The sequence below is a fragment of the Coregonus lavaretus genome (assembly GCF_964263955.1).
Source record: "Coregonus lavaretus genome assembly, chromosome: 2".
NCBI lineage: Eukaryota > Metazoa > Chordata > Actinopteri > Salmoniformes > Salmonidae > Coregonus > Coregonus lavaretus.
In genome coordinates, this window is record NC_139989.1 from 43,203,311 (window position 1) to 43,274,672 (window position 71,362).

The window sequence follows — 71,362 nt, forward strand, 5'->3', positions numbered from 1 at the left end:
TTCTAAAAGATTAACAGGTGGTCAATTATAACGGTCACATTTTACTCCGTTTTGTCCTTACACTTTACAGATATACATTTAATATATATATATATATATATATATATATATATATATATATATATATATATTGGCAATGATCTCAGAATGAAGCCAGATTAGTACTTACTCATTGACACCGACAGATAAGGCTATCAACCCATGTGTAGGCATTTTCAAGAAGTGTGACTAACGCTGCCTGCACCTTGTTCTATTTGTAGCACAGTACCAAATGCAAATGTCACAACTCGAGTCTCATGCGCGCCAGCCTGAGGTGAAAGCCTGTGGCAGAGGCAACATTTGAGTCAGCCCCAAAAAATTATCAGTGATCAGAAGCTGCAGTGACCACAATAGTGAGTCCATACTGCCACCTGGTGTTCTACCACAGTAGTGCGCTCATTCATCAGTCCAGGCTTTCAGAGGGTTGTGAAGCTCAGCTCTTCCCCTTCCTCTGTTTGAAGCCCCCCTTCGCCCCCCCTTCGCCCCCCCTTCGCCCCTCCAGGACCCTTTTTCAAACCACCATGACGAGGTTTGCCCTTAAACTTATAACCCCCAATTTCTTTCCCCCAAATGTCTTTCCCCTCTCAAACTTCTTCCCTCCAAATCTCTTATCTCCGTCACAGAATTTTTTCGCTCCAAACCGCTTGTCCCCATCCCCAAATTTCTTCCCTCCAAACCTCTTGCCCCCCGGTGACATCTTTCCAAAAGATTTGCCTCCACCCCCAAATTTCTTTCCCTCTTTCCTGTCCCCGTCACCCCCCATTCGGTCTCTGGGTTTCCCTCTTGGACCAGACCTATGAGGTGACTTGGAACCATATTTGTTTTTACTGTCGTCACCAGAGAACGGTTTCCTCTTCTTGAAGGGTCCGCCTGAGGGCCTTTCAGGTCTTTGCCTCCTCTTGGCTGCAGGGAACATATCTAGATGGGGGAGGGAGAAAAATTAATATAGAAGGTGATTGTCTGCCAAAGTAGCACAATAATATAGTACAACAAAACAAACTATAGAAACATGGTTCAGTACTTAAAGAGTACATACCTTCATCTGGCTCCTCCCCTACAGCCTGTCTGTAGTACTCTGCCTCATCGTCAGATTCAACAACCGGAGGCCTGTTATCCTGGTTCCCAGGATCCTCCACTTCAGGGTCTTCCTCCTCCTGGCGCTTCCTCTTGATGCCTGCCATGTTTCTTTTTCTGACATTACAGAAACAATCACTGTTCCACTCCAACTCATGTGGACTGAAAAGCAGTTACAATGTGCTATAACACTCACTTGTTCTCCTCCCGTAACGCTTTCTTTTGGGCAACATCCTGCTCTTGTTTTTTCTTCCGTTCCTGCTTTTCTTTCATCTGCGCCTCTTTTCGGATCAGGATCTCCTGAAGCTCTTCCTCAGTCTTGGCGACTTCAGATAATACATTCAGAGGGCCTGCATCAGCATTTTACCATGACCAACCAACAGAAACACCCATTCTCGGTGGATGTGTCAGTAAGCGTTTATTTTTTTTTTGTTGAAATATCACAGGGAGGGCCAGTTAGCTTTTCACCCCCCCTCCACCTCCGTCCCAGTCTCACATATCTGGAAGACTGAAACAGGTTTCCCTCAAGAATTTCACTGCATTTAGCGCCATCCATCATTCCTTCGATTCTGACTAGTTTCCCAGTCCCTGCCGATGAAAAACATTCCCACAGCATGATGCTGCCACCACCATGATTCACTGTCGGGATGGTGTTCCCCGGGGTGATGAGAGATGTTGGGTTTGCGCCAGACATAGCGTTTTCCTTGATGGCCAAAAAGCTCAATTTGAGTCTCATCTGACCAGAGTACCTTCTTCTATTTGTTTGGGGAGTCTCCCACATGGCTTTTGGCGAACACCAAACGTGTTTGCTTATATCTTTCTTTAAGCAATGGCTTTTTTCCGGCCACTCTTCTGTAAAGCCCATCTCTGTGGAGTGTACGGCTTAAAGTGGTCCTATGGACAGATACTCCAATCTCCGCAGTGGAGCTTTGCAGCTCCTTCAGGGTTATCTTTGGTCTCTTTGTTGCCTCTCTGATTAATGCCCTCCTTGCCTGGTCCGTGAGTTTTGGTGGGCGGCCCTCTCTTGGCAGGTTTGTTGTGGTGCCATATTCTTTCCATTTTTTAATTATGGATTTAATGGTGCTCCGTGGGATGTTCAACGTTTTTGATATTTTTTTATAACCCAACCCTGATCTGTACTTCTCCACAACTTTGTCCCTGAACTGTTTGGAGAGCTCCTTGGTCTTCATGGTGCCGCTTGCTTGGTGGTGTTGCAGTCTCTGGGGCCTTTCAGAACAGGTGTATATATCCTGAGATCATGTGACAGATCATGTGACACTTAGGTTGCACACAGGTGGACTTTATTTAAGTAGTTATTTTACTTCTGAAGGTAATTGGTTGCACCAGATCTTATTTAGGGGCTTCATAGCAAAGGGGGTGAATACATATGCACGCACCACTTTTCCGTTATTAATTTTTTAGAATTTCTTGAAACAAGTTATTATTTTCATTTCACTTCACCAATTTTGACTATTTTGTGTATGTCCATTACATGAAATCCAAATTAAAATCCATTTAAATTACAGGTTGTAATGCAACAAAATAGGAAAAATGCCAAGGGGGATGAATACTTTTGCAAGGCACTGTCTCTTTTCATCATGTACATCCCATGGACAGAAAATGACAAGACAAACTGATGCTATAAACCTAGTATTTATAGTCACTGCCAACACAGGCATAGACAATTCTATTGAAACACTGGTTACAATGTAATATCAGTAAGATCAGCCACTCTAAGGCACCATAGTAATCACCTCAGTCAGTCTCACAGCGCTCTGTTGAGACTCCATGTTACCACGCCCGGAGTAGATCTGTGGCAGTTCCGTTATGTTGTGATCACCATCTTGCTCGGCTTCACTTTCTGAAAAGTTAGCCCCTCTGAAAGAAAGTTAGCAGGGTAAGAAAGCACATAACAGCTGGCCAAATGTAAACAACCATGCACTACACAGTAGGGTGCCTCAGAATGACTTTGTAGGTAGATCACTTCGCAGCCAACATAGACATGGTATTATCACCCAAATAACATTATGAAACATTAGAAACAGCTACAAATCTAAGCAATATTGAGAACCCAAACATATGCAGATAGACCAGCCTCAAGTACAGCAGGAGATACTCTGCCGTCTGCTAGGACAACAACAGCCAGGGCTCTTACTTCATCAGCAGCTCACTGATGTCCTCAAACTTGCTCATGTTGGGGAACTTTTCCTGCATCAGCTTCTTCACTCCTCTACTCATGCCCACAGGGACTACTTTCAGGCTGCTGCAGAGAGGGCAAGGGAGAAGGACAAGGTCAAGGATGAGTAGGATAAATAAAGGGGGCATATAAGCAAACAATGTAGGTCTTACAATATTCGATTATGACATTTCCCTAAAACAGGCTATAGGCTAAATGTGCACCACCAAGTCAGAATAGTAGGCTAAGTTATGAGGGGGAAAGGGACCCAATTATTAGGGTGAGGCACATGGGCTACTAACAGCTTACTACAGAACATACACGTAGTATGACTTTCTTAGCTACAGTATACATACATCCCTGGCATATTACATAATTTATGCAGCAGCAGACAATACATTTTTGGACTCACCTTGTTGGCTGTGCTCACTTGAACAGGACAGTGGCGCGGCGTTCCTTCTTGTGGCCAAATGTTGTCACCAAAGTTCGGCATTCTCTGGATTTATGGTGTGTTCAAGACAACTGGGAACTCTGAAAAAAACCAGGTCGAATCATGACATCAGTGATCTTCAGGTCGGAGCTCTAGAAAGAGGCCCGAGTTCCCAACTTGGAATAGAGTTGAATGACCGTTCAAAACGTATTTTCCCAGTCGGAGCTCGTTTTTTTCAGAGTTCCCAGTTGTCTTGAACTCACTGAAGTCTGAGATTACCCAGTTCCGAGTTTCCTGTTATTTTGAACACGGCAGGAGTCATGCTGGATTGACAGTATGATCAATGTATTCAACATTTTCTGGCCCATGGTGTTGCATGTGAATGTTTATCATTTTAAGCTTGGAAAAGAGACCCTTAAACCCAGGCTTGGACCACCCACCCACTCCACTGAATAGCAGGCTAGTTATTGCTTTAAAATGCTTGCAGTTAGCCACTGATTCCTTCCAAACCACTCATTGTTGAATTTGCGATTTCCAACTTGTTGTGTATTGTTTATGTCCAATGGCCGATGAGCACTGATACGTTTTATCTATAATTTCTCTTCATATGACAAGGATTGAAAAGGATTTGCCAGTAGATTGTCGACTTCATTCATGATGGCTGCTTGTCTAGATTGCTAGCTAAGATTTTGAAAGTATGATGTTGACATGATCAGAGCTACGGTAGATATACCGTGATTTGACTTAATTTCATCTGTGGGCAATGACCTTGAGCATTCTTGGATGGGCACTTCAAATGTAAATCTATGGCAGCACCCAAGGGGCTTGAATTTTCGAGCTCTACCCATAGATTTTGCGGCGATGTAGTGTCCCCATGAGTGACAGAACACTGAGCCAATCACAGCGCAACTAGAGAACATTACCAACCCATACACTCTGTATTTTCTGCTGGCTGCCCCACCACCACAGAAAGCACTGAGCTAGGCTGAAACACCTGCATTTTGGCACTGCCTTACTCAAGAAAGCAAAAAAGAGACAATGTTTGTATGCTGCTTTATTAACTAAATTATTATTTTATTTCTTTTGTTTTACATTGCAAACTGATATGTGACACATATTAATGACAAAATAACATGCAAAACAGGCAAAAATATATATATACACTACCGTTCAAAAGTTTGGGGTCACTTAGAAATGTCCTTGTTTTCGAAAGAAAAGCTATTTATTTGTCCATTCAAATAACATAAAATTGATCAGAAATACAGTGTAGACATTGTTAATGTTGTAAATGGCTATTTTAGCTGGAAACGGCTGATTTTTAATGGAATATCTATATAGGCGTACAGAGGCCCATTATCAGCAACCATCAGTCCTGTGTTCCAATGGCACGTTGTGTTTGCTAATCCAAGTTAATCATTTTAAAAGGCTAATTGATCATTAGAAAACCCTTTTGCAATTATGTTAGCACAGCTGAAAACTGATTAAAGAAGCAATAAAACTGGCCTTCTTGAGACTAGTTGAGTATCTGGAGCATCAGCGATTGTAGGTTCGATTACAGGCTAAAAATGGCCAGAAACAAATAACTTTCTTCTGAAACTCGTCAGTCTATTCTTGTTCTGAGAAATGAACGCTATTCCATGCGAGAAATTGCCAAAAAACTGAAGATCTCGTACAACGCTGTGTACTACTCCCTTCACAGAACAGCTCAAACTGGCTCTAACCAGAATAGAAAGAGGAGTGGGAGGCCCCGGTGCACAACTGAGCAAGAGGACAAATACATTAGAGTGTCTAGTTTGAGAAACAGAAACCTCACAGGTCCTCAACTGGCAGCTTCATTAAATAGTACCCGCAAAACACCAGTCTCAACGTCAACAGTGAAGAGGCGACTCCGGGATGCTGACCTTCTAGGCAGAGTTGCAAAGAAAAAGCCATATCTCAGACTGGCCAATAAAAAGAAAAGATTAAGATGGGCAGTCTGAGATATGGCTTTTTCATTGCAACTCTGCCAAGGTCAGCATCCCGGAGTCGCCTCAATCCTATAGAAAATGTGTGGGCAGAACTGAAAAAGTGTGTGCGAGCATGGAGGCCTACAAACCTGACTCTGTTACACCCGCTCTGTCAGGAGGAATGGGCCAAAATTCACCCAACTTATTGTGGGAAGCATGTGGAAAGCTACCCGAAACGTTTGACCCAAGTTAAACAATTTAAAGGCAATGCTACCAAATACTAATTGAGTGTATGTAAACTTCTGACCCACTGGGAATATGATGAAAGAAATAAAAGCTTAAATAAATAATTATCTCTACTATTATTCTGACATTTCACATTCTTAAAATAAAGTGGTGATCCTAATTGACCTAAGTCAGGGAATTTTTACTAGGATGAAATGTCAGGAATTGTGAAAAACTGAGTTTAAATGTATTTGGCTAAGGTGCCAAATGGGGCTACCTGCCATAATGACAAGTCGCCACTGCACCTCCGATACTTCAGCTCATTCACTTCCATTTCTCCTCCTGTTTTCGATCCGGCATACAGCTCACTCATTCTTCTTTAACAAACCATCTCCCTTCCCCCCGCCATGTTTAACTGACTCAAGCTCAACCTCTTCCTCCCTCTCTTTTCCCCTCCATTCCTCCTCCGTATTCCAAGTATACATCACCTTATGATAATACTGCCCTTCTCCTGACATACATCTTGTTTTTGCCCTCTCAAGGGATGCCATTTAACATGTCACAATCTCCGTACAATCAGCACGAACCCCTCGGGATGTAGCGCTCAACAGTGCATCCCACTTGTAAAGCAGCTGCTTCCTCTTGATGTTCTTCTTTGTCAATAGCTACAGCGACTCTTTTCCATTTCAAACAAGCGCGCTCTTCCAACCACCATCCACTGTCTCCTAGGGCACAAAATGGTGGTTATAATAACTTTTTATCCTGTGCTTTTGGTGTTCATGTATTTATCCTGTCATGTAAGCTCATTTGAAAACTAAGTTATTATGTACGAATGTAGCAACATTTCAAATAGTTATTTTGAATTTGTTCAATTTCTATTGTCTGATACGGTAATAATGAATATGGAAGAGGGCATAGTTTAGACTTTATTGAAAAAAACAAACAAAAAAAAGACCATCAAAAACATCTTACATCAGAACATTGGAAGGAACATTAGCTGCAGTTATTTACTGATAATTCATCAACTGTGTGTAACACTTGCTTATCAGAAACACCATCAGTGCAAACATCCAAAGAGCATAATTTTTTTCATGTCTTATTCATTGCCATATCTGCTGAGTTCCTTCCACAGCAGGTCACTCTGATGCTATCAAACACAGCCATGTAGAGCAGTGGATGGATGCACATGTTCAGTGTAGCCAGTCCCTTAGACACCTGGTAGGCCTTGTAATCCCAGTCGCAGACAGAGCCCAGTTTAACCTTCCGGTAGAGATGGTAGCTCTGGAGGAGGTGATAAGGCACAAAGGAAATGGCATATAGCACAACCACTGCAAACACCATCAGGGCCACCTTACGTTTCTCTAGGGAGGTTATATTCACATTCCTCCACACCACCCTCAACACTGCGCAGTATGATGCAAATGTGACCAGGAAGGGAATAAAACACCCAACCACAGACAGAAACAATTTGTAAAACAAGTGAGAGTATGCAACTGTAACCTCATAACTGGTGGCACAATTGGAGTAGGACACACAATGGGTTGTGTTGTTTCCCTGTTGACATGTGGAGGCAAACTTCAACACAGGAGAGGAGATGGCTGTCACAAAGATCCAGATGACGACACTGGCAGCCTTGGCTTTAGCGGGGTTCACATGGTTCCGGGTGAAGAAGGGGTACACAATGGCCACATAGCGGTTCACACTGATACACATGATGAAGTAGATGCTAACATACAGGTTGCAGGTGAAGAGGAAGCGTTCTATTTTACAGACCTCGATCCCAAACATCCAGTTCTTCTCCTGCATGTAGTAGACTATGAGCAGGGGCAGGGTGAGGACATAGAGCAGGTCACTGATGGCCAGGTTACAGGACAACACCACACCAGTGTGCCAGTTGTTCCTCTCCCTGGTCGCCAGGAGTCTCAGGGCAAACAAGTTACCAACCAACGCCACGCAGAACTCAACACCGTACATTGAAGGCAATAACTGCACTTGGAACTTATGACAAGAAGAGTTGTGCTCAATCATGTTTGTTCCGTGTTGATTTCTGTGGGAAATTAGAAAATAAGACGGGAAAAGGCTGCGCGAACTGGCTCCCAAAAGCGGTATTTGTCAATCTCTGTTGAAGAAAAAGAATACAGATATTCATTATATTCTGAAGTTGAGAACCATTCTTTTACGCAGTTCATCGTCATCCCCTAAGGACAACTTTGCATTGTGCCATAACATCCATCATAACAGCAATCAGTACCATTCTGTCACAATACATTTAATAAATCGCTAGAATTAGTACTGTGGTTTAAGATTCCTTCAGAGCTGTTCTGTTTTATCAGTAATATACATATGTGGTCAAAAAGTTATAAAAAAACACTGCAGTTCTCCATACTAATGTTGTGCAATGGATAGCAAATAATCATCTAAAATACCATGGACCACAGTTGTGTAAATCTTAAACCAACAGAATGTCTATCCAAAACACCCCATGGAGCCTAAAACAATAAGTTAAATATTATTTCTCTAAGAAAAGCCACAAGACAGTTCGATGTCACTTCTCTAGTCTATTCAGACACAAAAACCTGAAGCATGCACCAGTATTCAAAAACATTAACAGGTGGTCAATTGTAACGGTCCACTTTTACTCCATTTTGTCCTTACACTTTACAGATATGTAAAAAAATATATATATATATATTTATATAAAAATGGCAATTATCTCAGAATAAAGCCAGATTAGTACTTACTCATTGACACGGACATAAGGCTACAGTTACTGTGGTAGACTTGAGACCAATAGAACTTCCCATGATACGTTAGTTACATGTACAACAAACATTTAAAGCAGTCACTTCCCTTTCGGACCTCTGCCTCCCCCATCAACCTATTTGTAAGCATTTTGAAGAAGTGTGACTAACGCTGCATGCCATTGTTCTACTTGTAGCACACTACCAATTTCAAATTGCACAACTTGAGTGTCATGCGCACCAGCCTCAACTCCAGTTCTCGCACACGCTTTGAGGTGAAAGCCTGTGGCAGAGGCTACATGTGAGTCAGCCCCAAGAAAAAAAGGGAAGACAATTGAGCTGTACTTTGCATTCAGCAATTTATTTGCCAATGCTTATACATTTTTTATAAAACATCTTCACAAGGAACAAAACTACATCATTGCATTTTCATCCAGTCCTCCCGCTGACTTGTTGCAATACCAATGTCCTTTCATGAATGAATACATTCCTCTGTTCATGTTGATCAGTGACCACAATAGTGAGTCCATACTGCCACGTGGTGTTCTACCACAGTAGTGCGCTCAGCATTCATCAGTCCAGGCTTTCAGAGGGTTGTGAAGCTCAGCTCTTCCCCTTCCTCTGTTTGAAGCCCCCCTTCGCCCCTCCAGGACCCTTCTTCAAACCACTATGACGAGGTTTGCCCTTAAACTTAGAACCCCCATCACCCCCAAATTTCTTTCCCCTCTCAAACTTCTTCCCTCCAAATCTCTTATCTCCGTCACCGAATTTTTTCGCTCCAAACCGCTTGTCCCCATCCCCAAATGTCTTCCCTCCAAACCTCTTGCCCCCCGGTGACATCTTTCCAAAAGATTTGCCTCCACCCCCAAATTTCTTTCCCTCTTTCCTGTCCCCGTCACCCCCCATTCGGTCTCTGGGTTTCCCTCTTGGACCAGACCTATGAGGTGACTTGGAACCATATTTGATTTTACTGTCGTCACCAGAGAACGGTTTCCTCTTCTTGAAGGGTCCGCCTGAGGGCCTTTCAGGTCTTTGCCTCCTCTTGGCTGCAGGGAACATATCTAGATGGGGGAGGGAGAAAAATTAATATAGAAGGTGATTGTCTGCCAAAGTAGCACAATAATATAGTACAACAAAACAAACTATAGAAACTTGGTTCAGTACTTAAAGAGTACATACCTTCATCTGGCTCCTCCCCTACAGCCTGTCTGTAGTACTCTGCCTCGTCGTCAGATTCAACAACCGGAGGCCTGTTATCCTGGTTCCCAGGATCCTCCACTTCAGGGTCATGCTCTTCCTCCTCCTGGCGCTTCCTCTTGATGCCTGCCATGCTTCTTTTTCTGACATTACAGAAACAAATATCACTGTTCCACTCCAACTCATGTGGACTGAAAAGCAGTTACAATGTGCTATAACACTCACTTGTTCTCCTCCCGTAACGCTTTCTTTTGGGCAACATCCTGCTCTTGTTTTTTCTTCCGTTCCTGCTTTTCTTTCATCTGCGCCTCTTTTCGGATCAGGATCTCCTGAAGCTCTTCCTCAGTCTTGGCGACTTCAGAAAATACATTCAGAGGGCCTGCATCAGCATTTTACCATGACCAACCAACAGAAACACCCATTCTCGGTGGATGTGTCAGTAAGCGTTTATTTTTGTTGTTGAAATATTACAGGTAATCAGTTATCTTTTCATCATGTACATCCCATGGACAGCTAAATCAACAGGAAACTGACAGGTGTACTTACTGACTGCATGGTAGAGTATGTTCCCCTCTCCCATTCCCTCCTCGATCTTCACCAGCTGCATGGTGATGCGTGGGCCAATCTGAAGAGAAAACAAACCGATGCTGTAAAAACTTACCAGAAACTGGTTACAATGTCACATCAGTAGGATCAACTGCTGAAGGCACCATGTTGATAACCTCTGTCAGGATGTGTCAGTAAGCGTTTACTTTTGTGAAATATCACAGGTAATCATAGTTGTCTTTTCATCATGTACATCCCATGGACAGAAAATGACAAGACAAACTGATGCTATAAACCTAGTATTTATAGTCACTGCCAACACAGGCATAGACAATTCTATTGAAACACTGGTTACAATGTAATATCAGTAAGATCAGCCACTCTAAGGCACCATGGTAATCACCTCAGTCAATCTCACAGCGCTCTGTTGAGACTCCATGTTACCACGCCCGGAGTAGATCTGTGGCAGTTCCGTTATGTTGTGATCACCATCTTGCTCGGCTTCACTTTCTGAAAGGTTAGCCCCTCTGAAAGAAAGTTAGCAGGGTAAGAAAGCACATAACAGCTGGCCAAATGTAAACAACCATGCACTACACAGTAGGGTGCCTCAGAATGACTTGGTAGGTAGATCACTTCACAGCCAACATAGACAAGGTATTATCACCCAAATAACATTATGAAACATTAGAAACAGCTAAAAATCAAAGCTATATTGAGAACCCAAACATATGCAGATAGACCAGCCTCAAGTACAGCAGGAGATACTCTGCCGTCTGCTAGGACAACAACAGCCAGGGCTCTTACTTCATCAGCAGTTCACTGATGTCCTCAAACTTGCTCATGTTGGGGAACTTTTCCTGCATCAGCTTCTTCACTCCTCTACTCATGCCCACAGGGACTACTTTCAGGCTGCTGCAGAGAGGGCAAGGGAGAAGGACAAGGTCAAGGATGAGTGTGGACTGAACCATTTAGTCAGCTACAGGGGGGTGGGGTTTCTGGATGATGGGCGCATCAGTGCGTTTACTTTGAATATACATCACTAAACAGTCAATTCGGAATCTGTCATCCTCTGAGCCCAAGCATTCTTCCTATAGATTAACCAAGCCACCTTGAATTAAAACGAGTGCATAACATCTTGTATACTTACTAATGGCGAAATTCAATTTCTTGAGACACTGGATCGTAGTTCAGCAAAACACATCTCTTTATAGCGTTGAGGGCTACCTACAAGAGGCAAATCTGTTAAAATGTATACTAACCTGATTCTCTTCAATATAATACTAAAGGATAAAAGGATTGTGGGATATCAGAAAGCGTTTACTTTTGAGTGATCGTCACAGATAATCATATTTCACAAATCCTCAAACCAGCAAAATGCCATGTACTGGTACCTTTGACATACCTTGTGCACATTGATGGAAGGGAACATGTTTTGGAACATGGTGGCCATAAGTTTGACATGCATGCCCTCTGAGCCAAAGTTATTGAGGACCAGCAGTGGATGATGCGTGAACTGCTGTTCATGCATTCTGTGCCTCTTCAGCGACGAGACCACATCTTTAATAAGGGAGTACTGAAAACGAGAAAGAACATATTCAGGAAAAGCAATTGAAGCCCTAAACCCTATATTTGCTTGTTTCTAGTATTGGGGCTCATCAGTGCGTTTACTTTGAACATATATCATTTTAACAGTCATGTCGAAATCTGTCATCCTTTGAGCCCATTTCCCATCTGATTCCAAGATGGCGTAGCAGTGCGGTCATGTTCTCTGTTGTGTGTCCGTGTAAATAGCCTGTTTTTTGTATTTTTACGTATATATTTCCCTATCACACTTTTCATCCTTCTACTAAATATACTTTCCTGCAACCCGCCTCACTCAATGTGGAACGGATTCTATTATTTACTCACCTTTATCTAGAATCTCCAGTTGAAACTAGCTAGCCAGCTAACTAGCTACTTGCTATTAGCCACCGTTAGCAGTTTTCACCCAGAACGTCAGATTTTCTGCCGGAATAACTGAATCACTGGACCTTAACACCGGATCGCAACTAGCTAGCCGCAACCGAATGGATGTTGCTGTAGGCTAATCACCACTGCCCCCGAAGCAAGCACCAGTTAGTCTTGAGCTAGCCTCGAGCCAGGCCCATATCCCGGCTATCTACCTCTTTGTCTACCGGACGGGAGTAGCCAGCTAACTAGCTACTTGCTATTAGCCACCGTTAGCGGTTTTTCACCATTGTCCGTGGCCTGCACTACCTACCAGCCAGCTCTTGCCTGGACTATTATCGGCCAGTCTGCACAGCACGTTATCGACCCAGAACATATCGGATTTTCTGCCGGAATCACTGGACCTTTAACACCGGATCATCGCAACTAGCTAGCTGCAACCAAATGGATGTTGTTGTTGGCTAATCAGCCTTGAGCTAGCCTCGAGTCAGGCACATCTCCCGGCTATCTACCTCTCTGTCAACCGGACGGTACCTCCTAGAGTCGACACGGAGCCCCGCCGATCCATCACGACTGATCTGCCGACGTAATCATCTGTGGTTTCAACAGGCTTCCCGTTGCTAAGGCCACGAAGATCCATCTGCTAGCCCCGGCCCGCTAGCACACGCAAACAACAGCCGTGCTTCCTGCTCGCTGTGCTGTAGCACCAATTCGAACTGCCCTCGGACTCACATATTGCTGTTCACTGGACCTTATGATCACTCAGCTGCACAGCTGATGCCTGCTGGACTGTTCCTTTACACAGTACTCTGTCTTGTTTATCTGTTTAGCCTCAGCCCAAACATTCATCGCCATTACCAATTGTTGTCTTAGCTCTCTCTAATAACACCTGTGATTGCTTTATGCCTCTCTCCCATGTCAATATGCCTTGCCTATTGCTGTTCCAGTTAGTTCTTATTATACAATTTCACTGTAGAACCCCAAGTCCCTCTCAAACTGCCTCAAATAGCTCCTTTGTTCCACCCCCCATACACGCAGAGACCGGCTCAATCGGTGCCTCCAGTGATGCTCTCTCTTTCATTGTTACCCAACGCTTAGGTTTACCTTCACTGTACTCATATCCTTCCATATCCTTGTCTGTACATATTGCCCTGAATCTATTCTACAACGCCCGGAAATCGGCCCCCTTTATTCTCTGTACCCAACGCACTAGAAGACCAGTTCTTAAAGCCTTTAGCCGTATCCTTATTCTAGTCCTCCTCTGTTCCTCTGGTGATGTAGTGGCTAACCCCTGCAGCCCCCAGTATCACTCCTACTCCCCAGGAGCTATCATTTGTTGACTTATGTAACCGTAAAAGCCTTGGTTTTCTGCACGTTAACATCAGACCAAACTCCTTCCTAAGTTTGAGTTATTCACTGCGTTAGCACACTCCGCCAACCCTGATGTTCTAGCAGTGTCTGAATCCTGGCTAAGGAAGGCCACCAAAAATTCAGAAATGTCCATCCCCAACTACAACATTTTCCATCTAGATAGAACTGCCAAAGGGGGTGGAGTTGCAATCTACTGTAGAGATAGCCTGCAGAGCTCTATCATACTATCCAGGTCTGTGCCCAAACAGTTTGAGCTCCTACTTCTAAAAATCCACCTTTCCAGAAATAAGTCTCACTGTTGCCGCTTGCTACAGACACCCCTCAGCCCCCAACTGTGCCCTGGACACCATATGTGAATTGATTGCCCTCCATCTATCCTCAGAGTTCGTACTACTTGGTGACCTAAACTGGGATATGCTTAACACCCCGGCCATCCTACAATCCAAACTAGGTGCCCTCAATCTCACACAAATTATCAAGGAACCTACCAGGTACAACCCTAAATCCATAAACATGGGCACCCTCATAGATATCATCCTGACTAACTTACCCTCTAAATACACCTCCGCTGTCTTCAACCAGGATCTCAGTGATCACTGCCTTATTGCCTGCGTCCGTAACGGGTCCGCGGTCAAACGACCACCCCTCATCACTGTCAAACGCTCCCTAAAACACTTTAGTGAGCAGGCCTTCCTAATTGACCTGGCCCAGGTATCCTGGATGGATATCGATCTCATTCCATCAGTAGAGGATGCCTGGTTGTTCTTTAAAAGTAATTTCCTCTCAATCTTAAATAAACATGCCCCATTCAAAAAATACAGAACTAAGAACAGATATAGCCCCTGGTTCTCCTCAGACTTGACGGCCCTTGACCAGCACAAAAACATCCTGTGGCGTACTGCATTAGCATCAAATAGCCCCCGCGATATGCAACTTTTCAGGGAAGTTATGAACCAATATACACAAGCAGTTAGGAAAGCAAAGGCTAGCTTTTTCAAACAGAAATGTGCATCCTGTAGCACTAACTCCAAAAAGTTTTGGGACACTAAAGTCCATGGAGAATAAGAGCACCTCCTCCCAGCTGCCCACTGCACTGAGGCTAGGAAACACTATCACCACCGATAAATCTACAATAATCGAGAATTTCAACAAGCACTTTGCTACGGCTGGCCATGCTTTCCACCTGGCTACCCCGGCCACCAGCTCTGCACCCTCCGCTGCAACTTGCCCATGCCAACTACAAATACCTAGGTGTCTGGTTAGACTGTAAACTCTCCTTCCAGACTCACATTAAGCATCTCCAATCCAAAGTTAAATCTAGAATCAGCTCCCTATTTCGCAACAAAGCCTCCTTCACTCATGCTGCCAAACATGCCCTCGTAAAACTGACTATCCTACCGATCCTTGACTTCGGCTATGTCATTTACAAAATAGCCTCCAACACTCTACTCAGCAAATTGGATGTACTCTATCACAGTGCCATCCGTTTTGTCACCAAAGCCCCATATACTACCCACCACTGTGACCTGTACGCTCTTGTTAGCTGGTCCTCACTACATATTCGTCGCCAAACCCACTGGCTCCAGGCCATCTATAAATCACTACTAGGCAAATCCTCACCTTATCTTAGCTCATTGGTCACCATAGCAACACACACTCATAGTATGCGCTCCAGCAGGTATATCTCACTGGTCATCCCCAAAGCCAACACCTCCTTTGGCCGCCATTCCTTCCAGTTCTCTGCTGCCAATGACTGGAACGAACTGCAAAAATCTCTGAAGCTGGAGACTTATCTCCCTCACTAACTTTAAGCATCAGTTGTCAGAGCGCCTTACCGATCACTGCACCTGTACACAGCCCATCTGAAATTAGCCCACCCAACTACCTCACCCCCATATTGTTATTTATTTTGCTCATTTGCACCCCAGTATCTCTATTTGCACATCATCTCTTGCACATCTATCATTCCAGTGTTATTACTAATTGTAATTATTATGCACTATGGCCTATTTATTGCCTTACCTCCATAACTTGCTACATTTGCACACACTGTATATATATTTTCTGTTGTATTTTTGACTTTATGTTTTGTTTTACCCCATATGTAACTCTGTGTTGTTTTTAATCGCACTGCTTTGCTTTATCTTGGCCAGGTCGCAGTTGTAAATGAGAACTTGTTCTCAACTGGCTTACCTGGTTAAATAAAAGTAAAAATAAATAACATTAAATCATATGGGTTTGTGTACTCACTTTGGTCACCCGGAAATGGAGCATAGGGCCTTTGGGTAGCCGAGCAAGCCTCTGGAATGAGAAAAAAAAATATTTAAAACAGTCGCTCATTTGCCATTAGGATCTAGTAAACAGCCCAACTGTAGATATTGATGCATCAGTGATAAAACATCTTAATCATGAATTCAGATATTCTCATAACTCATCATCTGCATCAGCAATTGGAATAACTAAGGAGGTGGCTGACACAGCATATACTTCATTGATCAATAGCAATAAATCATAAAGATATTCCCTTTGCTTGCCTTTGAAAGGCCAAGGGTTTAGAGAGCAGCTGTAAAAATAGGGACTGTCTACTGTTAAAGCACCTCATGGTACAGTAACGCAACAGGGGTGTATTCATTACACAGATTATGTTGCAAAACGTTCTTCTGTTGCTAAATAAATTGTTTAATCCAAACATAAAACGTTTTGACAACAAAAACAAGAGTTGTTTACTTAAGTTTGGTTCTTAAAAACAGTTAACAGTGAAACGGTTTCAGTAATGAATACACCCCTGGTGTTTGCAGACTTATTTACCATGTTGATACTGCTGGGCGTCTTGGTGAAGATCATGAAGTGTGTCACTCCCAGTGGTCCTGCTACAGCCACAAAGTCCTTCAGCACATTCTTCTTCCTCACCTGTCAATCACACGCAAGCAAGACCTCAAATGCAATCCATTATGAGCACAAGATGCACTTGTGGCGCAGTGGTCTAAGGCCACTTGTGCCACTAGAGATCCTGGTTCGAATCCAGGCTCTGTCGTAGCTGGCCGTGACCGGGAGACCCATGGGGCGGCGCACAATTGGCCCAGCGTCGTCCAGGGTAGGGGAGGGAATGGCCAGCAGGGATGTAGCTCAGTTGGTAGAGCATGGCGTTTGCAACGCCAGGGTTGTGGGTTCGATTCCCACGGGGGGCCAGTATGAAAAAATAAAACTCACTAACTGTAAGTCGCTCTGGATAAGAGCGCCTGCTAAATGACTAAAATGTAAAATGTACTCAGAGCAGTGGTTGAAAGTGCAAGATTACAGAATTATGAATCGTTCTATAAATTCACAAAATATATTAAGTAACAAATGTGGCTTGAAGTAAATTTTCTTTGATTCAAGTCAGTTATAAAGACCAGTTTAGAGTTTCATGACATGAACAAACGGACCTTAAGGGATTCTGCAGTGAAGGGCTCCATGACGCGCCGCATGTCCTCCACGAGTTGACCGACATTCTTGCCGACTTGCCCACGGTGAAACACGAAGGAGTGAGGGACCGCACCGAACACCTCTTCCGCCACATGGTTCGCACTCAAACGTGATTTCTTCTGGTTTTTGGTCTGAAATTGAATTAACACGTTAGTTTAGCTGGCCAAGATACTTCCCTATGTTACGAGCTAACGCGGGTACTGTAGCCGTTGTGGATGTAATCAGTTACAAATATTTTAATCATTGTTCATATATTCTCATAACATCATTTTCATCCACCTAGCTAAACATCCACATGCTGATGAGACAATGTTCAATATAGTTACCAGTATATTCAGTTTACAATAATATGAATCGTGTCAATAGCTAGCTAGCTAACCTAACTTTAGTTAGAAACCATTAGCTAGCTAACGTTAGCCAACAACTTCTTAACTGCTTACCTTAGACTTTCCCATACTGGCAGTTGAAGTTTAACAAAATAATATAATGAATCCAATAATATAAAACGTGGCTAATGCACCTAGCTATCTGAATGTAAAAAGCGAGCAAATTCTGATATGCCTCTCCGTGTCCTCCATTTCAATCAGATACTTAGTGACTGCTTTTCAACCACGTGGACCTCACTGCGCCGACGCACTCTGTGTCACATTGAAAAACGTTCGTCTTATTCAAATGCCTAACCAAACTTTTGTTCTCAGTTTCTAACGTGTGTATTTGGCAACCAACCTGGTGTTGCTAGAGGAATTTAAAGAACATTTGCAAGCTAAAACTTCATTTTAAGGGGTCCTTATTACAGTGTAATTACATGTAACAGGTATTGTAGTTAATCGTAATAACTCATAGTTACACTATAATAACATGTAACTGGTGGTAATTGCAGTCTGTAATTACAGAGGTGTAACAACAAATGCTTGTTACCATGTTTGTTACAAATGGGCAAGTTTCCACTAAATTCACCAATTTAGTGTTTAGTTTCTTCTCAGCTGCATCCGAGTCAGTAATAAATGTCACAAGGTTGTACTCTCTTGTGGACAGATGCGCAGGGTGTCAGAGATTACAAAGGTTGGAGGCTCAATAGGCTCCAATTACCTACCAGTAAATACGCACTCTGCAAAATCTCCACTCAATGTTGTTGCTAGCACTTGCCCCCAAAGTATACCATCTGGGTTACCTTGGTTGAGTTTACAAAAACATATTATACACTGCTCAAAAAAATAAAGGGAACACTTAAACAACACAATGTAACTCCAAGTCAATCACACTTCTGTGAAATCAAACTGTCCACTTAGGAAGCAACACTGATTGACAATAAATGTCACATGCTGTTGTGCAAATGGAATAGACAACAGGTGGAAATTATAGGCAATTAGCAAGACACCCCCAATAAAGAAGTGGTTCTGCAGGTGGTGACCACAGACCACTTCTCAGTTCCTATGCTTCCTGGCTGATGTTTTGGTCACTTTTGAATGCTGGCGGTGCTTTCACTCTAGTTAAATTAAATTGGTCATTTAGCAGACGCTCTTATCCAGAGCGACTTACAGGAGCAATTAGGGTTAAGTGCCTTGCTCAAGGGCACATCGACAGGTTTTTCACCTAGTCGGCTCTGGGATTAGAACCAGCGACCTTTCGGTTACTGGCACAACGCTCTTAACCACTAAGCTACCTGCCGCTACTCTAGTGGTAGCATGAGACGGAGTCTACAACCCACACAAGTGGCTCAGGTAGTGCAGCTCATCCAGGATGGCACATCAATGAGAGCTGTGGCAAGAAGGTTTGCTGTGTCTGTCAGCGTAGTGTCCAGAGCATGGAGGCGCTACCAGGAGACAGGCCAGTACATCAGGAGACGTGGAGGAGGCCGTAGGAGGGCAACAACCCAGCAGCAGGACCGCTACCAAGGAGGAGCAGGAGGAGCACTGCCAGAGCCCTGCAAAATGACCTCCAGCAGGCCACAAATGTGCATGTGTCTGCTCAAACGGACAGAAACAGACTCCATGAGGGTGGTATGAGGGCCCGACGTCCACAGGTGGGGGTTGTGCTTACAGCCCAACATCGTGCAGGACGTTTGGCATTTGCCAGAGAACACCAAGATTGGCAAATTCGCCACTGGCGCCCTGTGCTCTTCACAGATGAAAGCAGGTTCACACTGAGCACATGTGACAGACGTGACAGAGTCTGGAGACGCCGTGGAGAACGTTCTGCTGCCTGTAACATCCTCCAGCATGACCGGTTTGGCGGTGGGTCAGTCATGGTGTGGGGTGGCATTTCTTTGGGGGGCCGCACAGCCCTCCATGTGCTCGCCAGAGGTAGCCTGACTGCCATTAGGTACCGAGATGAGATCCTCAGACCCCTTGTGAGACCATATGCTGGTGCGGTTGGCCCTGGGTTCCTCCTAATGCAAGACAATGCTAGACCTCATGTGGCTGGAGTGTGTCAGCAGTTCCTGCAAGAGGAAGGCATTGATGCTATGGACTGGCCCGCCCGTTCCCCAGACCTGAATCCAATTGAGCACATCTGGGACATCATGTCTCGCTCCATCCACCAACGCCATGTTGCACCACAGACTGTCCAGGAGTTGGCGGAAAATGTAGTCCAGGTCTGGGAGGAGATCCCTCAGGAGACCATCCGCCACCTCATCAGGAGCATGCCCAGGCGTTGTAGGGAGGTCATACAGGCACGTGGAGGCCACACACACTACTGAGCCTCATTTTGACTTGTTTTAAGGACATTACATCAAAGTTGGATCAGCCTGTAGTGTGGTTTCCACTTTAATTTTGAGGGTGACTCCAAATCCAGACCTCCATGGGTTGATACATTTGATTTCCATTGATAATTTTTGTGTGATTTTGTTGTCAGCACATTCAACTATGTAAAGAAAAAAGTATTTAATAAGATTATTTCATTCATTCAGATCTAGGATGTGTTGTTTAAGTGTCCCCTTTATTTTTTTGAGCAGTGTATATAGGTCAACCTCACTGACTGGGGTCTACCATATGGGTGTCATCCCAGAATATAATTAAGCAATAAGGCACGAGGGGGTGTGGTATATGGCCAATATACCATGGCGAAGGGCAATTCTTAAGCACGGCGCAACAAGCCTGGATACAGCCCTTAGCCGTGGTATATTGGCCATATACCACAAACCCCTGAGGTGCCTTATTGCTATTATAAACTGGTTACCAACATCATTAAAAATACATGTTTTGTCATACCCGTGGTATACCACGGCTGTCAGCCAATCAGCATTCAGGGTTCGAACCACCCAGTTTATAATACAAAAATAATGTATAATTAATGTTTACGCTACCCATTATGAAAACCTGAATCTCCTTGCCATCCATGTAAGAGGATAAACCCACAAGTACATCACAGAGTACATTTAGTAAGTACAATGCAATTTCTAGGTGTTAGACAGGATTTACAGTGAGGGAAAAAAGTATTTGATCCCCTGCTGATTTTGTACGTTTGCCCACTGACAAAGAAATGATCAGTCTATAATTTTAACGGTAGGTTATTTGAACAGTGAGAGACAGAATAACAACAAAAAAATCCAGAAAAACGCATGTCAGAAATGTTATAAAATGATTTGCATTTTAATGAGGGAAATAAGTATTTGACCCCTCTGCAAAACATGACTTAGTACTTGGTGGCAAAACCCTTGTTGGCAATCACAGAGGTCAAACGTTTCTTGTAGTTGGCCACCAGGTTTGTACACATCTCAGGAGGGATTTTGTTCCACTCCTCTTTGCAGATCTTCTCCAAGTCATTAAGGTTTCGAGGCTGACGTTTGGCAAATCAAACCTTCAGCTCCCTCCACAGATTTTCTATGGGATTAAGGTCTGGAGACTGGCTAGGCCACTCCAGAACCTTAATGTGCTTCTTCTTGAGCCACTCCTTTGTTGCCTTGGCCATGTGTTTTGGGTCATTGTCATGCTGGAATACCCATCCACGACCCATTTTCAATGCCCTGGCTGAGGGAAGGAGGTTCTCACCCAATATTTGACGGTACATGTCCCCGTCCATCGTCCCTTTGATGCGGTGAAGTTGTCCTGTCCCCTTAGCAGAAAAACACCCCCAAAGCATAATGTTTCCACCTCCATGTTTGACGGTGGGGATGGTGTTCTTGGGGTCATAGGCAGCATTCCTCCTCCTCCAAACACGGCGAGTTGAGTTGATGCCAAAGAGCTCGATTTGGTCTCATCTGACAACACTTTTACCCAGTTCTCCTCTGAATCATACAGATGTTCATTGGCAAACTTCAGATGGCCCTGTATATGTGCTTTCTTGAGCAGGGGGACCTTGCGGGCGCTGCAGGATTTCAGTCCTTCACGGCGTAGTGTGTTACCAATTGTTTTCTTGGTGACTATGGTCCCAGCTGCCTTGAGATCATTGACAAGATCCTCCCGTGTAGTTCTGGGCTGATTCCTCACCGTTCTCATGATCATTGCAACTCCATGAGTTGAGATCTTGCATGGAGCCCCAGGCCGAGGGAGATTGACAGTGATTTTGTGTTTCTTCCATTTGCGAATAATCGTACCAACTGTTGTCACCTTCTCACCAAGCTGCTTGGCGATGGTCTTGTAGCCCATTCCAGCCTTGTGTAGGTCTACAATCTTGTCCCTGACATCCTTGGAGAGCTCTTTGGTCTTGGCCATGGTGGAGAGTTTGGAATCTGATTGATTGATTGCTTCTGTGGACAGGTGTCTTTTATACAGGTAACAAGCTGAGATTAGGAGCACTCCCTTTAAGAGTGTGCTCCTAATCTCAGCTCGTTAGCTGTATAAAAGACACCTGGGAGCCAGAAATCTTTCTGATTGAGAGGGGGTCAAATAGTTATTTCCCTCATTAAAATGCAAATCAATTTATAACATTTTTGACATGCGTTTTTCTGGATTATTTTGTTGTTATTCTGTCTCTCAATGTTCAAATAAACCTACCATTAAAATTATAGACTGATCATGTCTTTGTCAGTGGGCAAACGTACAAAATCAGCAGGGGATCAAATACTTTTTTCCCTCACTGTAGCTAGTTGAAATTAAGTGTATCTTGAGCAGTGGTGTAAAGTCCTTAAATAAAAATACTTTCAAGTACTTTTTAAGTAGTTTTGTGGGGTATTTGTAATTTACTTTACTATTTATATTTTTGACAACTTTTACTTTTTCTTCACTACATTCCTAAAGAAAATAATTTTCTTTCCATACATTTTCCCTGACACCCAAAAGTACGTATTACATTTTGAATGCTTAGCAGGACAGGAAAATTGTCAAATTCACACACTTATCAAGAGAACATCCCTGGTCATCCCTACTGCCTCTGATCTGGCGGACTCACTAAACACAAATGCTTCATTTGTAAAGATGTCTGAGTGTGCCCCTGGCTATCCGTAAATAAAACAAACAAGAAAATGGTGCCCTGTGGTTTGCTTAATATAAGGAATTTGAAATGATTTATACTTTTACTTTTGATACTTAAGTATATTTTAGCAATTACATTTACTTTTGATACTTAAGTATATTTCAAACCAAATACTTCTAGACTTTTACTCAAGTAGTATTTTACTGGCTGACTTTCATTTTTACTTGAGTCATTTTCTAATAAGGTATCTTTACTTTTACTCAGGTATAACAATTGGGTACTTTTTCCACCACTAATCTTGAGGGGTACTTACTTGTAATGAATGTGTACTTATATAGTACGTTAACCATCGTGACAACCTGGCCCTAATTTTAAAGCTTCTGGAAGCACCATCCAAGTAAAAAAATGAACACACTAGTACTCCACAGAGTATATGTAATAACTGCATAAGTACAATGTAATTACTAGGTGTTACACAGGATTTAGCTAGTTAAAATGAAGTGTATCTTGAGGTATACATACTTTTAATTATTGTGTACCTACAAAGTACGTTACCCATTCTGACAATCTAATCGTCAGCTTCTGAAAGCGCCATCCAAGTGAGAAAATAAACACACTAATACACCACAGAGTACATATCTGTAATATCTGCATAAGTACAAAGTTGTCGCTAGTTGTTACACAGGATTGTTAAAGAATGGAATTAAGAAATATAGAAATATTAGGACGAGCAATGTTGGAGTCCGGAGTATAAATATATATACAGTACAAGTCAAAAGTTTGGACACACCTACTCATTCCAGGGTTTTTCTTAATTTTACTATTTTCTACATTGTAGACATCAAAACTATGAAATAACACATATGGAGTCATGTAGTAACCAAAAAAGTGTTAAACAAATCAAAATATATTTTAGATTTGAGATTATAGCCTTGCACACACTTAGCATTCTCTCAACCAGCTTCATTAGGTAGTAACCTGGAATGCATTTCAATTAACAGGTGTGCCGTCTTAAAAGTTAATTTGTGAAATTTATTTCCTTCTTAATGCGTTTGAGCCAATCAGTTGTGTTGTGACAAGGTAGGGTTGGTATACAGAAGATAGCCCTATTTGGTAAAAAACCAAGTCCATATTATGGCAAGATAAGCTCAAATAAGCAAAGAGAAATGACAGTCCATCATTACTTTAAGACATGAATGTCAGTCAATGTGGAACATTTCAAGAACTTTGAAAGTTTCTTCAAGTGCAGTCGCAAAAACCATCAAGCGCTATGATGAAACTGGCTCTCATGAGGACCGCCACAGGAATGGAAGACCCAGAGTTACCTCTGCTGCAGAGGATAAGTTCATAGTTACCAGCCTCAGAAATTGCAGCCCAAATAAATGCTTCACAGAGTTCAAGTAACAGACACATCTCAACATCAACTGTTCAGTGGGGACTGTGTGAATCAGGCCTACATGGTCGAATTGCTGCAAAGAAACCACTACTAAAGGACACCAATAATAAGAAGAGACCTGCTTGGGCCAAGAAACACGAGCAATGAACATTAGACCGGTGGAAATTTGTCCTTTGGTCTGGAGTCCAAATTGGAGATTTTTGGTTCCAACCGCTGTGTCTTTGTGAGACGCGGTGTGGGTGAACGGATGATCTCTGCATGTGTATTTCCCACCGTAAAGCATGGAGGAGGAGGTGATATGGTGTGGGGGTGCTTTGCTGGTGACACTGTCTGTGATTTATTTAGAATTCAAGGCACACTTGACCAGCATGGCTACCACAGCATTCTGCAGCGATACGCCATCCCATCTGGTTTGTGTTAGTGGGACTATCATTTGTTTTTTAACAGGACAATGACCCAACACACCTCCAGGCTGTGTAAGGGCTATTTTACCACGAAGGAGAGTGATGGAGTGCTGCAGCAGATGACCTGGCCTCCACAATCCCCCGACCTCAACCCAGTTGAGATGGTTTGGGATGAGTCGGACGGCAAAGTGAAGGAAAAGCAGCCAACAAGTGCTCAGCATATGTGGGAACTCCTTCAAGACTGTTGTAAAAGCATTCCAGGTGAAGCTGGTTGAGAGAATGCCAAGAGTGTGCAAAGCTGTCATCAAGGCAAAGGGTGGCTATTTGAAGAATCTCAAATATAAAATATATTTTGATTTGTTTAACACGTTTTTGTTTACTACATGATTCCATATGTATTATTTCATAGTTTTGATGTCTTCACTATCATTCTACAATGTAAAAAATAGTACAAATAAAGAAAAACCCTTGAATGTGTAGGTGTGTCCAAACTTTTGACTGGTGGTGTATATATAAAGATATATATACAGTGCATTCGGAAAGTATTCAGACCCCTATACTTTTTTGTTACATTACAGCCTTATTCTAAAATGGATTAAATAAAAAATGTCCCTCATCAATCTACACAGAATACCCCAAAATGACAAAGCGAAAACCTTAGCTTATTTACTTAAGTATTCAGACCCTTTGCTATGAGACTCGAAATTGAGCTCAGGTGCATCCTGTTTCCATTGATCATCCTTGAGATGTTTCTCCAACTTGATTGGAGTCCACCTGTGGTAAATTCAATTGATTGGACATGATTTGGAATAGCACACACCTGTCTATATAAGGTCCCACAGTTGACAGTGCATGTCAGAGCAAAAACCAAGCCATGAGGTCCAAGGAATTGTCCGTAGAGCTCAGAGACAGGATTGTGTCGAGGCACAGATCTGGGGAAGGGTACCAAAACATTTCTGCAGCATTGAAGGTCCCCAAGAACACAGTGGCCTCCATCATTCTCGAATGGAAGAAGTTTGGAATCACCAAGACTCTTCCTTGAGCTGGCCGCCCGGCCATGCGGAGCAATCGGGGGAGAAAGGCCTTGGTCAGGGAGGTGACCAAGAACCCAATGGTCACTCTGACAGAGCTTCAGAGTTCCTCTGTGGAGATGGGAGAACCTTCCAGAAGGACAACCATCACTGCAGCACTCCACCAATCATGCCTTTATGGTAGAATGGCCAGACGGAAGCCACTCCTCAGTAAAAGGCACATGACAGCCTGCTTGGAGTTTGCCAAAAGGCACCTAAAGACTCTGACCATGAGAAACAACATGCAGCTCTAACATCGCTCGTCCATATATGTATATATTCTTAATTCATTCCGCACTTAGATTTGTGTGTATTGGGTATATGTTGTGAAATTGTTAGATATTACTTGTTAGATTCTACTGCACTGTCGTAGCTAGAAGCACAAGCATTTTTCTACACCTGCAATAACATCTGCTAAACACGTGTACGTGACCAATAAAATTTGATTTGATTTGATGAAACCAAGATTGAATTCTTTGGCCCGAATGCCAAGCGTCACGTCTGGAGGAAACCTGGCACCATCCCTATAGTGAAGCATGGTGGTGGCAGCATCCTGCTGTGGGGATGTTGTTCAGCAGCAGGGACTGGGAGGCTAGTCAGGATCGAGGGAAAGATGAACGGAGCAAAGTACAGAGAGATCCTTGATGAAAACCTGCTCCAGCTTGCTCCTGTGTCCTTATATAGATGAAAGGATAACTGAAAGTTCCGCCCAAGAATAGGAAACTATAAAGAAATGTGCTTATCACCCAATGCTTCGGAATTCAGACTGTCTACACTGTGCTGTGTAACTCTGTTCCCTCTAATCTCAGAAATAAGAATTTTAGACTCCAGCAAATACTTATTTTATAATATCCACCACAGGTGCTTCAACAAAGTACTGAGTAAAGGGTCTGAATACTGTAAATGTGATATTTCAGTTTTATTTTATTTCATACATTTGCAAAAAATTCTAAAAACCTGTTTTTGCTTTGTCAATATGGGGTATTGTGTGTAGATTGATGAGGGGAAAAAACTATTTAATCAATTTTAGAATAAGGCTGTAATGTAACAAGATGTGGAAAAAGTCAAGGGGACTGAATACTTTCCGAATGCACTGTATATATGCTGGGATGTATAGACATTATGGACAGTATATGGATAGAATATGCAGTATATCTGAAGAATACGTAGTATAGAATAGTATTTGTACAGCAATAGTTAAATAGGATAGGCCTTGACTAGAATACAGTATATACATATGAAGTGGGTTAAACAGTATGCAAACATTATTAAAGTGACTAGTGTTCCATTATTTAGGTGCAGGGTTGAGTAACCAGGTGGTAGCCGGCTAGTGACAGTGAGTAAAGTTCAGGGCAGGGTACTGGATGGAGGCCGGCTAGTGGTGACTATTTAACATTCTGATGGCCTTGAGATAGAAGCTGTTTTTCAGTCTCTCTGTCCCAGCTTTGATGCACCTGTACTGACCTCGCCTTCTGGATGGTAGCGGGGTAGACAGGCCGTGGCTCGGGTGGCTGAAGTCCTTGATGATCTTCTTGGCCTTCCGGTGACACCGGGTACTGTAGATGTCCTCGGGGGCAGGCAGTGTGCCCCCGGTGATGCGTTGGGCAGACCGCACCACCCTCTGGAGACTGGAGAGCCCTGTGGTTGAGGGCGGTGGTGATACAGCCCAACAGGATGCTCTCAATGGTGCATCTGTAAGAGTTTGTGAGGGTCTTAGGGGCCAAGCCAAATTTCTTCAGCCTCCTGCAGTTGAAGAGGCGCTGTTGCGCCTTCTTCACCACACTATCTGTGTGGGTGGACCATTTGGCTCGGGTGGCTGAGGTCCTTGGTGATCTCCTTGGCCTTCCTGTGACACCGGGTGCTGTAGATGTCCTGGAGGGCAGGCAGTCTGTGTGGGTGGACCATTTCAGATTGTCAGTGATCTGTACGCAGAGGAACTTAAAGCTTTTCACCTTCTCCACTGCGGCCATGTCGATGTGGATGGGGGCTTGCTCCCTCTGCTGTCTCTTGAAGTCCACGATCAGCTCCTTCATTTTGTTGACGTTGAGGGAGAGGTTATTTTCCTGGCACCACTCCGCCAGGGCCCTCACCTTCTCCCTGTAGGCTGTCTCGTCGTTGTTGGTAATCAGGCCTACCACTGTTGTGTAGTCTGCAAACTTGATGATTGAGTTGGTGACGTGCAGGAGGGGGCTGACTCAGATTTTTCACTTTAAAATGTATGCCAAACAAAAAACATTAATTTCAAAGTTTAACAAACCATACAACTCTATGCACAATGACAACTTTGAACAATTTACATAGAACATTTCTCAAAAAACACATTTACTGGAAGAACTGTGCCGATGCAAAGTTTGGTAACACAATTACGGTAAAATCTCCCTCAGTTTTTTATGCGACCAAGTTTTCCAAAAACTCTGTTAAATATCTGCTCCAAATTAAGATTCAAAGATATCTGCAGAAAGAACGTGTTGTCAGGAAAACAAACAGCACATCCTCATTTAAGTAGTCTTTACCAAGTCGTGTATGTTTCCAAGTCGTGTATGTGGCTACGGCGATGGCATCCGATAGTGAAAGCGATGTGGATACTAATGGGTATGTCTATCCAAGATTGAGGATGATGGATGAAGATGTCGAGTTTCAATCCGATGACGCCAGCAACAATGGGAAAGAAGTTGATGAGAATATTGGATTGACTACTGTAGCTAAAGGTCGGATAAAGAAAGTAAAAGTTACAGTTAAGATGCCGTCTAGTAAGCCTACTGCTCATCCCACTACTTTCTTTATGGATATGAATATCATTATCTTCATCGTGATGTATATAAATGAATAGAGGATACATCACCATAAAGGTAGAAATATTAAATGTCCTTCTTTTGCATATTTGGGTATTCTACACACTGCCTATCATTGTAATGTGCTCTGGCCCAAACAAGACCACATTTGGTTGGTCCCAGCTGTGGTTTGAACTATGATTTCCCATTGTAGCCAATTCAATTGCAGTAATTCTGTTACAGATTGTTCACTAATTACATTAGCAATTTCATAACAGAATAACATCAGATTTTATTAGTCGCAGGTGTAGACTAACAGTGAAATGCTTACTTACGGGTCCTTTTCCAACAATGCAGAGTTAAAGATAAGATTTAAAAAAATATATATATATAAAAATAGTGACACGAGGACTAAATACACAGTGAATAATGAATAACAATAATGAGTAAAAATAACATGGCTATATACAGGGAGTAGAAAATAGCATGGCTATATACAGGGAGTAGAAAATAGCATGGCTATATACAGGGAGTAGAAAATAACATGGCTATATACAGGGAGTACCAGTACCTGTAAGGGATCGGGGTTTGGCAGGATCTAGACAGAGTCTGACACTTCCCCGATCTACTGAGAGGGGGAGTCATCAGACTCGATCTGGTTCACCTGAGTTCTGAGCACACCTGTCAGTAATTAGTATAGGATTTAAGGTGTGCTCAGAAGCTCAGTCGGCGCGAGGTATTGTTCCATTGTGACTTGCTAAGCGTTTTGTTCCGAGAGAGAGAGAGAGAGAGAGAGAGAGTTTGTTGTTTTGATTACCCGTGTATTCGACCAGTGCCTTGTTATTTGACTCCCCGTATTGCTTAATCCTCTACTTGTCTACCCCAGTGATTACCGTTCTCGGATCCTGTGCCTGTGACCTCGACTACGACTAAGCCCGCTCCTTTGGTACCCCTGCCTGTCTATGCCTGGCCCGGTTTTGACCACAGCCCGCCCAACCACGATTAAGCCTTTCCCTTGTCTGTACTTTAATAAAGCATCGCTATTCTGCGATTGGATCTTACCACTCTGTCCGAGTATTCATTACAGAATACCTCGCCCCACCCATGGATCCAGCGGAATTTCAGAGGCGATGGGAGATACAGGAGAAATGCATGGATGAACTCCTACAGTTACTCAACGCTGGTGCAGCGGAAGGCACCACCCCGAGTACGGTCAGTCCTCGTCATGCACCTCCGATTTCTATACCGACAAGGTACGACGGGGAACCTGGCAAATGTCAGGGGTTTCTACTCCAGATGTCCCTGTATATGTCGTATAATCATTCCATGTTTTCCGATGACCGTAGCAGGGTGGATTTCATGATTTCTCTGCTAACGGGAAGAGCACTGGATTGGGCTACTGCGCTTTGGGCAGCTGAGGTCCCCGAGCTGAATGAGGAAGTTCAGTTCAAGAGACTGTTTCAAGAGGTGTTCGACCACCCAGTATCTGGGCGTAGTGTGGGAGATCAGCTATGCGAACTTCAGCAGGGCCGTCGCACAGTAGCCGACTACGCTTTAGAGTTCCGTACTATAGCAGCCGGTAGCGGATGGAGCGAGACTGCTTTGCTCACAGTTTTCCGTAGAGGACTGCGCAAAGACGTACAGACTGAGTTGGCTTGTCGAGGAGATATCACTACGCTACATGAGTTTATCAAAATTGCCATCTCTATTGATAATCTTATAGTGCAACACAAGGCATCCACAGTTCGGGAGCCCTCGATCACTGGTCCTATGCAAGCGACAGAGCGGAGGAGAGAATCTGAGGAGGAACCTATGCAACTGGGACGGTCACCTCTACAAGGGTCGGTGAGACAACAACGTCGGCAAGACGGACTATGCCTGTATTGTGGTCAGTCGGGTCATTTCGTGCGTCAATGTCCGGTGCGACCTAACCGTACCTCAGGATATCGCCTCGGAACTGCCAAACCGGTGAATGAGACTCCCGTTTTGAACATTACAGCCAAACAAATGTATGTACCTGTTACCTTATCTGTCGGAGAGAAAGTGCGCAGGTTGGAAGGACTTATTGATTCCGGAGCGGCGGCCAGCTTTCTGGATATGGGTCTTGCTGAGGAGTTGGGAGTTCAACTTATTCCTATTCAACCTCCCCTGCGAGTCAACGCGCTAGACGGTGAGCCCATGGGCACTGGGTTCATTACGCACCGTACCGGGGAGATCAAGTTACAAGTGGGCGCCATACACCAGGAGAAATTTTTTTTTTTCGTCATCTCCGCTCCACGGGAGCCACTAGTTCTCGGCCACCCCTGGCTCGTCCTCCATGATCCGGTCATCTCCTGGAAATCTGGCGATATCACAGCTTGGAGTGAGGTATGTAGGGCAGAGTGCCTCAATTTACAGTGCAAAACGTCTACTGTGGAGGATGCGCAGGGTGCGGTGTCTACTGTGGTCCCTACAGAATACCAGGATTACGCGCAGGTGTTCTCCAAGGAGAGGGCTACCGTGTTACCACCTCATCGGGCCTGGGACTGCGGGATTGATCTACTATCCGGAGCTACACCTCCTCGTGGAAGAATCTACCCGTTGTCACAGCCTGAACGAGAAGCGATGAGTCAGTATGTTGATGAGGCGCTACAGCAAGGGGCCATTCGCCCATCGACGTCTCCCGCCGCATCCAGTTTTTTCTTTGTGAAGAAAAAGGATGGCGGACTGCGTCCTTGTATCGACTATCGAGGGTTGAACGATATAACCATAAAAAATCGTTATCCCCTTCCTTTGATTCCAGCCGCCCTTGAACAGGTGGGACAGGCCTCCATGTACAGTAAACTGGACCTCAGGAGTGCGTACAATCTGGTGCGTATTAGAGAGGGGGATGAATGGAAGACCGCCTTCATCACACATCGAGGACACTACGAATATTGTGTCATGCCCTATGGACTTACCAACGCGCCCTCAGTATTTCAGGCGTTCATGAATGACATTTTCAGAGACATGATTGATCGATTTGTCATAGTATACATTGATGACATCCTCATATATTCTAACTCGCTGAGTGAACATGTGTCCCATGTACGACAGGTTCTGGATCGGCTCCTACAACATTCTCTGTTTGTGAAGGCAGAAAAAAGCGAATTCCACGTCACTACGATTTCCTTCCTTGGGGCCATACTCACTCCCGACGGTGTTAAACTGGATGAATCTAAGGTGCAAGCGGTACAAGACTGGCCTCAACCCAAGACGGTGAAGGAGCTCCAGAGGTTCTTAGGGTTTGCCAATTACTATAGACGGTTCGTGCGTAATTTCAGCACAACCGCAGGTCTCTGTCGGCGATGACCAGCTACAAGGGTCGCGGTCTGAACTGGACGGAGGGGGCAGTGCGTGCGTTTGAGACGCTGAAGCAACATTTTACCACCGCTCCTATTCTATGTCAGCCGGACCCTACCTTACCGTTTATCGTGGAAGTGGACGCTTCGGAGGTTGGAGTTGGAGCCGTGTTATCCCAACGCCAAGGTGAGCCGCCTAAATCACGACCCTGTGCTTTCTTTTCCCGGAAATTGAATGCTGCCGAGCAGAACTATGACGTGGGTAATCGGGAATTACTGGCGGTGAAGTTAGCCCTGGAGGAGTGGAGACATTGGTTGGAGGGAGCAGAGCATCCGTTCCAGGTGCTCACGGACCACCGCAACCTGGAGTATCGTCACAGCGCCAAACGACTGAACTCCCGACAGGCCAGGTGGTCTTTATTCTTCAACCGGTTCCGATTCACTGTGTCTTATATCCCCGGGTCCAAGAATGGTAAGGCGGATGCGCTTTCCCGACGGTTCGAGCGCACGGAAAGACCCGTGGAGCCAGAAACTATTCTCCCCATGAGTTACCGTGCTGGACCGGTGAGGTGGGCTATTGATGACACGATTCAGGAGAGCTTACAAGCGGAACCAGCCCCTCCAGAAACCCCGGAGTCTAAGGTGTTTGTGCCAGCTTCTCTTCGCCCTCAACTGATGGAATGGTGCCACACGTCGCTGGGATCTGGTCATCCTGGAATCACTCGAACTACACGACTCATCAGCCGAAAATACTGGTGGGATTCCCTCGCAGATGACGTCAGAGACTATGTCTTATCCTGTCCAGTATGTGCCCAGTCCAAGGTACCTCGTGCACTACCGGAGGGTAAGCTTATGCCATTGCCAACTCCTCAACGACCATGGTCGCACATTGCTATGGACTTTATTACCGACCTACCTGAATCAGAGGGCCATACTGTAATTCTCGTGGTCATCGATCGTTTCTCCAAGATGTGTCGGTTAGTACCTATGACCCGTTTGCCTAACGCCACTCAGATGGCTGAGACTATGTTTACCCAGGTGTTCCGGCAGTTTGGTGTCCCGGAGGATATTGTTTCCGACCGGGGACCCCAGTTTGTATCCCGGGTATGGAAGGCGTTCTGCGAACGCTTGGGCATTTCGGTTAGCCTAACCTCCAGATATCATCCCCAGGCCAATGGGCAGACAGAACGGCTCAACCAGGAAATTGGGAAATATCTACGGCAACAATGTTCGCGGCAACCGCAAGAGTGGAGTCGATTCCTTCCTTGGGTAGAGTATGCTCAGAACTCACTCATTCACACCTCCCTACGTTTAACGCCCTTCCAGTGTGTTCTAGGGTATCAACCTCCCCTGTTTCCGTGGGATACCGCATCAGGGATGGTACCGGCGGTGGACGAGTGGTTCCGTCGGAGTGCGCAGGTCTGGGAGACGGCCCATCAACATCTCAGCCAAGCCTCACAACAACAAAAGACCTACGCCGACCGACGCCGGAGACCTACTCCCATTTATCAACCCGGGCAACGAGTGTGGCTGTCTACCCGAGACCTGCGGTTCCGACGGAGCTGCAAGAAGCTCCAACCCAGGTACATTGGTCCCTTCAAAGTACAGAGGCGTATTAACCCTGTCACCTACCGTCTGTTCCTCCCTCGACACTACAGGATAAACCCTACGTTCCACGTCTCCCTGCTGAAACCTGTCCATTATAGCCCGATGTATCCACCAATCGCTCAACAACCTACTACACCACCTTTGGAGGATGAACAGGACACCATCTATACAGTCCACGAGATACTGGAGTCAAGACGGAGACGAGGGGGCATCGAATATCTCGTGGACTGGGAGGGATATGGACCTGAGGAACGGTCCTGGGTTCCGGCTAAGGATATACTGGATCCCGCTCTCAAGGCCACTTTCCACGCTGAGCACCCAGATCAGCCAGGACCCCGACCCAGAGGAAGACCACCCGGTAGAGGTAGAAGGCCGTCAGGAGCCGGCTCTGGGGAGGGGGATACTGTAAGGGATCGGGGTTTGGCAGGATCTAGACAGAGTCTGACACTTCCCCGATCTACTGAGAGGGGGAGTCATCAGACTCGATCTGGTTCACCTGAGTTCTGAGCACACCTGTCAGTAATTAGTATAGGATTTAAGGTGTGCTCAGAAGCTCAGTCGGCGCGAGGTATTGTTCCATTGTGACTTGCTAAGCGTTTTGTTCCGAGAGAGAGAGAGAGAGTTTGTTGTTTTGATTACCCGTGTATCCGACCAGTGCCTTGTTATTTGACTCCCCGTATTGCTTAATCCTCTACTTGTCTACCCCAGTGATTACCGTTCTCGGATCCTGTGCCTGTGACCTCGACTACGACTAAGCCCGCTCCTTTGGTACCCCTGCCTGTCTATGCCTGGCCCGGTTTTGACCACAGCCCGCCCAACCACGATTAAGCCTTTCCCTTGTCTGTACTTTAATAAAGCATCGCTATTCTGCGATTGGATCTTACCACTCTGTCCGAGTATTCATTACAGTACCGAGTTGATGTGCAGGGGTATGAGATAATTGAGGTAGCGATGTACTGTACATATAGGTAGGGGTCAAGTGACTAGGCAACAGGATAGATAAAAGAGTAGCAGCAGCGTATGTGGTGAGTGAAAGTGTGTGTGTGTGGCGTCAGTATGCATGTGTGTGGCGTCAGTATACGTGTGTGCATGTCGTGTGTGTGGGTGTATGTGGTGTGTGTGTGTGTATGTGTGTGTTGGGGTGTCAGTGTAAGTATATGTGAGTGTGTGGATAGAGTCTAGTGTGTGTGCATAGAGTCAGCAGAGAGAACAGTCTGTGGCTTGGGTGGCTGAAGTTTTTGACAATTTCTTGGGCCTTCCTCTGACACCACCTGGTAAAGAGGTCCTGGATGACAGGGAGCTCGGCCCCAGTGATGTACTGGGCCGTACACACTACCCTCTGTAGCATCTTGCGGTCAGATGCCAAGCAGTTGCCATACCAAGCGTTGATGCAGCCAGTCAAGATGCTCTCAATGGTGCAGCTGTAGAATCTTTTCAGCCTCCTGAGGGTTAAGAGGTGTTGTCGTGCTCTCTTCACGACTCTGTTGGTGTGTTTGGACCATGATAGATCCTTAGTGATGTGGACACCGAGGAACTTGAAGCTCTTGACCTGCTCCACTACAGCCCCGTCGATGTGAATGGGGGCATGCTCGGCCCTCCGTTTCCTGTAGTCCACGATCAGCTCCTTTGTCTTGCTGACGTTAAGGGAGAGGTTGTTGTCCTGGCACCACATTGCCAGGTCTCTGACCTCCTCCAGATAGGCTGTCTCATCGTCGTCGGTGATCAGGCATACCACCGTCATGTAGTCGGCAAACTTAATGATAGTATTGGAGTCATGGGTGACAGGGAGTACAGGAGGGGAATAAGCATGCACCCCTGAGGGGCCCCCGTGTTGAGGGTCAGCGTGGCGGATGTGTTGTTGCCTACGCTCACCACCTGGGGGCGGCCCGTCAGGAAGTCCAGGATCCAGTTGCAGAGGGAGGTGTTCAGTCCCAGGGACCTTAGCTTTGTGATGAGCTTCGAGGGCACTATGGTGTTGAACACTGAGCTGTAGTTAATGAAAAGCATTATAATAATAATATAATATGCCATTTAGCAGACGCTTTTATCCAAAGCGACTTACAGTCATGCGTGCATACATTTTTGTGTATGGGTGGTCCCGGGGATCGAACCCACTACCTTGGCGTTACAAGCGCCGTGCTCTACCAGCTGAGCTACAGAGGATCACGTAGGTGTTCCTTTTGTCCAAGTGGGAAAGGGCAGTGTGGAGTGTAATATAGATTGCGTCAGCTGTGGATCTGTTGGGGCGGCATGCGAAATGGAGATGGTTCAGGGTGTCTGGGATGATGGTGTTGATGTGCCTTTCAAAGCATTTCATGGCTACAGATGTCAGTGCTACGGGGCGATAGTAATTTAGACAGGTTACATTGGCGTTGGTCACAGAGACTATGGTGGTCTGCTTAAAACATGTAGGTATTACAGACTGGGTCAAGGAGAGGTTGAAAATGTCAGTGAAGACACTTGCCAGCTGGTCAGCACCTGCTCTGAGTACGCGTCCTAGTAATCCATCTGGCCCTGTGGCCTTGTGAATGTTAACTTGTTTAAAGGTCTTACTCACATTGGCTATGGAGAGCGTGATCACACAGTCATCCGGAACAGCTGGTGCTCTCACGCATGGTTCAGTATCGCTTGCCTCGAAGCAAGCATAGAAGGCATTTAGCTCGTTTAGTAGGCTTGTGTCACTGGGCATCCCGTGGCTGGGTTTCCCTTTGTAATCCGTGACAGTTTGCAAGCACTGACACATCTGACGATAATCAGAGCTGGTGTAGTAGGATTTTATCTTAGTCCTGTATTGACCAGCATCCGAATTAGTGTCCCGCTCCTTGAAAGCGGCAGCTCTAGCCTTTAGCTCAGTGCGGATGTTACCTGTAATCCATGGCTTCTGGTTGGGATATGTACGTGCGGTTACTGTGGGGACGTCGTCGTCAGTGCACTTATTAATGAAGCCGGTGACTGAGGTGGTAAACTCCTCAATGGCATCGGATGAATCCCGAAACATATTCCAGTCTGTGCTTGCAAAACAGTCCTGTAGCTTAGCATCCGCTTTATCGAACCACCTCCGAATTTAGCGTGTCACTGTTACTTCCTCTTTTGAGTTTTTGCTTGTAAGCAGGAATCAGGAGGATAGAGTTATGGGCAGATTTGCGACATGGAGGGCGAGGAGAGCTTTGTATGCGTCTCTGTGTGTGGAGTAAAGGTGAGCTAGAGTTTTTTCCCTCTAGTACAGGTGTACATGCTGGTAGAAATTAGGTAAAATGGATGTCAGTTTTCCGGCATTAAAATCATCTGCCACTAGGAGCGCTGCCTCTGGATGAGCATTATCTTGTTGGCTTATGGCCCAAATAGCTCATTTAGTGCGGTCTTAGGCCAGCATCGGTTTGTGGTGGTATATTGACAGCTACGAAAAGCTTATCATGAGGTATTCTAACTCAGGCGAGTAGAACTTCAAGACTTCCTTAATATTAGAGATTGTGCACCAGCTGTTGTTAACAAAGAGACACACACCCCCGCCCTCGAAATGATGCAAGTTTTAATCAATTAATAATTCATAAACAAACTTGATATCAGTAAAAACACTATAACTAATTGGTAGGTATACCTTTACTTGTTACTTCTGTGACCTTTCATTATCCTCCCTCCTCACGAGCGAGAGAAATGTGAAAATATCTTAAAGATATGTGGGGTTTTGGTAACGGCATTACAAGGCACAAGGCAATGTTTCTTAAACTTACAGAAGGCAAATCATTTACCCAAAACTAAATATAAGTGTTGATATTATTTGGCATAGGTCTTTACATTATTGTGTTTTAATGTATTTCTAATACCTTTTAATACTTTTTCTGGTAGATATTTTCTAAGACCCATTTTCCATCTGTTTGACCAGAAATCAAAGCCTTTGCTTATTCCACATTTTTAGGATGAAAATGGTTGGAAAATGTAAATATGCCTTAATAATAAATAAATAAAATAGTCTCTTAGCTTTCATTTGACACCCAATTTGACATGCTCCTGTGAACGTCTCGTTGCGCTCATGGGTCCTTTTAGATGGAAAGCCCCTCTCTACCGTATCTACTAGTACACAGCAGTTGAAAGAGACTATCCATGATGACTGACAGAATTATTCCTCATCATACAGTGGGATATTCACATTAATCTGCATCTTGCATTTCATCCATATTATAACCCTCAATATATTGTTTTAATGTTTTGACATTGTTTAATAAATTATATTGATTACTCATAGGCTACCTTTTCAAGCTGAACTACAGTAACGGTTGGACCGCCTGGGAGGCCTCTGTGAGAGAACAGCAGGCTGAAGGGCGGAGACAGAGAGGGCTCCTGCCTCCTGCACTGAGGGCCAGAGGTAGCTGAGCTGAGAGGATGGGAGGAGGGAGGGAAGGGGTGTCATTAGGGTAGTTTGTAATTATGTCTCTCTTTGTTTAGAGGGCCTGTGACAGGAATGAAGTGAGGGGGAGGTCTTGCTGCTGAAAAAACGTTGTGTGTCAGTGTTGTGTGTGTGTGTAGTTCTCTTTCTCCCTTGAGTCTTTCTTACTGTAGCTCAGTCTCTCTGGTCTGCCTGTCTCTGTGAGGCTCAGACACACTAGGAAAAAGGTTCGCTGGGCTGCATGATACAGCCACAGTGGTGGTCTTTTTTATTGGGAGGCAATTCTGAGGCAGTAGACCATTCTGAGGCAATGCTAAGTACAGGTCCATTAGTCCTGTCACCTGGATTCTAGATGAGGATGCTTTAAATAAGTCCATTCTGTACCTATTGGAGCTCAGGATTTTGGGATACACCAACTGACTCTATACCGCTGATCAGGACTGAGGTAAGTCATGCTCCCTCACTTTAAAAGTTACAAAGTTAGGATCCCCTCTCAGATTTAATAAGAATAGTGTTGTTATTATAATTAATGATTAATGTTTGGCGATGTGATACAGGGCTTCTGACAATACCATGTGATGTATATATATATATATATATATAATTTTTTTTAGATCATTAGGTTATTTGGTATTCCAGTTTAATTGTTGGTAACAATAATGTGTTCCACTGAGGTTGTGGAGTAGTGACCCCTGCAAATATAGTGTGTTGTGTCAATGTTGAGGTTGAGGTTGAGGTGATAATGGTGTTTATGGTGTTGACAATGGTGGTAGCCAGAGTTGACCCTGAAAGGATTGTGTTGATCAATGGGATGGAAGTGTGAGTTGACTCTGACTGGGTTTTGTTGACCATCGTCACCCCAGTGTTGACTTGCTAATAAACTTCAGCCAGGCAGACAGGGTAAAGTGTACTTTCACCTTCCTGGGGAACATCTGGTGGGCATTCAAGGCTTGAAAGACAGTCTGAGCTGCATCTTAGATATTGCGGTAGAGCTTTTACATGCTCTGCTTTCCACTGAAAATGCCTGTATGGATTTTTGCATCTGTGTGGGCACTGTCTGACTGTGATGTACTTGTTGGTGTACAATTACAGTTGTTTCAAATGGGGGAAAGCTATTTTTACTGAATTAATACATTTCTACATGTTATAGATATAGAGTAGCATGTTTTATTGGGGGAATCTGCTAATGAATCTCTATCACTGCTTATTTCCATGGACAGAGGAGCAGTTGAACAGGTAGATGGAGAAGCAGCTGACTATTGGCCTGTCTCTGTTGCTGGGGCTCCTCCTAGTCATGCCTGAGGTGGGGGGGCGGAAGGAGGAGTCCCAGAAGCACCCGTCCCACTCCTCAGAGCAAAAAACAGGCCGCTGCTCCTACACCTTCATCGTTCCCCAGCAGAAACTGAAAGGGGCGCTGTGTGTGAGCACCGAGTCTACCACCGGCGCCGCCAACCACTCAGAGGTAGCGGCTCTGCGGGAGGAGTTGAGCCGTCAGCAGGAACAGCTGGAGAAGCTGAAGGGCCAGCTGGAACAGGAGGGGGCCCTGGCTATGGAGGTACGGGCGCTACGGAAAGAGAGTGGCAGCATGAACGCCCGCATCGCCCAGCTCTACACTCAGCTGCTGCACGAGGTTATGTTCAAGAAGGACCAAGTGGTCGAACAGAGGCGGGTTGAGAACCTACTGCTCAACGCCACCACACAGGTAATCAGACAGAGAGCATTATGGGAACAGCTGTGTTCATAAGGGGGAAGTTAGAATCATATAACTGTATACCTGCTCCTACTATCTCTCTACTGTCTTAGCATCCTTTGCCTATCTATGACTGGCATGTAACACCTTTATAACATCCCTCATTGTCCCATTGTCTGTTGCTCGGTCATGGTGGACCAACATCCCAGATGCTGCAGATGTCCAATAGTTACAGGGAGCTGGAGAAGAAGTATGGAGCCCTCACCTCCATGATGAGCAACCAGAGTCAGCTCATCGCCCGGCTGGAGAAGCAGTGCCAGGCCACCAAGAACACTACCCCACCTCCACAGGTAGGGGAGCTCTATATTTATCAAACCACTGGCATTGTTATCATGGGCCTTTCTCAGATTCACATTAAGACTAGTCAAATCAAGCACTGACCCTTACCCATTAAGCTAAAGTTGGACCATAACATACTACAGTACTCATAATGCTCTGTACAAAAGTCTTTATGTGTTTGTGTTGTATTGGACAGATGACCTCTGAACCCCGGAGTATCCAGTCCAGTGGGCCGCTGAATGACAGCTCAGAGTCCAAGGAGATGGCTAATGATGTTCAGAGAGACCAGGGTGGTTCTCCACTACAGCCACAGGAGGAGAGAGAACCCCTCCAGGGGATAAAGGTGCTCCCCACCACCATGGCCGACACCCCTACTGATGCCCCCTTCATAAGCTTCCCTGTCACTAAGTCCCCAGGTAAATCACTGCACCCTCGGATCTTACAGCTTAACCATCACTGTCTGTGTAGGAATGGAGGACTGTCTTTGTAAGGCAGTGTGTGAAAGAGCAACACTGTGTATCAATCTTCACCCCGCAGCGTTATCACACATTATAACACTTTGTTTCTATTTCAGTCAATACATTGCACATCTCATTGGTTCCTGTTTAGTTTTGATGTTGTTTTTCATTGTCACCTCTGACAACAATCACAACAAGCAAGCTGTTTTCTTTCGGCCTTTCAAATGCTTAATTGTTTGCTGTTCGGACCTTGATTTTGTGTATGAAACAATGTCAGTATTTTATCAGTGTTATTTACTCTCCAGAAGACACTGTGCAGAAGCTCGGAGAGTCACTGACCCGCTGATAGGACTTTGTTATTTCTCTGGGAATGCCTAAACAATGTCTATTAACTGCCAGCTGTTCTCATCAGAGAAGAGTAGGGGCTTTGTTAATGAGGAATACATACACGCATGCACACACACACACACACAAAGTTTGACTTTGATATAACATTTGCAAAGTCATCAATAATATTTGTTATAAATAACAATCAAATGGGCCAAAATATAATCCTCTCTTTTAGGAAATAAACCATCAAAGTACCTAATCCAGAATTTGGCACCAATAATCAGATTTGTCAGCACCTCTTTAGAAAGAGCGATTAGGATGAATTCCAAATAAAAAAATCTAATTTACCAGCAGTACACACAGCAAACACACACACACACACACACACACACACACACACACACACACACACACACACACACACACACACACACACACCCTAACAAACACACACCCTAATCACAGCCCTCTTTAGGACATTGCTATGTAACCTTGAATTACAAGGCGATACCCTCCTACAATGCACTTTGTGTGTGCAACTGGAATGTGTGAGATTACAAGGCAGACCATTTAGATGAGTGTGACCACCTTGATGGACAGGGTCCTCCCACAGTGGAGCTGAGCAGCAGCAGTAACAGGGGGACTTCACACCAGTTAGAGTGTATAATAAAGGGACCATGACTCAGAGCTTATCTATGTGTGTGATGAGTGACAAGGAGATATTCGTCTATAGAATGAGTGTACAGTTACAGTATGGATGACCCTTGGTCTGAAGTGTGTGAGAGAGAGGTGATGCTTAGCCTTTCTGTGTCCGTTTATGCAGTGTATGCTTATCTTTTCCAGTGTGACATGAGACATTCAACATGTGTTGTGAAAGAATGTCTTCGGCAGTAAAGAGATAAGCTGAAGCAGAGCGAGAAAACATGTATCTGGCTCTAAAACAAACAGAATTCCAGACCCCTCTCTCTATTACGTGTTTCACTCACTCCCTCACATCACTCCCTCATTTCAAGCATTTGGTTGAGCCTGCCTGGTGGCAGGTGGGCGGAGTTGGGACGTTCTGGACTTCTATTGGTTCCATTGCACCCATTGGTTCCTTTGTACCAGGCAGGTTCAATCGAGCACAATTATTACTATTTGAAACCAGGTCTGTTCCTAAATCCTAACTGCCTTTGTGAATCACATACCTATACTATCTTTGTCCCTCAGGACCCTGGAGGGACTGCCAGCATGTGCTGGACTCGGGCGAGACCACCAATGGGATCTACTTGCTGCGTCCACAGAGCGCCAACCGGCTTCTGCAGGCCTGGTGTGAACAGACCAAGGCCCAGGGAGGCTGGACCGTCATCCAGAAGAGACAGGATGGATCAGTCAACTTCTTCAGGACCTGGGAGCAGTACAAGGTGCTCTCACCTCCAGTGGCAGTGATCCGCTAAAAGCGAAGCTCTCAAGAGCTTGTTATGACATCAGACAGTGTGTAGTTACCATTGTTGTGCTCCAAAACACTGCAATACCAAAAACCCACACAGTGAGTGTGTGCACTGCAGACCCATAATCCTTTCCCCTCCTCCATTTGCCTTTCATTTCAGCTGATTATACAGTGGGGAAAAAAAGTATTTAGTCAGCCACCAATTGTGCAAGTTCTCCCACTTAAAAAGATGAGAGAGGCCTGTAATTTTCATCATAGGTACACGTCAACTATGACAGACAAAATGAGATTTTTTTTCTCCAGAAAATCACATTGTAGGATTTTTTATGAATTTATTTGCAAATTATGGTGGAAAATAAGTATTTGGTCAATAACAAAAGTTTCTCAATACTTTGTTATATACCCTTTGTTGGCAATGACACAGGTCAAACGTTTTCTGTAAGTCTTCACAAGGTTTTCACACACTGTTGCTGGTATTTTGGCCCATTCCTCCATGCAGATCTCCTCTAGAGCAGTGATGTTTTGGGGCTGTCGCTGGGCAACACTGACTTTCAACTCCCTCCAAAGATTTTCTATGGGGTTGAGATCTGGAGACTGGCTAGGCCACTCCAGGACCTTGAAATGCTTCTTACGAAGCCACTCCTCCGTTGCCCGGGCAGTGTGTTTGGGATCATTGTCATGCTGAAAGACCCAGCCACGTTTCATCTTCAATGCCCTTGCTGATGGAAGGAGGTTTTCACTCAAAATCTCACGATACATGGCCCCATTCATTCTTTCCTTTACACGGATCAGTCGTCCTGGTCCCTTTGCAGAAAAACAGCCCCAAAGCATGATGCTTCCACCCCCATGCTTCACAGTAGGTATGGTGTTCTTTGGATGCAACTCAGCATTCTTTGTCCTCCAAACACGACGAGTTGAGTTTTTACCAAAAAGTTATATTTTGGTTTCATCTGACCATATGACATTCTCCCAATCCTCTTCTGGATCATCCAAATGCACTCTAGCAAACTTCAGACGGGCCTGGACATGTACTGGCTTAAGCAGGGGGACACGTCTTGCACTGCAGGATTTGAGTCCCTGGCAGCGTAGTGTGTTACTGATGGTAGGCTTTGTTACTTTGGTCCCAGCTCTCTGCAGGTCATTCACTAGGTCCCCCCGTGTGGTTCTGGGATTTTTGCTCACCGTTCTTGTGATCATTTTGACCCCACGGGGTGAGATCTTGCGTGGAGCCCCAGATCGAGGGAGATTATCAGTGGTCTTGTATGTCTTCCATTTCCTAATAATTGCTCCCACAGTTGATTTCTTCAAACCAAGCTGCTTACCTATTGCAGATTCAGTCTTCCCAGCCTGGTGCAGGTCTACAATTTTGTTTCTGGTGTCCTTTGACAGCTCTTTGGTCTTGGCCATAGTGGAGTTTGGAGTGTGACTGTTTGAGGTTGTGGACAGGTGTCTTTTATACTGATAACAAGTTCAAACAGGTGCCATTAATACAGGTAACGAGTGGAGGACAGAGGAGCCTCTTAAAGAAGAAGTTACAGGTCTGTGAGAGCCAGAAATCTTGCTTGTTTGTAGGTGACCAAATACTTATTTTCCACCATAATTTGCAAATAAATTCATAAAAAATCCTACAATGTGATTTTCTGGATTTGTTTTCTTCTCAATTTGTCTGTCATAGTTGACGTGTACCTATGATGAAAATTACAGGCCTCTCTCATATTTTTAAGCGAGAGAACTTGCACAATTGGTGGCTGACTAAATACTTTTTTTCCCCACTGTATGTGATGAAACATGAGCTGTATAGTTACTGTAATTGGCAATCATCACAATGGGCTATAAAACCAGAAGAACAGCTGGTATTACAGGTCAGAGACTCAAGAGTATCCTTCAGTTGAGGACGGTTTAACATCACAGAAGTCATGAAAACTATTGCTACAGTGAACATAACCCTAAACTATCTGTTGTACCCCTCCACCCCAGCAAGGCTTTGGGAACCTGGATGGAGAGTACTGGCTGGGTCTGGAGCACCTCTACTGGCTGACCAAGCAGGCCCACTACAAGCTTCGGGTGGCCATGGAGGACTGGCAGGGCCGCCAGGTGTTTGCAGAGTACGACAGCTTCCGCCTGGAGCCTGAGAGCGACTGGTACCGTCTGAGGCTGGGGGAATACCAAGGCAACGCCGGAGACTCAATGTCATGGCACAATAACAAAGCCTTTACAACTCTGGACAAGGATAAGGATGCTTATTCAGGTGAATCCTCTCTCACCTCTACTACCCTCTCTCTTTTCCTTTCTGCCTCTTTTCATGGCTGCCTGTTTTAACACCCAGGTTTGGCTTGATGAGTTGGTTTCTCTCCATTTCTTCATTAGGGAACTGTGCCCACTTCCAGAAGGGGGGCTGGTGGTACCATATGTGTGCCCACTCCAACTTAAACGGCGTGTGGTATCGAGGGGGTCACTACCGCAGCCGCTACCAGGACGGGGTTTACTGGGCAGAGTTCCACGGGGGCTCCTATTCCCTCAAGACGGTCACCATGATGATCAAACCCACCTAACCCTCTCCATATTAGATATACACCACAGGAGGTTGGTGGCACCTTAATTGGGGAGAATGTGCTCGTGGTAATGGCTGGAGTGGAATAGTTTCAAATACATCCAACACATGGTTTCCATGTGTTTGATGCCATTATTCTCTTAGTTCCAGCCATTATTATGAGCCGTCCTCCCCTCAGCAGCCTCCTGTGTTATACACACATGTCAATCATGCTCCAGGGCAATATTATTGTGCCTTCATGGATAAGGAAGGATGTTAATGAAGTTCTTATATTTAAAACAAATATGTTAATAAGACAGTGTTAGACTGACATGACAACACAACATGTGGAATTGTTTTCTAACTGCAATGTATTTTTTAAATAAAAAACTGCAAAACAATGTTTGAACATTACTTTTTGATATTATCTATCTATCCTCTCACACATATACACTCGCATACACAAACACCACAAGGTGAGGTAGGATTCCGTTTCTTTTGCTTATGAGAACTGACTGTCACGTTCGTCGGGTACAGAGGACCAAGGCGCAGCGTGGAAGGTGAACATATTTTATTATTTTGAATGATAACACGAACAAAAACAACAAACGGTGACGTCCAAAGGTGCAAAACACAAACCTATACAGGAACAAGATCCCACAAACACTGTGGGAAAACTGGCTGCTTAAGTATGGTTCCCAATCAGAGACAACAAGCAACAGCTGATACTCGTTGCCTCTGATTGAGAACCACACTAGCCAACATAGAAACACAATACTAGAATGAACACAAATGAAAACTCACACCCTGGCTCAACATACTAGAGTCCCCCGAGCCAGGGCGTGACAGTACCCAGTACCCCCCCCCCAAAGGCGCGGACTCCGGCCGCGCCAACCAAACACCACAGGGGAGGGACCGGGTGGGCACTCCGCCTTGGCGGCGGATCCGGCTCCGGGCCTGATCCCCACTCCCTCTCCAACCCCCCAAAGTACCCCTGGTCCGGTCTGGCCCTGCTGGCCGGAGCTGGACTGCACACTGGTGGAGCGGATTGCTCCAGCTCCGGCGTGAAGCAGCTGACCGGTGCCGGACCAGGCACCGGTGGAACAGGCACGGGCCGTGCCGGACTGACGACGCACACCACTGGCTTGGTGTGGGGAGCAGGAACGGGCCGGACCGGGCTGGCGACGCACACCACTGGCTTGGTGTGGGGAGCAGGAACGGGCCGGACCGGGCTGGCGACGCGCACCATAAGCTTGGTGCGGGGAGCAGGAACAGGCCGGGCCGGGCTGGCGACGCACACCATTGGCTTGGCGCGGGGAGCAGGAACAGGCCGGGCCGGGCCGGCGACGCGCACCATAGGCTTGGTGCGGGGAGCAGGAACAGGCCAGACCGGGCTGGCGACGCGCACCATTGGCTTGGTGCGGGGAGCAGGAGCGGGCCGGACCGGGCTGGCGACGCGCACCATTGGCCTGGTGCGGGGAGCAGGAACAGGCCGGGCCGGGCTGGCGATGCGCACCATAGGCTTGGTGCGGGGAGCAGGAACAGGCCTTGCCGGGCTGGCGACGCGCACCATTGGCTTGGCGCGGGGAGCAGGAACAGGCCGGGCCGGGCCGGCGACGCGCACCATAGACTTGGTGCGGGGAGCAGGAACAGGCCGGGCCGGGCTGGCGACGCGCACCATTGGCTTGGTGCGGGAAGCAGGAGCGGGCCGGACCGGGCTGGCGACGCGCACCATAGGCTTGGTGCGGAGAGCAGGAATGGACTGGACTGGGCTGGCGACGCGCACCACAGGCTCGGTGCAAGGGACAGGAACAGACCGGACCGTACTGGGGACACACACCACTGGCCCTACGCAGGGATCAGGAACGGGCCGGACCGGACTGGTAACACACCCCAGTACCTCTCGCCGTGCCTCTACACTTTCCTTCCCCTTTAATACCAGTGGCCCCCGTAACCTGGCGGCCTCCTCTGCCAACCCGCTGGACCGCTCTATCGCGGCCTCCTGCTGCCCCGTCGTCCACGGCGTGAGCCCCTCCTAAAAATGTTCTGGGTGTCTCTCCTCCCCGTGGACCAGGCCTCCCTATCTCTCGCCAGACTCTTCCTCCACTGCTCCAAAGTCCAACCTCTCTGCTCTTCACTTGGCTTGACCCAGTCGAGACTCTTCCTCCACTGCTCCCAAGTCCACCCTCTCTGCTCTTCACTAGGCTTGACCCAGTCGAGGTTGCCACGGAGATCCGCTAGCGATTCCCCTGGCGATGGCTCCTGGACACGCTGCTTGGTCCAGTTTTGGTGGGATCTTCTGTCACGATCGTCGGGAACAGAGGACCACGGCGCAGCGTGGAAGGTGAACATATTTTATTAATTTGAATGATAACACGAACAAAAACAACAAACGATAACGTGACGTCCAAAGGTGCAAACCACAAACCTATACAGGAACAAGATCCCACAAACACTGTGGGAAAACTGGCTGCTTAAGTATGGTACCCAATCAGAGACAACAAGCAACAGCTGATACTCGTTGCCTCTGATTGAGAACCACACTAGCCAACATAGAAACACAATACTAGAATGAACACAAATGAAAACTCACACCCTGGCTCAACATACTAGAGTCCCCCGAGCCAGGGCGTGACACTGACGTTGTGGTTTGATGTCATGTTTCCATTTAGCAACTTCCTCATTTCTGCACAACATCAGGGCAGGGTTTGAATTTCCTCTTTGAAACTCTCCCTTCACACAGTAAGGTATTGCTCTCTGCCTGAGATACACTAACTGGCACTAGCACAGCGTTAGGATTGAGCCTGGACCAACAGGTGGACCCTCAGTCAGAGCATCCTCTCTTACAACATCCCCCATCACCCTCACCTTGCTCAGCATGGAGTACCAGAGAACTACCATGCTGTCACTCCAGAGGATGTTGGGCCTCCTCATGCTCATATTGTTACATGGAGGTGAGTGGTTAATTTGTTCCTAATATTTGAGAGCAATTAAAGTCAAGAAATTAAAGTATTGAATGAGCAATAAAAAATTAATATTGATATGTTGCAATAATGCAATACCGTAACAGTCATCAGTAGACAGGGGTCTGAGTTTTTCCTGGTCAGGTCACATGGATAGGAACAACTCAGGACCCTAATTAAAGGATACAATTATATAATAACATCAAATCACAAGAAATACACTTACACTCACTCAGGTACAACACAGACACTGTTGATGTTATTGAGCGATATGTCATTGTATAAATGGGTGTGGTGCGTGTGAATTTCCATGTGGTGTAACATTGATGGCAACATATATGACTGCTGAAAACCACTGATGGTGGGTGTGGTGCTTGATTGTTAGTATGGTAGTTTGGCTAGTATGTGCTAACCTATGGAAGCTCCATATTTGACAGATCCACCATTGTCACTCAGGTGTCAAAAATAAGAATCCTTTGACTTTCATTTTGTAACACAGGGATGGACTATGTGCTTTTCAGTGCCCTTTTAAGCAATTGTTGTTCCATGATATACTCTACTTGCACAATAGGAAATGCGTCTGAATATTTTGTGCAAGGTGATTCTCCTTTCAATGCGTTTTAGAAGGGATGAGATCATCAACAACATAATGTAATATTTTCACGAGAAATGTAAATGTTTGGGCAGCCAATGATCAGCCATTTTATGTAATGTGGCTCAGAGTTCACCTGTACTGCAGTTTCTAGGAAAGGTCATTGTGAAATCCAACTAAAGACTAAAGACACCACCCAATCTGACTGCATCACCAGCTGCAGATTGATGTCACTGTAGGACATCACTGCAGTTTATATTTGATGTGGATTTGACACTGATGTCTTCATTCTTGTATGTTTTTACAGTAGTTACCTCTCCTCTTGAGCTCAACCCTCCCAGAGTGGTGGTGAGATATGGAGACTCAGTCTCAGTCAACTGCAGCACATCCTCCACAGACCATGAGGGGATGGGCTGGGAGGCCACATACGGAGGTACAGGTTTTGAACAAGATGTCAACATTGTCACCTGGACTGTGGATAACCTTACTGATTGGACAATAGAACCTAAATGCTACATCCTTCTCAATGACAGCAACCAACCCATAGAAGTGCTTCCAGTCATTCTTTACAGTGAGTATTTTCCTCCTTGTGAATGTGAAAGTTATATTTAACTGTATATCAGCATTGAGGTTTTTTTTTACCTTGTTGACCTCCTCTACAGAGACTCCAGTCAGCGTGTCCATCTCTGTTCTGAGCCACTCTGGTCCCATGGTGGAGGGGACAGAGTACCAGCTGCAGTGTGACATCCTGAACATCGCTCCTCAACAGAACCTGGTTGTGAAGTGGTACAAAGGGAATGAACCCATAGATAATGTAACTTACAGTAACATCATTAAGACACCAGTGGATGTGTCAGCTCCTCTGATGATCAGCCCCAGTAGAGATGATGATGGAGCTCAGTATAGATGTAGAGCAGAACTGGACCTGGGACCAGAGGGACCACAACACCATCCTACAGTGACATCAGAACCTCTCAACATTACTGTGCACTGTGAGTTTATCAATACTCAATCTTGCCTCTGTACCCCTGACCAGGAGGGAAATTCTACAACTGTATACGTTTAAACTGTCTAAAAGCACCTCCTTTTCTCCTCAGACGCTCCTAAGTTCCTTCCAGGGAATGACACAGTGGTGGTGAGTGCAGGCAGTGATGTGTCTCTGGACTGCAGTGCTGAGGGGAACCCTCCTCCTGAGCTGAAGTGGACCAACAACACTGCAGAGGGAAATGCCAATGAGACCACTGTAGGGCGCCTGCGTACTCTCTCTATCTCCAGAGTAACAGCTAATGCAACTTACAACTGCACAGTCACAAATAGACTGGGCTCCATCACCAAGCAAATGCATGTCCTTGTAGAAGTACCTCCACAACGTCACCTAACGATGTTCCCCACAGTACCCACAACTCCAGGAGCTACGACCACCCTCCCAGCAGCAGCCAAGCCAAAAGGTATTTACCAGCTCATCTCTGCGGTCACATTATTTAATTCACCCTCACTTATCTCACAAGGCAGAACAGTTTATATTTGATGTGGATTTGACACTGATGTCTTCATTCTTGTATGTTTTTACAGTAGTTACCTCTCCTCTTGAGCTCAACCCTCCCAGAGTGGTGGTGAGATATGGAGACTCAGTCTCAGTCAACTGCAGCACATCCTCCACAGACCATGAGGGGATGGGCTGGGAGGCCACATACGGAGGTACAGGTTTTGAACAAGATGTCAACATTGTCACCTGGACTGTGGATAACCTTACTGATTGGACAATAGAACCTAAATGCTACATCCTTCTCAATGACAGCAACCAACCCATAGAAGTGCTTCCAGTCATTCTTTACAGTGAGTATTTTCCTCCTTGTGAATGTGAAAGTTATATTTAACTGTATATCAGCATTGAGGGTTTTTTTTACCTTGTTGACCTCCTCTACAGAGACTCCAGACAGCGTGTCCATCTCTGTTCTGAGCCACTCTGGTCCCATGGTGGAGGGGACAGAGTACCAGCTGCAGTGTGACATCCTGAACATCGCTCCTCAACAGAACCTGGTTGTGAAGTGGTACAAAGGGAATGAACCCATAGATAATGTAACTTACAGTAACATCATTAAGACACCAGTGGATGTGTCAGCTCCTCTGATGATCAGCCCCAGTAGAGATGATGATGGAGCTCAGTATAGATGTAGAGCAGAACTGGACCTGGGACCAGAGGGACCACAACACCATCCTACAGTGACATCAGAACCTCTCAACATTACTGTGCACTGTGAGTTTATCAATACTCAATATTGCCTCTGTACCCCTGACCAGGAGGGAAATTCTACAACTATATACGTTTAAACTGTCTAAAAGCACCTCCTTTTCTCCTCAGACGCTCCTAAGTTCCTTCCAGGGAATGACACAGTGGTGGTGAGTGCAGGCAGTGATGTGTCTCTGGACTGCAGTGCTGAGGGGAACCCTCCTCCTGAGCTGAAGTGGACCAACAACACTGCAGAGGGAAATGCCAATGAGACCACTGTAGGGCGCCTGCGTACTCTCTCTATCTCCAGAGTAACAGCTAATGCAACTTACAACTGCACAGTCACAAATAGACTGGGCTCCATCACCAAGCAAATGCATGTCCTTGTAGAAGTACCTCCACAACGTCACCTAACGATGTTCCCCACAGTACCCACAACTCCAGGAGCTACGACCACCCTCCCAGCAGCAGCCAAGCCAAAAGGTATTTACCAGCTCATCTCTGCGGTCACATTATTTAATTCACCCTCACTTATCTCACAAGGCAGAACAGTTTATATTTGATGTGGATTTGACACTGATGTCTTCATTCTTGTATGTTTTTACAGTAGTTACCTCTCCTCTTGAGCTCAACCCTCCCAGAGTGGTGGTGAGATATGGAGACTCAGTCTCAGTCAACTGCAGCACATCCTCCACAGACCATGAGGGGATGGGCTGGGAGGCCACATACGGAGGTACAGGTTTTGAACAAGATGTCAACATTGTCACCTGGACTGTGGATAACCTTACTGATTGGACAATAGAACCTAAATGCTACATCCTTCTCAATGACAGCAACCAACCCATAGAAGTGCTTCCAGTCATTCTTTACAGTGAGTATTTTCCTCCTTGTGAATGTGAAAGTTATATTTAACTGTATATCAGCATTGAGGTTTTTTTTTACCTTGTTGACCTCCTCTACAGAGACTCCAGACAGCGTGTCCATCTCTGTTCTGAGCCACTCTGGTCCCATGGTGGAGGGGACAGAGTACCAGCTGCAGTGTGACATCCTGAACATCGCTCCTCAACAGAACCTGGTTGTGAAGTGGTACAAAGGGAATGAACCCATAGATAATGTAACTTACAGTAACATCATTAAGACAGCAGTGGATGTGTCAGCTCCTCTGATGATCAGCCCCAGTAGAGATGATGATGGAGCTCAGTATAGATGTAGAGCAGAACTGGACCTGGGACCAGAGGGACCACAACCCCATCCTACAGTGACATCAGAACCTCTCAGCATTACTGTGCACTGTGAGTTTATCAATACTCAATCTTGCCTCTGTACCCCTGACCAGGAGGGAAATTCTACAACTGTATACGTTTAAACTGTCTAAAAGCACCTCCTTTTCTCCTCAGACGCTCCTAAGTTCCTTCCAGGGAATGACACAGTGGTGGTGAGTGCAGGCAGTGATGTGTCTCTGGACTGCAGTGCTGAGGGGAACCCTCCTCCTGAGCTGAAGTGGACCAACAACACTGCAGAGGGAAATGCCAATGAGACCACTGTAGGGCGCCTGCGTACTCTCTCTATCTCCAGAGTAACAGCTAATGCAACTTACAACTGCACAGTCACAAATAGACTGGGCTCCATCACCAAGCAAATGCATGTCCTTGTAGAAGTACCTCCACAACGTCACCTAACGATGTTCCCCACAGTACCCACAACTCCAGGAGCTACGACCACCCTCCCAGCAGCAGCCAAGCCAAAAGGTATTTACCAGCTCATCTCTGCAGTCACATTATTTAATTCACCCTCACTTATCTCACAAGGCAGAACAGTTTATATTTGATGTGGATTTGACACTGATGTCTTCATTCTTGTATGTTTTTACAGTAGTTACCTCTCCTCTTGAGCTCAACCCTCCCAGAGTGGTGGTGAGATATGGAGACTCAGTCTCAGTCAACTGCAGCACATCCTCCACAGACCATGAGGGGATGGTTTGGGAGGCCACATACGGAGGTACAGGTTTTGGACAAGATGTCAACATTGTCACCTGGACTGTAGATAACCTTACTGATTGGACAATAGAACCTACATGCTACATCATCCTCAATGACGGCAACCAACTCATAGAAGTGCTTCCAGTCATTCTTTACAGTGAGTATTTTCCTCCTTGTGAATGTGAAAGTTATATTTAACTGTATATCAGCATTGAGGGTTTTTTACCTTGTTGACCTCCTCTACAGAGACTCCAGACAGCGTGTCCATCTCTGTTCTGAGCCACTCTGGTCCCATGGTGGAGGGGACAGAGTACCAGCTGCAGTGTGACATCCAGAACATCGCTCCTCAACAGAACCTGGTTGTGAAGTGGTACAAAGGGAATGAACCCGTAGATAATGTAATTTACAGTAACATCAGTAAGACACCAGTGGATGTGTCAGCTACTCTGATGATCAGCCCCAGTAGAGATGATGATGGAGCTCAGTATAGATGTAGAGCAGAACTGGACCTGGGACCAGAGGGACCACAACCCCATCCTACAGTGACATCAGAACCTCTCAACATTACTGTGCACTGTGAGTTGGCTATTAATCTTTATCATGATCATAAATCAAAAACAGCACCACATGACAGGTTTAGCTTCCAGTTGACTCATTTAGAGTTGATACTCCTTCTCTCTTTCTCTCCATTTGCAGACAAGCCAGTGATTGAACGTCTAAACCTGGACAGTCATGTGAATGAGAGTTCCACCCTGGACATGATCCTTTATACTGTCAATGGGAATCCTCCCCCTAATGCTGTGTGGTACCAGGAGGGCAGACAGGTCAATGCCTCTGCACCCCTGGCCAGGACGGACTCAGGCCAGTATGTCATCACGATCACCAATGACATAGGCAGCACCAACTCTACTGTTCACATCACAGTGGAATGTAAGTGTGTGAGATCTAGTATTGTATTGCGAGATGAGATCTATCAGATTGTTTCCTGTAAGATGCTTATCTATCTCCATCTGTTTTCAAATTGATGAAGTCTATGCTGAATATTTCTCTCCCTACTCTTTTCAGATGCCCCCAAGTTTACCTGTCCTGATCAATATAGAGTTAAAGAGAATGAAAATCACAACCTCTCTGTCACCTGTACAGTTGATGGCTACCCTTCTTCTAAAATCACCTGGTTGAAAGACCTACAGGAAGTGGATATCCCTCAAAGTCTGTCTAGGGAAAACAGAGGGGAGTACACCCTGGTTACAAAGAACAAACATGGACATGCCTCTCACACGCTTGTTATTGACGTCTTGTGTAAGTAATGTTTCTATCTTTCAAGTATGTTATTATTGGACTATTTTACAAATGTTTAACTAATTCTAGCCACACATACTATCAGCTTTACGCTGTTCAAACCGATCTTAAAGGTAGAATAGGCCTAATAGTGATTGAGCCAGGTTTTACATAATTGTTTACAACCTTTAGTATTTTAGTCTCGGCAGGTAGCTTAGTGGTTAAGAGCGTTGTGCCAGTAACCGAAAGGTCGCTGGTTCTAATCCCCGAGCCGACTAGGTGAAAAATCTGTCGATGTGCCCTTGAGCAAGGCACTTAACCCTAACTGCTCCTGTAAGTCGCTCTGGATAAGAGCGTCTGATAAATGACTAAAATGTAAATGAAATGTAAACTGAACTGCATGGCACCCCATCTGAAATCCCATAAATTGCATGGTTTTGAGTGGCCTACTCTAAAAGCACCTCCCGTTCTCCTTAGATGCTCCTGAGTTCCTTCTAGGGAATGACACAGTGAGGGTGAGCAGCAACAGTGATGTGTCTCTGAACTGCAGTGCTGAGGGGAACCCTCCTCCTGAGATCTGCACTGCCACGAATAGAGTTGGGACAGCCACTAGAACTACAACAGTAACTATGAAAGGTATTATAAGTGACCGACTGTGGGTCATGTTATGGTAGACACGAAGTGATTCATGTTGTCATTAAACATACTTCATATACACATCATCTTTGCAAACGCCAACCATTCTTTCAGTAAGATGAATGAATGAATCACATTCAATCCCACAGAGATGAATTACAAAACAGGAATCCTAGGTCACGAGCTAGCCTGAATCTAATTATAAACAGAATTGGTCTGAATCATGTCTAAACTCTCCTGTTCTCTTTCTATCTCCTCCTCTTCAGATTACTACACAAATGTCATTTTGGGGATTATAGTAGGTATCTTGGTCAGTTTTGCCCTGATATTTATCTTCTATAAGTGGAGGAAAAGACAAGGACATTATAAAGTCATACCAAACGACACCACAGAAGTCAACCAGCTAAACGATGTTCCATTGATGACACTGTTGGGGTAGGCAACCCTGATCCAGCGGGGTATCCTACGAAGCAGGTTTGAGGAGTTACCGAGGTAAATTTGATCAACTCTGAGTTCAATTCAGGATAACCGGTCATGTGAAAGTGTCTCACCCATTAGCCAGGTACACTACCAGTCAAAAGTTTGGACACACTTACTCATTCAAAGGTTTTAGTTTCTTTTTACAATTTTTTACATTGTAGAATAATAGTGAAGACATCAAAACTAAGAAATAACACATATGGAATATATTTTAGATTTTAGATTCTTCAAATAGCCACCCTTTGCCTTGATGACAGCTTTTCACACTCTTGGCATTCTCACAACCAGCTTCATGAGGTAGTCACCTGGAATGCATTTCATTTAACAGGTGTGGCTTCTTAAAAGTTAATTTGTGGACAGGTGTCAGGTAACACGCTGAGATTAGGAGCACTCCCTTTAAGAGTGTGCTCCTAATCTCAGCTCGTTACCTTTATAAAAGACACCTGGGAGCCACAAATCTTTCTGATTTAGAGGGGGTCAAATACTTATTTCCCTCATTAAAATGCAAATCAATTTATAACATTTTTTACGTGTTTTTCTGGATTTTTTTGTTGTTATTCTGTCTCTCACTGTTCAAATAAACCTACCATAAAAACTATAGCCTGATCATTTCTTTGTCAGTGGGCAAACGTACAAAATCAGCAGGGGATCAAATACTTTTTTCCTTCACTGTACCTCTGCTGCAGTGGATAAGCTCATTAGAGTTACCAGCCCCAGAAATTGCAGCCCAAAAAATGCTTCACAGAGTTCAAGTAACAGACACATCTCAACATCAACTGTTCAGAGGAGACTGTGTGAATCAGGCCTTCATGGACGAATTCCTGCAAAGAAACCACTACTAAAGGACACCAATAATAAGAAGAGACTTGCTTGGGCCAAGAAAAACGAGCAATGGGCTCCCGAGTTGCGCAGTGGTCTCTTCTAGAGATCCTGGTTTGAGTCCAGGCTCTGTTGCAGCCGGGAGACCCATGGGGCAGCATAAAATTGGCCCAGCGTCGTCCCGGTTAGGCGAGGGTTTGGCCGGCAGGGGTATTATTGAGCACTAGCGACTCCTGTGGCGGGCCGGGCGCAGTGCACGCTGACACGGTTGCCAGGTGTATGGTGTTTTCTCCGACACATTGGTGCGGCTGGCTTCTGGGTTAAGCGGGCATTGTGTCAAGATTTGCTGGTGACACTGTCTGTGATTTATTTAGAATTCAAGACACACTTAACCAGCATGGCTACCACAGCATTCTGCAGCGATACACCATCCCATCTGGTTTGGGCTTAGTGGGACTATCATTTGTTTTTTTAACAGGACAATGACCCAACACACCTCCAGGCTGTGTAAGGGCTATTTACCAAGAAGGAGAGTGATGGAGTTCTGCATCAGATGACCTGTCCTCCACAATCCCCCGACCTCAACCCAATTGAGATGGTTTGGGATGAGTCGGACTGCAGAGTGAAGGAAAAGCAGCCAACAAGTGCTCAGCATATGTGAAGCTGGTTGAGAGAATGCCAAGAGTGTGAAAAGCTGTCATCAAGGCAAAGGGTGGCTATTTGAAGAATCTCAAATCTCAAATATATTTAGATTTGTTTATAAAAAACTTGGTTACTACATGATTCCATATGTTTTATTTCATAGTTTTGATGTCTTCACTATTATTCTACAATGTAGAAAATAAAGAAAAACCCTTGAATGAGTAGGTGTGTCCAAACTTTTGACTGGTACTGTACATTTCAGAACTAATCTGCTCCGGCTAACTCCAGTCCATTGGAGGCTGCTGAGGGGAGGACGGTTCATAATAATGGCTGGAACAGAGCGAATTGAATGGCATCAAACACATGGATACCATTCACTGATTCCGCTCCAGCCATTACCACGAGGCCGTCTTCCCCAATTAAGGTGCCACCAACCTCCTGTGAACTCCACTTACCCTGAATGAAATGACTGAGCCACGAGTTTAGGACCATTGAAATAAGATTCCTTCCCTCTTGTAAAGATTGCGTCATCACCCCCTTCATTTGAGGAAGACAATCTTTTATTCATTAAATCTTTTTTTGTGTGTTAAAAAATTGAAATGTTAAAAAATTGAAATGTTAAAATATATCACATTACAAATTTAGGAATGACAAAATGCATTTTAAACTTCACCCACAGTAACACTTTTGTATGACACTAAAATGGTCTACAAGCAACAATGGGATTTAATAAATCAAATCCTTAAAAAGACATTTCATCCACATCAATGAACAATTAATTCTGAATGAAAAACTAAATATAATTTATTTCAAACAACAATGAGACTGCGTGATCTGCAAAATGTTTCTTTAAAATGTAAGATTAGGGTGGGGGTTCAATCAGACTAATGTATCTTGCTTGATTTTGAATGTGACTTTAAGTAAGAAATCTATGTGAGTTTACTCAATGGTTTTTAACTTTTAACTCTGGCAGACAACTATGGCAGAGCATGTTAAAGTGCTTGTATGGGATTTTGAATCAATTTCAACTGTGTGTAGACTAGACTAGAAATTACACTGTATAAGAAAATAACAAAAGGAAATTGATTAATGCCATGCGCTGGCTGCCCTCTTGAACAAATAATGTTGTAAAATTAGAGGATTTATGTAAGTATGAAGTAGCTATGTGTGTGCTTATCTCAGTCTAGAAAAGGAATCAGAATACTGTAGATACATAGGCCTTGATTCAGTGGTACAGTTTGTTGAATTGTGTTTATACAATCTAACTATGAGCTTTTTTGTGTGACTCTAGTGTTTATTCTTTATGCTTTTGTAGATTTTTTTTTTGCCTGTTCAACAAGTGTCTTGCATCTGTCACCATAACATTGAATTTCATAAGAATGTTAATATTTCTATATCAGTAATTAATTGTATTGTTTTTAAAAGTGACTTGTGTATGGCCATGAATAAACAAGCATCACTGCTTTTGATATGCCACTGCCAGTCTGTCGCCAGTGAAAATGTAAATGAAGGCAAATACATTAGTGAACGGTCCCTTTAAGAATTAGGATTTGGGAGTGACGCGGATATGAAAGCTAGTTTATCCCTCTTTCCTTTGCAACGAATATTGTTTAGATTAACTAGACTAGTTAGCGATAACTAGCTAAATTGTATGGTGAAATTATTCTCACTGTTTAGAAACGGAAAGGATACCAGAAGGGCTGTTTGAGCGTCCTCTGAATTAATATTTTCAGGCTTGAGGCGTCCTCCAAATTGGGATAACTTTGAAGAAGTTCTTTGTATTCTTGGATCCGCTGATAAGAAGACGTTAAACATGGACTGGGGCACGGATCTATGGGTGAGTTCGCGAGCTGTATGGGCTCTGCCAAGCGCTTTAGCTCTCGTGAAGTTTTCAAAGTATTGTTTTTGCCAATTTTAATGTGATGTAGCATGTAGGTTCTTGTACGACTATGAGCATACCAAGAGACGGGGTTTGATGGAGGTAGTCAAACTATACTGAGAATTCTTTCTCTCAAAACATCTGTCCCAGCCATACTCAACTGGACCCAGAACGGGGTCAAAACGGACTGCGGGTCCCAAGTGTAAAAAAATAAATAAAAATAATAATATATATAATGAACTCATTTAGGCTTTGTCCCCTGGTAACATATAAACACACATGATATCGTAAAATTGCAGGAAATAAGCTTTAAAACTGCAAAAACAATCTTTGCCCCATGCAGAATTCAGGGCTGCCAACTTTTGAAGAATGCTTGGAGCGGGATTTGCTATGTGAATTTCATTGCCTCCTGGCACAAACCCTAGATGGGGGACTGGAGGTCCTCCCCAGGAAAATGTTACTGTTTTAAAACGAATTTCCTGCAATTCTACATATTTTGACATGGTTTAGGCCTATGACCGGGGTGGGAAATTAAAACCACAGGTCAGGTTTATTTAGGATGCGTTGAACTATAAATGAACACAAAAAATTTGACTACTTTGAGATTTTTGGGGGATTTATGTGGTTTGACACTTTATTCAGACAGTAATGAAATGAGATGGGGCAAATGCTAGAAACAGTTGAAAGGTTGTAGGCAGGGATTGATCCCTGTTCTCAGGTGGAAAGATGTATGCAACATGTGCCGGGGAGTGTTACCACTACACCAAGGCTCTGCACAGGAAATTGTAATATTAATGGTTGATGGCAGTGGGTAACCAAATCATAGATTGTAGTCTCCTTGTCCATAGACTGCTTTCAAGGTAAACACAAACATTTTGTAATTGGGGTGAACTCTCTCTTTAAAATAGGGCTAGAAGGAAAATCCTGCTTGCTCTCCAGGAAGGTTGGCTACACCTGATCTATGTTTCCAAAGTGCTGGGTGTTTGAAAATGTACTTGTTATAACAATATTTTCTTAAAATCACCCAAGCTAGATGAAAAATCGAATGAATATCAATATTCAGGTGGTTTATGCCTACTAAGGAGATAGATTGGGGGTAAGGCCCTGCGATAGACTAGCGTCCTGTCCAGGGGGTATACATCAAGCTGCCTCACGCTACAGAAACAGGAGATAGGCTCCTGCCCTATGAGCCAGTCCGGTTCGCACAAACCAAGGCTTGTGCAGGGCTACTTACTTACTACTTATGCCTACTATATAGTTGAAGATCCTTGGCGTCATCTTACTCTATATAGACAAAATATGATGAGTTGTGAGTCCCCCTACCATCTCTGCCTAGCTTGTGCACAATACTAAAATATTTGATTGCTGGAGCATTTAATATCAATGCTTATTTGTATGATTTATTCCAAACTGTCCATGAATTGCTGCAATAATACATAGCCTCATATCATTCATTTTCAAAGACACAAGTATGCATATCAGATTTCAAATATGTGATTACACTGATAAAATTGGGAAGAAGTGGAATATTAATATGTGTGGGGAATACCAGTAGTGTTCTTGCTGACAAGCACACTAATTACCCTCTATTTTAGCCCATTCTTAAGAATGAGAATTGTTCCGCTGATCAGACTAAATTAAGTAAATAGATAATAAAATCTCCTGAAGACAAGATTACATAAATCTGCCCCTACACCCTTACCAAATAATTGTTCTATTCATTGTCCCCCCCTCTAGAATCAAACATACACTTTTCGGTTCACAATCTCTTTGACAAAATTATTTTCATTGTTACAAATAAGGTCACCCTACCAAACTTCCCTGCTAAAACATACTGTAGGTCTGTCTGATGCCTTTTCGTTGTTACAGCCTAAATACCAATCCCCAAACGAGGGGACTAATGCAAGTGTGGATTAAATTGACTTTAGTACATGCTGTCAAAAGGCTGCATTCTACGAAGCTGATTCCTACACCAATATGTGATCGATGCCATATGAATGCTGTTGGAACACTAATGCACATGTTTTGGGAATCTGTCAATTCAAGCTAGAGATATGTTTTTTTGCATTGGATGTGTCTCAATCCACCGCATCCGCTGATGTTGCAGTTCCGCATCTGCTGTGAAAAGTGGCAGAATTATAGCAGGGGTTGTCAGACCATGATACATCCCGAAAATCTGTCTTCTCGGAAAATCAAATGTAGCGTCTGAACGGTTTGGCCTACAAATTATTATGACCCCTCTATGGAAAGATGACTCTCACAAACACAATGGGACGCATCTGAAGTCGGTACAGCCGATCTGCCAACTTCTGTCTGTAGCATTCAAACAGTCTGGGCTACACACTAAAATGACGCCTCTGTGGAAAGGTTAGACTCACAAACTTGTACATGTAGGTTGTTTTGTTCTAGGACGCCCACAGGCCTCAAGACTCATCTGAAGGTCCCCCAGCACCAGTTGAAACGATTAATGGAAGTACAGTGGGGAGAACAAGTATTTGATACACTGCCGATTTTGCAGGTTTTCCTACTTACAAAGCATGTAGAGGTCTGTAATTTTTATCATAGGTACACTTCAACTGTGAGAGACAGAATCTAAAAAAAAAATCCAGAAAATCACATTGTATGATTTTTAAGTAATTAATTTGCATTTTATTGCATGACATAAGTATTTGATACATCAGCAGAACTTAATATTTGGTACAGATACCTTTGTTTGCAATTACAGAGATCATACGTTTCCTGTAGGTCTTGACCAGGTTTGCACACACTGCAGCAGGGATTTTGGCCCACTCCTCCATACAGACCTTCTCCAGATCCTTCAGGTTTCGGGGCTGTCACTGGGCAATATGGACTTTCAGCTCCCTCCAAAGATTTTCTATTGGGTTCAGGTCTGTAGACTGGCTAGGCCACTCCAGGACCTTGAGATGCTTCTTACGGAGCCACTCCTTAGTTGCCCTGGCTGTGTGTTTCGGGTCGTTGTCATGCTGGAAGACCCAGCCACGACCCATCTTCAATGCTCTTACTGAGGGAAGGAGGTTGTTGGCCAAGATCTCGCGATACATGGCCCCATCCATCCTCCCCTCAATACGGTGCAGTCGTCCTGTCCCCTTTGCAGAAAAGCATCCCCAAAGAATGATGTTTCCACCTTCATGCTTCACAGTTGTGATGGTGTTCTTGGGGTTGTACTCATCCTTCTTCTTCCTCCAAACACAGCGAGTGGAGTTTAGACCAAAAGCTCTATTTTTGTCTCATCAGACCACATTACCTTCTCCCATTCTTCCTCTGGATCATCCAGATGGTCATTGGCAAACTTCAGATGGGCCTGGACATGCGCTGGCTTGAGCAGGGGGACCTTGCGTGCGCTGCAGGATTTTAATCCATGATGGCGTAGTGTGTTACTAATGGTTTTCTTTGAGACTGTGGTCCCAGCTCTCTTCAGGTCATTGACCAGGTCCTGCCGTGTAGTTCTGGGGTGATCCCTTACCTTCCTCATGATCATTGATACCCCACGAGGTGAGATCTTGCATGGAGCCCCAGACCGAGGGTGATTGACCATCATCTTGAACTTCTTCCATTTTCTAATAATTGCGCCAACAGTTGTTGCCTTCTCACCAAGCTGCTTGCCTATTGTCCTGTAGCCCATCCCAGCCTTGTGCAGGTCTACAATTTTATCCCTGATGTCCTTACGCAGCTCTCTGGTCTTGGCCATTGTGGAGAGGTTAGAGTCTGTTTGATTGAGTGTGTGGACAGGTGTCTTTTATACAGGTAACGAGGTCAAACAGGTGCAGTTAATACAGATAATGAGTGGAGAACAGGAGGGCTTCTTAAAGAAAAACTAACATGTCTGTGAGAGCCGGAATTCTTACTGGTTGGTAGGTGATCAAATACTTATGTCATGCAATAAAATGCAAATTAATTACTTAAAAATCATACATTGTGATTTTCTGGATTTTTGTTTTAGATTCTGTCTCTCACAGTTGAAGTGTACCTATGATAAAAATTACAGACCTCTACATGTTTTTTAAGTAGGAAAACCTGCAAAATCGGCAGTGTATCATACTTGTTCTCCCCACTGTATATACACAGCGCATTCGGAAAGTTTTCAGACCCCTTCCACTTTTCCACATTTTGTTACGTTACAGCCTTATTCTAAAATGGATGACACTAGAATTGATTAAATACATTTTTTCACCTCATCAATCTACACACAAGAACCCATAATGACAAAGCGAAAACAGTTTTTAGAAAATGTATTAAAAATAAAAAACAGAAACCTTATTTACATAAGTATTCAGACCCTTTGCTATGAGACTCGAAATTGAGCTCAGGCGCATCCTGTTTCCATTGATCATCCTTGAGATGTTTCTAGAACTTGAATGGAGTCCACCTGTGGTAAATTCAATTGATTGGACATGATTTGGAAAGGCACACACCTGTCTATATAAGGTCCCACAGTTGACATTGCATGTCAGAGCAAAAACCAAGCCATGAGGTCGAAGGAATTGTCCGTAGAACTCCGAGACAGGATTGTGTCGAGGCACAGATCTGGGGAAATGTACCAAAAAATATCTGCAGCATTGAAGGTCCCCAAGAACACAGTGGCCTCCATCATTCTTAAATGGAAGAAGTTTGGAACCACCAAGACTCTTCCTAGAGCTGGCCGCTCTGCCAAACTGAGCAATCGGGAGAGAAGGGCCTTGGTCAGGAAGATGACCAAGAACCCGATGGTCACTCTGACACAGCTCCAGAGTTCCTCTGTGGAGATGGGAGAACCTTTCAGAAGGACAACCATCTCTGCAGCACTCCACCAATCTGGCCTTTATGGTAGAGTGGCTAGACGGAAGCCACTCCTCAGTAAAAGGCACATGACAGCCAGCTTGGAGTTTGCCAAAAGGCACCTAAAGGACTCTCAGATCATGAGAAACAAGATTCTCTGGTCTGATGAAACCAAGATTGAACTCTTTGGCCTGAATGCCAAACGTCACGTCTGGAGGAAACCTGGTACTATCCCTACGGTGAAGCATGATGGTGGCAGCATCATGCTGTGGGAATGTTTTTCAGTGGCAGGGACTGGGAGACTAGTCAGGATCGAGGGAAAGATGAACGGAGCAAATTTCAGAGAGATCCTTGATGAAAACCGTCTCCAGAGCGCTCAGGACCTCCGACTGGGGCAACGGTTCACCTTCCAACAGGACACCGACCCTAATCACACAGCCAAGACAACGCAGGAGTAGCTTCGGGAGAAGTCTCTGAATGTCCTTGAGTGGCCCAGTCAGAGCCCGGACTTGAACCCGATCGAGCATCTCTGGAGAGACCTGAAAATAGCTGTGCAGTGACGCTCCCCATTCAATCTGACAGAGCTTTAGAGGATCTGCAGAGAAGAATGGGAGAAACTCCCCAAATACAGGTGTGCCAAGCTTGTAGCGTCATACCCAAGATGACTCGAGGCTGTAATCGCTACCAACGGTGCTTCAACAAAGTACTGAGTAAATGGTCTGAATACTTATGTAAATGTGATATTTCCGTTTGTATTTGTAATAAATTAGCAATATTTTCTAAATCTGTTTTTGCTTTGAGATTATGAGGTATTGTGTGTAGATTGATAAGGAAAATAAACAATTTAATCTATTTTAGAATAAGGCTGGAATGTAACAAAATGTGGAAAAAGTCAAGGGGTCTGAATACTTTCCGAATACAATGTATACATTAGTCTATGCCGCTCTGACATTGCTCGTCCATATATTTATTTAGACACTCTTAATTATATTGCTTTACTTAGATTTGTGTGTATTGGGTATATGTTGTGAAATTGTTAGATATTACTTGTTAGATATTACTGCACTGTCGGAGCTAGAAACACAAGCATTTCGCTACACTGACAATAACATCTGCTAAACACGTGTATGTGACCAATAATTTGATTTGATACGTACATACTGAACAAAAATATAAACGTAACGTGCAACAATTTCAAAGATTTTACTGAGTTACAGTTCATATAAGGAAATCAGTCAATTGAAATAAATACATTAGGCCCTAATCTATGGATTTCACATGACCGGGAATACAGATCTGCATCTGTTGGTCACAGATACCTTAAAAACAAAGGTAGGGGCGGGGATCAGAAAACCAGTTTGTATCTGGTGTGACCACCATTTGCCTCATGCAGCATGACAAATCTCCTTCGCATAGAGTTGGCAGGCTGTTGATTGTGGCCTGTGGAATGTTGTCCCACTCCTCTTCAATGGCTGTGTGAAGTTGTTGGATATTGGCGGGAACTGGAACACGCTGACATACACATCGATCCAGGGCATCCCAAACATGCTCAATGGGAGACATGTCTGGTGAGTATGTAGGCCATGGAAGAACTGGGACAGTTTCAGCTTCCAGTAATTGCGACATGGGGCCGTGCATTATCATGCTGAAACATGAGGTGATGGCGGCGGATGAATGGCATGAAATGGGCCTCAGGATCTCATCACGTTATCTCTGTGCATTCAAATTGCTATCAATAACCCACAGTCACCATGGGGCACTCTGTTCACAACATTGACATCAGCAAACCGCTCGTCCACACAACGCCATACACGCTGTCTGCCATCTGCCCGGTACAGTTGATTCATCTGTGAAGAGCACACATTTCCATCATGCCAGTGGCCATTGAAGGTGAGCATCTGCCCACTGAAGTTGGTTACGAACTGCAGTCAGGTCAAGACCCTGGTGAGGATGACGAGCACACAGATGAGCTTCCCTGAGATGGGTTATGACAGTTTGTGCAGAAATTATTTGGCTGTGCAAACCCACAGTTTCATCAGCTGTCCGGGTGGCTGGTCTCAGACAACCCCGCAGGTGAAGAAGCCGAATGTGGAGGTCCAGGGCTGCCGTGGTTACACGTGTTCTGCGGTTGTGAGGCCGGTTGGATGTACTGCCAAATTCTCTAAACGACTAAGGAGGTGGCTTATGGTAGAGAAATTGACATTAAATTCTCTGGCAACAGCTCCTAGTGGATGCCAATTACACGCTCCTTCAATACTTTAGACATCTGTGGCATTGTGTTGTGTGACACAACTGCACATTTTTGTGGCCTAATATTGTCCCCAGCACAAGGTGCACCTGTGTAGTGATCATGCTGTTTAATCAGCTTCTTGATATGCTACACCTGTCAGGTGGATGGATTATCTTGGCAAAGGAGAAATGCTCACTTACATGGATGTAAACAAATTTGTGCACAACAATTTAGAGAAATAAGCTATTTAAAATATGAATATCATACAGTGGACACCTAAGCCTTTGCATGAAATGCCCTGATGCATTTAGTGCTCAAATCTCTGACAGCTGAACCGTGAGGTGGACAAATATTGTTTTAGGAAAGTAGCCAAAAAAACCCCACAAGGAATAGTATTTTTGTAATTTGTTCTAGGCTGTTTTTAAGGACTCGTAAAATGTGGTTCATTTGGCCAACATCCCTCATTTATTGATGGCGCTGGCTACACCAGGTTGGATCTGAATGCAGATGGATGTCCATAACATTTCTCAAATGTCTGGTAAATGAAAATGTTCCCTGTTATGTTGTCCGGCGCCATATTTTCCTAAAGGAAACTCTGAAATGGCATATTGTTTTTATGAAGATTTTAGAATATTCACATGATAATCTGTCGCCAATTGGATGGGTGCATAATTTTTTTGGGACACCTTGAGTTGAACCAGCGTGTCACTCTCTGATCAGATACAAATTTGACGCTGTTTACACAGGCAGCCCAATTCTGATATTTTTCACTAATTTGTCCCAATCAAATCAGTTCGTTTTGCCCATAATTGGAATAGTGTGTGATTGCAGCACGCAATTTGTGGCGTTCCTGCATGTGGGCATTCCTGAATCTGCATATAATTGTGCAAAAGATCAGAATTGGGCTGTCTGTGTAAACGCAGCCATTGTAGCAGGTACATAAGTTGCAGCACGATTTGTAACTTTCGAATCGAAGTGCTGTCATTGGGGACGCTGAACAACAAAGCGGCTCATGCTGGTCTCTTGTCTAGTCTCTCAGCTCATTATGGTATTAGCTAGCTAGCCAAGTTCAAGTCAGTGTTTCATTTCTCAAGAAAAAGCTTATGACCCAGATTGTCGTGCACAAACTGCCAGACATGCAGAATGTCTAGGGCCTAGGCCTTTGATGTTTTGAACTTGTGTGAACTTCATTGACATTCCTTGCCCCAAGACTAATTTATGTTGTGTCCTAAGGAAGGATCCACTTTTGGGAGGGCCCGCAACAAGTTGTCACCCAGTTGGGCGTTACTTGATTCCCAGAAATAGGACACTTTTGCCTCCTGCTGCCCACCGCGCGCATGGATGGAGCACACAGTCTCATGGGCATGGGCATGGCTGCTTGAACCAATCACTTGCTTGCTCCCCTGTAGTCATTTTGCTTCAAATACATTTTCTTTTGCGACTTATATTGACACCCACCATTGACTTGAAGTTGACATATTGAATGATATCAGTTACATGACGGCACGTTTACCCCCAATCCTTCAATGTTTTCAACAGTGCACTGTACTGAGCATGCCAGTGGTCACCAACCCAACCCAACTCTAGTCCTGGAGAGAGGGTTTGCCAACTAGGCTAATTACTGACCACCAATACCTTCATTGAGGAGTTTAAAATAGCCTGGAAAAACACTGTAGTGTACACTGTTGCTTTCCAGGACCAGGATTTGTGCCCACTAGAGTACCGTGTGACAACAAGCAATAGCCTACTTTTTTACATAGATTGCTGGATGGATCTTTGCTCTCACTAATCGATCTCACATGGTTTTAATGAGTATAATGAGTTGATTTCAACATCTGTTGACTGACACCGGTTGTCATGGATTCCCCAGCCAATGTGCACCAGAGTGAGTTACAGTGGTAGCTGGTAGGCGACACAATGGACAAGACAAACAGAGAAACAAGTAGTCTTTTTACTAAAAATCAGGCCAAGAACACACTGCCCCTCAATGCTGCTACACTGTTTGTCTGAGAGCTAGGCTATGGCTACTCCACCACCCACCCAGTGATCTGACTTCCTACACACACACTTAGTGAATATACAAATGGAGCGTTACAGAGAGGAGGGTGTGACGGTAGGTTCTGACCTCATTACCCATGTTCCCCCTGGGCCTCTCTCTCTTCCTCCTGTCCGTCCTGTCCCCTTTCCATCCTCAGTGCTGCGCTGCATGGAGCACCAGCAACCTAATTAGTTTTGACCTCATTTAGCTAATGAACTCAAAACATCTCATCTATCCATGCTTTTGTATTTATTTATATGGATATATGTGCCACATCTGTTTCACTTTTTAACCCAAGAGGTATTTCTTCAAACCTCTTACTTTTCTCTGAAAACATGCAAACTCAAACAGATTTTATTAGCTAGTATTTTACTGTACCTTCTCCTATCAGGTTTAGCAAATACTACTAGTTAAATTGATTGTGAGAGAATGACACAGACCTAACCAGGTTTTCATATGTTTGTATTTATGTGTGAGGGAGACTATTGGCATTGGCAACATTCATTCAACATTAATTATTTCTCTGGACACAACGTCAAGACTGCCTAATTGGTTGTGATTGTGTTTGGCCAGTAACGTTCGTGGCCAACTCTGCTGCCTGCTCTGTGGCATCTATCACCCTGCTTTCCTTGCCGTTAATCCAGCAGCTATTTTAGGCACCTAGTGTTCAGTGTGCAAGATCAGTGCATGGGCATTAGACCTGGCTGCTAGTGTGACTGAGTGAGTACAGGCTGGTGGAGTGGAGGTAGAAGACAGGCTGCTGGGTATGGATGGATAGGCCTACAGTCTTCGAAAGATTACTGTCTTTGATGTGTCTGTGTGTCCTAAATGCTATCGTGAAGCCAACAGTATGCTAATGAAAAGCCAAACTGAATGTCCTAGCTTACTGAAACTTTAAATTGGACCAATTTCTAAACAAAATGGTCTTATGGAGAGGGAAGACAGGAGGACTCTGTTAAACTTGAATGAAAACCAACCAGTTGGTATGTTCTCTCCTTGTCTCTTGGTGGTGTTTAGGGTGAACACAAAATAGCACACTGTGTGCTGTGGCTCTCATTTTCCTGCCCCAAAACTTTTGATCAGACTTCTAAAAATAAGTCCTCCGTGTTGGACATACACATGCACACATACAGCAACTCCCTCACAATGTCTCATACAAGCCCACATGTTGACGTGTTACCACAGAAATTAGCCTGTGTTGATAAATTCAATCTCCCAAACTGATTAATAAATATCTCTTCTCAAATAAAAGGCCTTAGGTGTTATTTGTTCACTCTCTTTTTGTGTGCCCTTTGAGAGGGGTAGGATGGGTCAAGAACATGGCCCAACATGATAGGACTCTCTTCCCATAGACGTCCCTCCTCCATACTGTAACTACAGAGGGCTTGGAGGTGTTCAGAGGGAGGGAGGATTGGCTGTTCCTAGATATCATCATCACTCTCTAACAGGCTTGTCTGTGCTTGAAGTGGCCATAAAGCACCCAGCCAAAAAAGGAACTAAAGAGAAGAGACTAGAAGACTCCTCGCTGCATATCAAAGTGTGGGAATTTCTGTTAAAGATACGTGTGGTAGCAAGCCTATTTGTTTTTCTTGTGTGAGTTGACGATATGTAGGGAAATCAAATAACGATGCGTTATGTTTAGTGTTTTTTGTAGGTTTCTTTATTCGCCCATCCACCACCCTCTTCAGGGGGCAAAAATAAACTTTGTTTTTACAGCTTTTTATTTTTTCTACATTATACACACAGTTGACATACATGGCACTTCTTTATTTTCTTCACAGTAGTTACACATGGCAAGAATATATACTGAACAAAAATATAAACGCAACATGCAATAATTTCAAAGATTTTACGGAGTTACAGTTCATATAAGGAAGTCAGTCAATTGAAATGAATTCATTAGGCCCTAATCTATGGATTTCACATGACTGGGCAGGAACCAGGCCCAGCCAATCAGAATGAGTATTTCCCAACAAAATGGCTTTATTACAGACATAAATAATCATCAGCACCCCCCCCCCCCCCCCCACCCACCCCCTTCCTGCGACCAGAAACAAGCTACATAGGGGCAATACCAGAATAAATGATCTAATGATTCTGTCTCTTCGCAGCAAAATCTGCAGAGCTGAGATGGTTGTATGCCCTATATACATAACATTCTGTTGGTGGCGAGAATTCTGTACAATCATTTAAATTGAAAAACTCTTACGTTTTGAATCAAGTGTTTTTGTATCAGTTCATAAACCATGTGCCATGGAATCGGTACATCGAAAACCTCTTCCCAACTATTTTGCAATCTGTATGGCACCGCTGTCAACATTTTGGTCCTCAAATGAAACTGGTATGTTTTTCAATTTATGACGATTTCTTTTAGCCAATTTTGGCCTTTAAAGGGGAGACAAAATAGTTCCCTTCCACTTGCCTCTTCCATGTTTGCGGTAATGCTGCAATCAGTTGGTTGTTTAGTGTTCTATGCAATTCATATTGATATCTCAGTTTGGGATGTTTCTACTGAGTCCACGTACCACAGGAAGTGCAAGAGCGAGGCGCTTCCTATTTCCTGTCGGTAAAAGGTGGTCCTCCTCCCTGTGTCTCTCTGGCCCTTTTCTCACTTTTCTCCCTCTAAGGCAGCAGCATGATTTAGCGCCACAAGGCTGGGGGTCAAGGGTTGTGCATATGTAGAGAATTTTTGGAATGCATAACATATGGGTAGATATGGTGACTTGAGATTCAGTATCAACAGTCTGTAAACGAAATGTTGCCTCAGACTGATTAATATCCAGCATTCTTTAGATGACGTCACTCATCCAATGGAACGTGCCCTGTCATTCTTATCTAATGGAGATTAGCTATCCATCCATCTTGTGTGTATCGTGAATAATATCTCTTTCTCTCTCGCTTTCATGTTCCTTCTCCCCAGGACCAATATGACATCATCGACAAGCACACGCAATCCGGCCTGGAACTGGTAGAGAAGTATGTCAAGTTTGTGAAGGAGAGGACGGAGATAGAGCAGAACTATGCCAAGCAGCTGAGGTAGGCCTCATTTCTCATGGTTCCTCATTCCTCGGTGCTCATTCCTGCATGTGTGCCCACAGCAGTTGATGTGTGTGCTCAAAAGCTGTTTTATGAAATGTATGCTGTTTTATGAAACGTATGTGGTGTCTTATGACTAGTTTGGGGCAGAATTGAACTTGTCTCCTCCTGTTGGCATTGCCCCAGCCCACACAGTCCCAGAAACACTGCCCTCATTCTCAAGCTTGGGCCTGCACTGCTGCCTCCCTTACTCTCTATTCCTCACTCTCACCCCGAGTGTGTCTGTCAGTATCTGCTGCTGAGCTCTGGTGGAGAGCAGAGGAAGTGGGAGCAGACTGGCACATGACGGACAGGATGTGGTCAGAGAGAGCTCTAGTGAAAGAAGGAAGAATAGGAGAAGTGGATCTGTTTTAACATGGATGTTCTTCTTGACTGTAGTTTTGCATTGGCTTTCCCTTAAAGGGGCAGTGCAGTCAAAGACGTGATTTTCCTGTGTTTTTTATATATCTATATATATCCACACTGAGGTTAGAATAATACAGTGAAATTGAGAAAATTATGATAATGCACTTTTAGTGTAAGAGCTGCCTGAAATTTCAGCTTGTTTGGCTGCGGGTTTTTTTGTTGTTGACCTATACGTTAATAATAGGCCAGTAACAGCTAGCTTTCAGGTTACACATCCTTCCCATTAGGCTCGTCTCTCAGACCACTCGCAGACAGACCACTCGCAGTCTTAGCAAAATTCTTTTTTGAGAAATGTCATTTTTCAAAGAAGCTATTTTTGATTTTTTGAACCATTTTTTATTAAAAACAATTACAGTAAGGTAATTAATTGTTACCCAGAAATGATTTGATATTGAGACAAAAACAGCAAAAATGAAAGTGTGCTAGTGAACTGGGCCAGTCTTGCCTACAAGAAGCAAATCATATTTGTGTGTATTGTTTTTTAGAGGAGTGGATTGATTTTAAGTTGAATAATTTCTATTAAACGCAAACCAATTTAGGTCGGTAGAACTTGTTCATTGAGATTTTAATAGACTCCCTAAGTTGATGCATTGTGTTTTCCTATCATTTAGGATAATTAAGTTAGAATATGTCAAAAGCACAGATGCAATCTTCCAGACTACTTACCATATCTTTCCCCCTCTCCTAATATTGACAGAAATCTAACAAAGAAATACAATCCTAAACGAGGCAGTAAAGAGGAACAGGAATGCAGGTGAGCTATTGTGTGCTTTTGTGTGTGTGAATGAATGTGCGTGTGCATAAAATAAATGTGCTGTATTTTTACCTGCCCAGGCCAGCTGTGATCTTCAACATGACTTTCAGTTCCTAATCAGACATAGAGAAGGAAAACAAAGCTTGACTAAAATAATACACCAACAATACATGACGTAATTTCAATGACGTGTTTTCAAACTGCTTTCCTGTCTATAGTACTGTAGTTGGAGAGGCTATGCCAGCACCTGCAGAGCAATGCAAATGACTGCTACTATACCCCCTGAGAGGGAAACGGGAGTAAGGAAGTAATGGACCTATCATTACC

The 71,362-nt window shown here is 44.5% G+C and overlaps 4 protein-coding genes and 1 pseudogene across 8 annotated transcripts in view; 3 read left to right on the forward strand and 2 right to left on the reverse strand.

The window, feature by feature from the left end:
- Positions 1 to 455: 455 nt before the first annotated feature.
- Positions 456 to 6,263, reverse strand: LOC311139118 (suppressor of SWI4 1 homolog; annotated as a pseudogene). Its single transcript has 6 exons — positions 6,196 to 6,263; positions 3,269 to 3,376; positions 2,856 to 2,991; positions 1,310 to 1,507; positions 1,076 to 1,230; positions 456 to 957 (listed from the first exon to the last, which is right to left on the reverse strand). The product of its transcript is annotated as a suppressor of SWI4 1 homolog (transcript).
- A 617-nt stretch (positions 6,264 to 6,880) lies between these two features.
- Positions 6,881 to 17,802, reverse strand: LOC311139127 (uncharacterized protein). The gene is made up of 13 exons (XM_084174018.1): positions 17,598 to 17,802; positions 17,118 to 17,288; positions 16,501 to 16,602; positions 15,943 to 15,993; positions 11,777 to 11,947; positions 11,522 to 11,598; positions 11,179 to 11,286; positions 10,778 to 10,901; positions 10,375 to 10,453; positions 10,054 to 10,183; positions 9,811 to 9,971; positions 9,240 to 9,692; positions 6,881 to 7,983 (listed from the first exon to the last, which is right to left on the reverse strand). Exons 1-13 carry the CDS (start codon positions 17,610 to 17,612, stop codon positions 6,980 to 6,982), a joined length of 2,646 nt encoding a protein of 881 aa, XP_084030144.1. The 5' UTR covers positions 17,613 to 17,802; the 3' UTR covers positions 6,881 to 6,979.
- Positions 17,803 to 37,542: 19,740 nt separating this feature from the next.
- On the forward strand, positions 37,543 to 44,639 carry angptl6 (angiopoietin-like 6). Its single transcript, XM_084183589.1, has 7 exons — positions 37,543 to 37,907; positions 38,683 to 39,164; positions 39,362 to 39,502; positions 39,688 to 39,907; positions 41,489 to 41,682; positions 43,686 to 43,956; positions 44,076 to 44,639. Exons 2-7 carry the CDS (start codon positions 38,703 to 38,705, stop codon positions 44,258 to 44,260), a joined length of 1,473 nt encoding a protein of 490 aa, XP_084039715.1. The 5' UTR covers positions 37,543 to 37,907; positions 38,683 to 38,702; the 3' UTR covers positions 44,261 to 44,639.
- Positions 44,640 to 48,496: 3,857 nt separating this feature from the next.
- LOC311145919 (hemicentin-1-like) lies at positions 48,497 to 54,986 on the forward strand. The gene is made up of 14 exons (XM_084182303.1): positions 48,497 to 48,785; positions 48,891 to 49,241; positions 49,366 to 49,629; positions 49,721 to 50,050; positions 50,156 to 50,506; positions 50,631 to 50,894; positions 50,986 to 51,315; positions 51,421 to 51,771; positions 51,896 to 52,159; positions 52,249 to 52,578; positions 52,699 to 52,932; positions 53,068 to 53,301; positions 53,758 to 53,916; positions 54,183 to 54,986. The coding sequence occupies exons 1-14, from the start codon at positions 48,503 to 48,505 to the stop codon at positions 54,353 to 54,355; spliced, it is 3,918 nt and encodes a 1,305-aa protein (XP_084038429.1). The 5' UTR covers positions 48,497 to 48,502; the 3' UTR covers positions 54,356 to 54,986.
- A 2,416-nt stretch (positions 54,987 to 57,402) lies between these two features.
- LOC311145341 (cdc42-interacting protein 4 homolog) overlaps positions 57,403 to 71,362 on the forward strand; it is a 25,463-nt gene continuing 11,503 nt past the window's right edge. The window contains exons 1-4 of one of the 4 annotated variants that reach the window (XM_084181570.1): positions 57,403 to 57,694; positions 69,701 to 69,816; positions 70,979 to 71,035; positions 71,254 to 71,342. In XM_084181570.1, coding sequence (XP_084037696.1) covers positions 71,030 to 71,035; positions 71,254 to 71,342 — 95 coding nt within the window. In that variant the 5' untranslated portion in view covers positions 57,403 to 57,694; positions 69,701 to 69,816; positions 70,979 to 71,029. The remainder of the gene's footprint in view (positions 57,695 to 69,700; positions 69,817 to 70,978; positions 71,036 to 71,253; positions 71,343 to 71,362) is intronic. The other 3 variants (XM_084181569.1, XM_084181567.1, XM_084181568.1) reach the window with 3 other exon arrangements.

What these genes read in the sequence shown, in the direction of transcription:
- LOC311145919 (XM_084182303.1), top strand. Translation starts at nt 48,503, where the DNA reads ATGGTGGAGGGGACAGAGTACCAGCTGCAGTGTGACATCCTGAACATC. An exon ending in TCTCAACATTACTGTGCACT is followed by an intron (nt 50,051 to 50,155) that starts GTGAGTTTATCA and finishes TTTTCTCCTCAG; the next exon opens with ACGCTCCTAAGTTCCTTCCA. An exon ending in GCTTGTTATTGACGTCTTGT is followed by an intron (nt 53,302 to 53,757) that starts GTAAGTAATGTT and finishes CGTTCTCCTTAG; the next exon opens with ATGCTCCTGAGTTCCTTCTA.
- LOC311139127 (XM_084174018.1), bottom strand. An exon ending in TCCATTTCCGGGTGACCAAA is followed by an intron (nt 11,948 to 15,942) that starts GTGAGTACACAA and finishes TCTCGTTTTCAG; the next exon opens with TACTCCCTTATTAAAGATGT. An exon ending in AGGGGAGGAGCCAGATGAAG is followed by an intron (nt 9,693 to 9,810) that starts GTATGTACTCTT and finishes TCCCCCATCTAG; the next exon opens with ATATGTTCCCTGCAGCCAAG.
- angptl6 (XM_084183589.1), top strand. Translation starts at nt 38,703, where the DNA reads ATGGAGAAGCAGCTGACTATTGGCCTGTCTCTGTTGCTGGGGCTCCTC. An exon ending in GGACCTGGGAGCAGTACAAG is followed by an intron (nt 41,683 to 43,685) that starts GTGCTCTCACCT and finishes CCTCCACCCCAG; the next exon opens with CAAGGCTTTGGGAACCTGGA. An exon ending in GGATAAGGATGCTTATTCAG is followed by an intron (nt 43,957 to 44,075) that starts GTGAATCCTCTC and finishes TTTCTTCATTAG; the next exon opens with GGAACTGTGCCCACTTCCAG.